The sequence below is a fragment of the Primulina huaijiensis genome, chromosome 16, assembly GCF_012295235.1.
Source record: "Primulina huaijiensis isolate GDHJ02 chromosome 16, ASM1229523v2, whole genome shotgun sequence".
In the NCBI taxonomy this organism is placed as follows: Eukaryota; Viridiplantae; Streptophyta; class Magnoliopsida; order Lamiales; family Gesneriaceae; genus Primulina; species Primulina huaijiensis.
The window spans coordinates 1,520,535-1,592,623 of record NC_133321.1 but is presented as its reverse complement, the minus strand read 5'-3'; the positions used below and the strand labels follow the sequence as shown (position 1 = coordinate 1,592,623).

The 72,089-nt window shown below is 34.9% G+C and overlaps 4 protein-coding genes, 1 long non-coding RNA gene and 1 other non-coding gene across 10 annotated transcripts in view; 5 read left to right on the top strand and 1 right to left on the bottom strand.

The window, feature by feature from the left end:
- LOC140962181 (sm-like protein LSM4) overlaps window positions 1–2,342 on the top strand; it is a 3,289-nt gene extending 947 nt beyond the window's left edge. For all 4 annotated transcript variants that reach the window (XM_073421069.1, XM_073421070.1, XM_073421071.1 and 1 more), the window contains 5 exons: window positions 131–229; window positions 312–389; window positions 1,383–1,419; window positions 1,596–1,757; window positions 2,105–2,342. In XM_073421069.1, the coding sequence (XP_073277170.1) occupies window positions 131–229; window positions 312–389; window positions 1,383–1,419; window positions 1,596–1,757; window positions 2,105–2,127 (399 nt within the window). In that variant the 3' untranslated portion in view covers window positions 2,128–2,342. The remainder of the gene's footprint in view (window positions 1–130; window positions 230–311; window positions 390–1,382; window positions 1,420–1,595; window positions 1,758–2,104) is intronic.
- On the top strand, window positions 955–1,038 carry LOC140962204 (small nucleolar RNA snoR127). Its single transcript, XR_012172485.1, has one exon. It is a non-coding gene; the product is annotated as a small nucleolar RNA snoR127 (small nucleolar RNA).
- A 14,301-nt stretch (window positions 2,343–16,643) lies between the features above and the next one.
- LOC140960877 (kinesin-like protein KIN-12B) lies at window positions 16,644–37,390 on the top strand. Its single transcript, XM_073419193.1, has 16 exons — window positions 16,644–16,997; window positions 30,508–30,645; window positions 30,746–30,829; window positions 30,944–31,057; window positions 31,175–31,234; window positions 31,319–31,372; window positions 31,467–31,559; window positions 32,028–32,123; window positions 32,390–32,535; window positions 33,415–33,564; window positions 33,653–33,782; window positions 33,908–34,897; window positions 34,980–35,078; window positions 35,158–35,310; window positions 35,417–36,217; window positions 37,061–37,390. Exons 1-16 carry the CDS (start codon window positions 16,668–16,670, stop codon window positions 37,274–37,276), a joined length of 3,654 nt encoding a protein of 1,217 aa, XP_073275294.1. The 5' UTR covers window positions 16,644–16,667; the 3' UTR covers window positions 37,277–37,390.
- Window positions 37,391–46,406: 9,016 nt separating this feature from the next.
- On the top strand, window positions 46,407–50,981 carry LOC140960767 (transcription factor bHLH128-like). The gene is made up of 6 exons (XM_073419038.1): window positions 46,407–46,840; window positions 49,036–49,358; window positions 49,429–49,569; window positions 50,007–50,072; window positions 50,396–50,464; window positions 50,776–50,981. The coding sequence occupies exons 1-6, from the start codon at window positions 46,459–46,461 to the stop codon at window positions 50,833–50,835; spliced, it is 1,041 nt and encodes a 346-aa protein (XP_073275139.1). The 5' UTR covers window positions 46,407–46,458; the 3' UTR covers window positions 50,836–50,981.
- A 4,776-nt stretch (window positions 50,982–55,757) lies between these two features.
- On the top strand, window positions 55,758–56,195 carry LOC140961699 (uncharacterized). Its single transcript, XM_073420362.1, has one exon. The coding sequence runs from the start codon at window positions 55,758–55,760 to the stop codon at window positions 56,193–56,195; it is 438 nt and encodes a 145-aa protein (XP_073276463.1).
- Window positions 56,196–59,945: 3,750 nt separating this feature from the next.
- LOC140960845 (uncharacterized) lies at window positions 59,946–62,125 on the bottom strand. 2 transcript variants are annotated; one of them, XR_012172266.1, is made up of 2 exons: window positions 61,822–62,125; window positions 59,946–61,120 (listed from the first exon to the last, which is right to left on the bottom strand). It is a non-coding gene; the product is annotated as an uncharacterized lncRNA (long non-coding RNA). The 2 variants fall into 2 exon arrangements; XR_012172267.1 differs by lacking the exon at window positions 61,822–62,125 and adding an exon at window positions 61,241–61,268.
- Window positions 62,126–72,089: the final 9,964 nt, after the last annotated feature.

The window sequence follows — 72,089 nt, the reverse complement described above, 5'->3', positions numbered from 1 at the left end:
GTTTCTCAGCAAGCAGTCGCTGGGAATTGTCAAAGTTTTATTTGCATTTGTTTGAATTTTGATCAATAGATATTTTATCTTTTTCCGCATTTTAATAGACTTATCTGGGAAATATCTGTTATGACGGCAGTTGGTGGAGCTAAAAAATGGGGAAACTTATAATGGGCATTTGGTGAATTGTGATACTTGGATGAATATCCATCTTCGAGAAGTCATCTGTACCTCAAAGGTAGTGCATATGTTTATCTATATATGCTTTACAAGTTCTGTTAGTTTACTGTGGTTGTACTCAAAGTTGTCGATACTCGTAGGATGGAGATAGATTTTGGAGAATGCCAGAATGCTACGTTCGTGGCAATACAATTAAGTACCTCCGAGTTCCAGATGAGGCAAGTTTAACTTTCAGATTTTTTTACTTGTACTTTTTTCTTGTTATTTATTTCAAACTTAAATGGTGCTTTTGCTGCAAATTACAATGTACATCATAATGGATGTCAAGCAACAACCACTATGTTAATATCAAAATCATACTCTTTAATGGGGATGAACTGCTTTTGCTACGGTTGGCCTGGATCACGCTTTGTTGTGTTTATGGTTGGGAACTTAAAAGGATATGTTGATTGTCGCGTTTCTTAAATAATTTGATTAATAACATCTCCTAGCCTTTTCAATTGATGTGATAGATTGGCAGTCCTTGGCACGTCCACAGATAAGTTAAAAATGCCAAAATTTTATGTAACACTTTTTCTTCTAGGTATAACTGATGAAGTGTTGGTTTGCATTTTGGGATTTGGCTTTTTTAAGACCATCACACAAGTTTTTGAATAGTCAATGCTTTAGGTAATGTGCTCTGTAGGTTGTCTTCTTCACTTAATGAAGGACATACAACCTTTGTTCAAATTGTTAGTAACCTTGATTGTTACTGCTTTTATATCCTTCTCTCACTCTGCTGCTCTGGAATGATGTACCTTAGCCAAATCAGACATCATTGTGCTCCAAAAGATTGTTTATTGATGTTTTTGTCAACTGTCCTTTGGAGGCATTTTGGTGTCTTTGCCTCTGTGCAGTGGCGCTAACTTCATTTGGACACCTTTTGTTGAAGTGCAACTATCTGACGATAAAAACTGGGATTGGTGGTTGATAGCTGACTGGAGCCTCTTTTTTTATCTCTATTTTTTTCTTTTTTGCAATTCTGCTTTTGGAAGTAGTCTGGCTTTGCTTCTTTGCAGTCCACAATTCCCCATTTCATTAGCTCAAATCGCACTAAATTAATATTCGGTAAACCTTGATTCCACCATCTTGTATCTCTGTGCTATTGGCTATAAATTGATTCATTATGGTGCTGTTTTTTATGATAATTCCTGGTTAAATTATTTTCTCAGGTCATTGATAAAGTTCAGGAAGAAACTAAGAGATCAGGTATTTAAATCTATTTTTGAAACTTTCAATGTGTTGTGTCTACCACAGATTTTTTCATGTAGCGTTAAACTAATCTGTGGATTGAAGTTTGTGTGTTAATTTTTAGCATTGCCAGCGTTGCTTTTAATTGAAAATCAGACAAGCTCTAATTTTGTTATGATAATTTATCGCTTCAGACAGAAAACCACCTGGAGTTGGACGTGGAAGAGGAAGAGGTAGGGATGAAAACTCAGCTGGAAGATCCTCGAAAGGGATTGGGCGTGGTGGTATAGATGATGGAGGTGGCAGAGGAGGCCGAGGAAAGGGTTTGTCTGGCAGCAAACCGTCCGGTAATAGAGGTAAGAATGAATAATTAATTCCTTTTTTTTTAACTCATGAAGTTCTACCAAAATCTGTTTTCCAACGGTTGGAGCCTAGTACTATGTTTCCATTTGTACAAGAGTACAGTTTCAAACAAAGTGAAATAAATCGGTAATGAAATCCTAGAAATAGGGGCACTCATGATCCGGTGGATGTCATGGAATTTTAAAAATGAGAGCTTGCATATGAAGCTGTGCGGTTTTAAATTCCTTATAAATCATAATTTCTAGCATGTCTCTATTTTCTTATTTTGTATCCCAATAGCTGAAGAGATGCTTTCTTTAGTTTGCTTGGGTAGAATAATTTATGATTTGGTTGGTGGCAGGTGGAGGTCGCGGACGTGGTTGATGTATAAAAGATGGGGAGGCTAGTGTGTCGTGTGGAAAGTGTCCCCTTTTATTGGCCTCATTATTGTCAAGGAGCTATGTGAGATCTTTTAAGATCGAACTTTTCGTTTTCTTTTTTTGAGATAGTTGGCTGGTATTTACTTAGTTTTGGTTTATTATCGAAGTGTATTTTGTGTTGGTACTAAAAAGTTTTAAAGAATGCCTAGATTCTTCTTTTTCGCTTTGTAAATGAAACAATTAAATAAAATAGATTAATTGAAGGATGGACAGGTGCCACGATTTGAATGGTTTAGAGCAGTATCCGGGATGTAGCGTTGACTCAACCCTCTTCATTTGATGTTAACATATGGTTAGAGATGTAAATGAATCAAATCGTTTGGGAGCTATTCGAGCTCGATTTGATAGAACTTCATTTAAGTTCATTTCATGAGGCTAGTTAAGATAAAAGATTCAAACTTAAGTTTTACAATATTTGGCTCGTTAGCTCGTGAACATGTTCGTTGGTAAATTCATGAGTCGTTTTTTAGATGAAAAATTATAGTTTTGATATTTGATTTATTAATTTTGTATATTACTAATGAAATATATAAAAAAATCTATTAAATTTATTTACTATAATAAATTTACAAATTTTAATAAGAATGTTATATTTTTCTCTAAATATATAATTTACTTTTTAATGAATTTAAAGAAGATTTAAATGTATAATTCATATTCATTAAATTCGTTTGGGTTCGATAAGAGCTTGAATAAGCTCATGAGTCATGAATATATTCCTTAAATAAAGCTCGAGTTCAGCTTGATTATAAACAAATCAATCTCAAACGTTCAAGGGTTCGGCTCGACTTGGCTTGACTCGATTACATACTTATATATGGGCATTGTTCATCCATAATGTATTTTTATTCAATCCCTTCCCTTACTTTTTTTACCACACCAAATCATTATGTTTCAAGTCTAAAAAATAAACTCTTCATTTTACACTTCTATTTTCAAATACTTCATTTTCATTTCCTCTGTCGTCGCCCATGCTTCACCGACCACTGCCTCATATCTTCAGCCCCAAAAGAGTACATTTTGGTGCTCATCAATTAAATTTATTGATTGTCGTCGTGTGATGATTGTGATAATGTGAAATCTGTTAGAGTAAGTGTCCGGCAAGCCAACTTGTGTCTTGAGTTTTTATTAACTCTAATGTAAAACAATCTTTATTTTAATAATATTTTACGATTTAATTCGATTATGACATTATATTTTATCTATATACTCATGCAAGCTGCATAGATAAAGTCTTTGAATATACAATAGGTACCATGAGGTCTGTCTCACAACGTAAGATCATGAAACTCATTAGGAAGTGTACCGTATAATTTAAACAGGTTCCTAGTCGAATCAGTCGCCTAAACAAAGATAAAGGTCGCTCTAGCTCGAGACTAGCATCTATGATGTAAGCTCCATGTTTCATAGGCAAGGGCATGGAGATGTCCATTCACATAGATGTTTGATCATATGATGATGCACTGAACAACCTTCCCTCAGACTGTCCAAGTGGTTCTCACTTATCGAGTAGAATAGTCCGCGATTATGGTTGTACATCATTAGTCCTTTGACCCGGGACAATGTAGGGGCTATACGTAATAGTAGACACTTTGATCCGTTTACCGACTCATTGAGGGTCATTAGGTGACGAGGTTGGGTGTAGTTTCAAAATACGTAGGAGAAAATGCATTGTAGTCAGGGATTCACCGTTCGCCTACGGATGAAGATATCCTATGTGATCTGATGAGTTAATAGTGCAAGGAGTCTCTGGCCAGAGCGAGAAATGTGCTTTAGGAAAAGGTATTTTCCTAGTTGCACATACCATGCTACTATTAGTACTCATAGTTAAATCGCATCATTATCGAATTCCTGTGCAACTCTTGATATACCAATGGTTGCAGATTCGATCATGATATATGTGTTGAAAGGACCGTACTGTATGCTAACCATGACTAAAAGTTCTTGCAAGCACTAACATTGATACATAGGAGATCATGGGACGATGCTACTAGACGCTCTTATCATGATCCGATGGGTGCAATCAGAAATGAGTTCTGATATTATTGATCAAGGAGTTGATAAAAAGAATGGAGCTAACTAGAGTAAGCCCGAATGTTATTCTGAATCACATGTAGATGTGAACCTGTTGTAATCAGAATTTCGGAGTTTGACAAATTGAGCGTTTGAAGATTACCTAACTGATAAACTCAACTGAACGTATCGTAACTGAAATGATTTGAACTGAAGTTGCCCAATTGATAATTAATGTGCTAAACAATCGGAGGCAACTAAACTGATTAAAGCTAACTGAAGCTGTGTTGCGAACTGAACTATCAGTTAAGACCGATCAGTTACACAGTCAGCTCATCGAAAAGCTGTGTAGCGAACTGAACTATCAGTTACACAGTCAGTTCATCGAATCAGCTATGAAAGTCAACTGATAAATCAGTTTGACACGTCATCAGTTAAGGAGCGTAGCTATCAAGCGACAATTTGTACAAGAGCAGACTGCAACTTGTAGGGGGAGCACCGTATATCAGAATGCCACAGTGTACGATTGTTAGAATAATGATGACGTGTCTGGTCAGGACAAATCAACGGATATATGACATTTAAATGCATTTAATATTACCGTTGGGAGAACAGCCTATAAATAGCCGAGAAGATCAGCTGAGAAGAAGATTTTCGGGCAAATTCATTCTGATTAAATTCTTGAGTTAAAAGCTTTCAAAGATCAGTTACAAAAAGCTCACACTTTATCAGATTTATTCATAGATTTCAGGCTATATTTCGAGCATTAGAACAATCACTCATTGTTATTATATTCAATCTTTTTAGATCAGTTGTGCTTAGAAAAACATATCAGTTGCGTACTGATAAAAGTTGTAAAGATACAAAGAGTTTTAGTTTGGCAATGTTTAAGACTAAACTGAAGTGGGTTACTACAGATTCTGTAATTAATCAAAGTATTTTAGTGATATCCTACCCTTGAGATAGAAGGGGTGACATAGAAGCATTTGAAGTCTCCGAACATCCATAAATCTTTGTGTTCTTTATTTTCAAGTATTCAATATGTCCTTCAGTTTGTTTCCGCAATTTAAAGTTAACTGATCGACATTCACAACAAAATTATCGAATTCAGTTTATCACTAAACTGATTCATTCATTAGAAAAGGATTCGAAAATCATAAAGTGTTTATTCGATCCCCCTTCTAAACACTTCACTCACCCAACTGATCCTAATAAGTGGTATCATAGAACAGTCAATCTTGTTTCTGAATACTTTCTATCTTTACAATCTGATTACCATGTCTTCTTTCAACAAGATCCCCATGTTTTCCAGAGAAGAATTTGATGACTGGAAGATTATAATGCAAGCTCATCTAGCTGCACAGGATGATGACATGTGGTATGTCATAACTGACAGACCAATGAATATATTAAAGAAAAATACAATAGTTGTCATAACTGAAGGAGCTCTCCATCACATCGAGAAACCACGAGAAGAGTGGACAACTGAAGATAAGAGGAAAGCCAACTTGGATAATGTGGCTAATGATATTCTGTACAAAACCTTGGATAATGTTACATTCAGTAAGATTAAAATGTGCAGAACAACAAAAGAAATCTGAGAGAAATTGATCCAGTTATGTGAGGGAAATGAGCAAACTAGAGATAATAAACTCTCAGTCGCGGTACTGAAGTTTGACAACATCAAAATGAAAACTGGAGAGTCCATGAATGAGTACGACGAACGAGTAAACAACATTATAAATGAACTGAATGCACTTAGGAAAGTGTATTCAAACAAAGAAGTTGTGTTGAAGGTGGTTCGAGGTCTTCCCAAAGAATGAGATGTAAAGACAATGGCTATGAGAGAATCCAAAGACCTGAATAAGGTAGAATTACATGACTTATTTGCTGATCTCGAAGCTTATGAGTTCGAATTGCAGACAAGAGAAGGAGAACCCTCAACTCCAACAGTCACAGCTGCTTTAAGTGCCATCAAACTGGAACCAACTGGTTCAGTCGACAAAACTGCAGAACAACTGAGCAATAACGCGATGTCATTATTTGTCAAGAAATTTGGAAAATTTATGAGAAGAAATCAAAGCTCTAAATCAAAGCTCTTTCTAGCGACAATATCATAAGAACAATTCAAAGGAAGAGCCAAATGCTTGCTACAACTGTGGCAAGACAGGACAGTTTATTGCTAACTGTCATAAACCAAATAAGGACAATCGACATTCAACTTAAAAATTAAAGAAGTCAGTTGAGTTCAGAAGACGAGACAAGAATGATAAAAGATCATTCAAGAAGAAACATGAGGTCCTGCTAGCGGAAGAAAGCAAATCCAAATGGGCAGAGACTGACAGTGAAGAGTGAGTCTGAGAGCTTGAGCAGCTCCAGCGATGAAGATGAAGTGAAATGCTTAATGGCAAATAATGCAGAACTGGAATCAACCAGCAAACATGTATTTGATTTCAGTTCAACTGATTTCACACGAGAAAAACTTATTTTTACACTGCATGACATGATCAATGAGTATCACAAACTTGCTCTTTCATTCGAAAAAGCCAAAGCTAAGCAAACTGATCCCAAAGACGACAAAACTGAAACTGATGAGTTAGTTGAATTGTTGAGTCTAAGAAGGGGAATTGAGAAGCAAAAAGCTGAAATGATCGAGAACCAATCCTTGATTCAGCGGTTGAAAAATGAAATTTCAAAACAAACAGATCTGATTCAAGCATGGAATAAGTCATCAGTCACGCTGACTGAAATTCAAGGTTTACAAAAATCAGTTACTGACATAACTGGTTTGGGCTTTAATAGCAATGACGAAACCTCTGCAAGTAATACAATGCCAAAGTTGAATGACCACAAAGGAAAGTATATTAACTTTGTGAAATCAACTGTGGTAAACGAATTTTCATAACCAAGTAAACCTACTGTCCAACCGATGGAAAATAAGAACAAGGCTAAACGGTATGGAATTGGATATAGTCCCAAGAGTTCAACTGATTCGCGAAGCTGATCACCTAAAAGGTTCAGCTATAAAAATCACTACCCTAAAGATGGTTATTACAATTATTACAACTGTATGCGAGTTCAGAAGAGATATCGAATGAACAATCAGTTGAAAAAGGTTAAAAATCATACTGTCTCTTCTGCACACAACACACCAAACACACACAAGTCGAGAAAAATCATTTGGAACACAACTGGAAAGTCAGTTAGACAGATCTAAGTTTGGGTTCCTAAAGGACTAATCAGTTTAGAACCCAAATAGATGTGGGTACCAAGATTATTTATTGTGTGTGGTTGCAGGTGACAGGTACATCAGCAAAAGAATCAATTTGGAACTTGGATAGTGGATGCTCGCGACACATGACAGGGGATGTTGATTTACTATCCCAACTGATCAAATACACTTTACCAAACATCAGTTTTGGAGACAACTCTAAAGGTAGAACTGTGGGTAAGGGTAAGCTTATCTATGGTAACATTATCATTAATGATGTTTTATTTATTGATAATTTGAAGTATAACTTGATTAGCATCAGTCAGTTATGCGACAATAATTTTTCAGTTCAGTTCAACAAACACACATGCACAGTTAAGAACTCAACTGATGGCATCATTATAACTGGCAATCGCTGTGGTAACACCTACAAAGTGAGTTGGACTAATCAACCTAATGTGCCAGTTTGTTTTGTAGCTTCAAAATCTTCTAAAAACTGGTTGTGGCATAAGAGGTTGAACCACTTGAATTTCAAATCCATAGCTCATATGAGTAATCACGATCCCGTAACTGGTCTGCCTAAAATTGATTTCTCAAAAGGCAAAATTTGTTCAGCATGTCAGTTTGATAAATAAGTAAGATCTTCATTCAAAAATAAGGGTAGTAAATCTTCTTCTAGATATTTAGAACTGCTGCATATGGATCTTTTTGGTCCTATACCAGTCATGAGTTTAGGGGGAATGAAATACACCTTGGTAATCGTTGATGATTTTTCAAGATTTACTTGGATTATTTTTCTCAAATCAAAAGACCAAACACTGATTAAGCTTTTCAAAATATTATTAAATGAAAAATCAGATGGAATTGATAGAATAAGGTTTGATCGAGGGACTGAATTTGTCAATCAAAATCTTTCTCAATTTTTAGAAAATACTTAAATTAAACATGAGTTCTCAGCAGCTAGAACACCTCAGCAAAATGGTGTAGCTGAAAGAAGAAATCGTACGTTTAAAGAAGCAGCTAGAACAATGATTGCTGATTTTGGTATATCTCAAAGATTTTGAGCAGAAACAGTAAACATTACGTGTTATACTCAGAACAGATCAATGATTAATAAACATCATTTGAAAACATCGTATGAGATCTGGCATGGAAAGAAAAGTGTGGTGTCCTACTTCAGAATATTTGGCTACAGATGTTTTATTCATAATAATGGCAAAAATTATTTGAAACTTTTGATGATAAATCTATAGAAGGAATATTTTTGGGTTATTCATCAGTTAGTAAATCTTATAGAGTGTTTAATAAATGTACTTTGAATGTAGAAGAGTTAATTGATGTTGTATTTGATGAATCTGTACTAACTGATAAGCCAACTGATCCAGTTGAGCTAACTGATCGCTTTACAAAAATCAGTTTGGAGGATGATAGTGAAGAAGAAGTTCACATCAATCGAAATATCCTTCAAACACCAGAACCAGAAGTAGTGGATCAAACAGTTGAACAAGAAATTGTTCCTAACAATCAGTTGATAGAACCAGTTCCTAACGATGATATTCAAATTCCAACTGAAACAACAGCAATTGAAACTGAAAGAAACATTCAGTTACAAACTGAACCAGTTGCTGAAGTCGATCCGACTAATCCCAACTACAGATGAAAGAAATCACATTCATAAGAATTGGTGATAGGTAATCCATCTGATCCGGTAAGAACAAGAAACCAAATGTTAAATTTATTTGTTCATTCAGCATTTGTTTCACAACTTGAACCAAAGAAAACTGATGAAGCTCTTGCTGATCATAACTTGATAAATGCTATGCAAGAAGAGCTAAATCAGTTTACCTATGAAAATGTCTGGACTTTAGTTCCAAGATCAGTTTCTAAAACAATTATAGGTACAAAGCAGGTCTACAAAAACAAAATGAACGAAAATGGTTCAATCGTGCGCAACAAAGCGAGATTGGTAGCACAAGGATATAAGCAATAAGAAAGAATTGATTACGACGTGACATATGCACCAGTTGCACGACTTGAAGCAATCAGAATATTCCTCGCCTATGCCTCCTTCAAAGATTTCAAAGTATACCAGATGGATGTCAAGAGTGCATTCCTGAATGGTCAGTTGCAGGAAGAGTGTATGTTGAACAACCACCAGATTTTGTAAATCACTCTTTTCTTGATCATGTTTATCACTTGAACAAAGCTTTGTATGGTCTTAAACAAGCTCCAAGAGCTTGGTATGAGACTTTATCAAAAACTTTTAACTGATCATGATTTTACTTTTGGAATAGTTGATAAGACTTTGTTCAAATTTTCAAAGAAAGATCATATTTTACTTATGCAAATTTATGTTGATGATATTAATTTTGGGTCAACTAACCTCAAATTATGCGAGAAGTTTGCCAAGTTAATGCATGATAAATTTGAGATGAGCATGATGGATGAACTGACGTTCTTTCTTGGTCTGCAAGTGAAGCAACTAGAAACTGGTACATTTATCAGTCAGACTAAATATACGAAAGAATTGCTAAAGAAATTTGGCATGGAGACATGTTCAGCTGCAAATACTCCCACGAGTTGTTGAGTTGTATTTTTAAACGATATTCGATTTTCGACGAAAATATAAACTTTTCGAGAACTCAGCTAATATTTTCATAACCTTTCCTAAATAAAATATTTTAAATTTTTACTAATGGGTTTAATGGGCCTATTATACTAGGTTAATGTGCTCAAGCTTGCACCTTGTGTTATATATCAAACTTTAAGCCTTCAAACCCTAACCAAAAGACTTGAAACTCATGCACACCACACACACAAGCACAAGGACTCTATCCTAGCCGCCAAGACACATGCACACACGAAAAATTTGAAGGAGGAGTCACGGTTTTTGAAGGGAAAATTAGCTAGGTCTTCCCTACATCGACGTTCTTTGCATCTCAACTCGTTTTCATGCCTAATAAATGCAAAGGCACGCCTTAATCTCTTTTTTCTCATCTATCACACCATAATATATGTTTTATGCATGTTTGTATGAAAAAAATATGAACCCTTGTATTATTTTCGTTTTATACCATAATATGCCAAGAACTCAAGTTTTCATGATTTAAAACTCCTCCGAATGATGCACAAAGGGCTGCCATGATATGAGAATTTGAAGGGATGTTTTTTCACATGTTTAAGGACCCCTAGGTGAATGATTGAGGGCTGGACAAGGAGGGCAACCAAGATGAACGAAAATTTGGGTTAATGATTGGCTAGGGTTTCGGCTAGGAGTCCTTGAGAAGCATGGTACTTAGCTGCTGTTAGGGCGCGTCCAGGAGACCTAGGGGGCTGTAGGATGGTCCTAGGGTGGTTGCACAAGGGCTGGTTCAAAGAGCAAGGGGTCGGACATAAGGCATGGCCGCATGCCTTGGAGAGTGACGGATTGAGGGTTTTAGCTTCTAGGGCCGCTAAGTTCTATCCATCAACAGGTTATGGGTTTAGTTTAGGTCCAAGGAGAATAAACTAAGGCCTGTATATGGTAGCGAAGGGGCTAGAGTCGAGGCAAGCTAAGGATCGAACCAACTAGGGCTAGGGTTTTGCGTAGAAAATTTCAGAAGGTTCCTAGGCTTGTCTATGGGTCTAAATTAGCTGTTTTTGGGTTGTGTGTGGTAGAGTTAAGTGTTATTGAGCTGTGGTTCAAATTTGGTAAAGTTTGGCTAAGTTTCGAGTTCATACGAGTCAAAACCGAGATGTACGTCTAAGTTTAAAAACGAATTGAGAAATTAGTCAAGAAGCTTAAGTTTATGTCTAAGAAATATTTATTGGTGTATTTTAAGGTGATATGTTAAGTTTGGAATGATTTGGGTCGTCTTTTTAAGGTCTAAGGATAAATTGAGAAAGTTAGAGTCTCAGGGGCAAAACGGTCATTTTACACCTGAAAAATGTTAGACGTCCTGACAGTGCCCTGAGTTCTATAATAAAAGTTAAAACATTTATTTTAATGTTTATGGAAGTTATGATGAAACGTTAATGCTAAAAGACATGTTGCATGCTTGGTTTAAAAGAAAAATGATTTAAATGTGCATGAATTTTGTAAGTGATGGAAATATGAAAAGTTGAAAGAGGCGAATTAATTGTGACTAATACGATGAAACGATAATGTGTAAGGTCAAGGCCCAGTTGACGGGTGAGAGTGTCGCTGATGTCCCCGCCGTCTGGTACCGTGGTAATACGTAGATGGATCCATCGATCTTCAGCTAATATGAAAGTCACAATTGAGAATCTGAATTCAATAAAAAGGAAAACGTATACGTATTTTATGAAAAGAAATATGGTATGATATGTTGAAAGAAAAATGTTAAAGTTTATATTAATGAAAAGTTATTTAATTAAAAGTATTTTCACTGTTGCTTGTGAATGTATATATATGACTTGCTATCATGGTTAAGGTTTGCTGAGTCAATAGACTCGCTATGTATGATCGATGCAGGTGAGGGTGAGCTTGATAATAATGGAGGTCTTGATGGTTGATCTTACTGGACTGAAGGTGCACACAACACAACCCGAAGACCGTCGCTAGTTTTCCTCAAATAAAATAAGTTTATGATATATGATTACTTAAAGATTTTTATGACTTACGATACTTTTGAGAGGTTTGAGAGGATGATAGAGTTAAGTTTACATTTGAAATAATGTTATTTTAGATTGTTGATGTTTAAGACTTTATGCTTTGAATTGCTTTCTTTTGGATTTTCAAATAATAGTTGGTTGGTTTATTTTTAAATGGTGCAAAATATTCATATTTTAAATGCTTAGTGTTTCGGCCGAATGAATTAGAAAAGAAAAAAAAATTCTAGTACTTCTTAAGAAAAACGATTAGTAGATGTTTCATAAAGTCAACCAATTAATTAATCATTGGGAAGATAAAATAACTTAAGGTAGTTTATGATTTATAATTGATAGAAGATGTAGAGTTTGTTCAATATTTGATTTCCATGGGATCAAGAAATATTGTATAAATGTATAAAAATGGAAGATGTCGTATCAGAGTATGCAACGAAGGCGTGACAAAATGCAAAATTTAAACCAATCAAATTAAGTTCGAAGTGAATGAGGGAGCATAAGATTTTCAATAATCAAGACTAGGCAAATTTTGAGGACGACATTTTATTTGAGGGGGGAGATTTGTAACGCCTGAAAATCAGTCCACGTGGGTCGCATGCATGAAAATTATTAAATTGCTAAAATATTTTAATTAAACGATTTTGGATGCATGAATGATATATTTTGAGTGACTAAATGATTAATTGTATAATTTTGCTTGATTTCATAATTTAAAGATTTTCAGAAGAAATTAGTGGTTGGCTGGGGACGGAGGACCGGAGACGATTAAAGTGTTAAAGATTTAAAAGCTAAAATTTTATTTTTTAATTAAGAAAATATTTATTTTAAATATTTTAAGAATTATCGTATTTTTAGGGTTAAATTTAAATTAATTAGTGGTAGCAAGGAAATCATGTATTTTATAAGGGATTTTTTGGGAAATAGATATTTTTAAACTTTTTAAATTTGAGGACTAATGATTTTATTATTCTTAATGGGCATAATTTATTAATTAAAAATTAAGATTAATTAAGCCCATTAATTAAGTGTTTAGGAAACTTTTTTATAATTATTTTTAAAAGAGTCCTACACACATACACCCCTAAACACCTAAACACCCCCCCTCCCCCCGGAAACACACACCTACACTTTACGTGCATTGAAGAGAGAAAAGGAAAAGTGACCGAGACTTGGAGCTCTTGGGACAAGTGAATTTTCAAATTTTCTTTTCCTTCGTTTTTCAATTTTCTTCATCATTCTTTCTTCCAACAACAATCACCCGAATCCCTTGCATTTCAAGGTGGGTTTACGATGGGGTTTTGATGAGAAAAAAAAAAGAAGAAAAAGGGTAGAAATCGTCCTCCGTTCGTCACCGACGTTCCACCGCTTCGGTATTCGTATTTCGATCGTTTTAAACCCAAAGGCACATTTCTAAAATTTTTTTTTCACCATTCAAATCATAATATGTGTGTTTTATGTTTTGAAGCATGAAAATTACATTGATCAAATTATTTAATGTTTCGGATATTATTTTCAAAGTTTTGACGTTTATACGCATATATGAGACGTGTTATGAATTCTTCGGGGATCGCTGCCAATACGAGACGTTTATGGATTGTAAAAAGTGTCATTTAAGTGGCAAACGAAGGCTGGAGCATAGCGAAGGACGTTTATGGTTGAGGCTTGAAAGTTAGGTTTTTCCTTGCATGTTTTGGGATGTTTCCATCGGCTAGGTTGTAGGGTGTGAAGAGGCTGGTGCGGCTGGTCAGGGGCTGGTCCATGAGGGTCCAGAAGAGTGGCTGGATGTCTGGAAGTGGTCTTGTCCAAGGTGGCTCGGGGGTGGTTCGAGAGTTTTGGGTGTGATGACTTGGTTTGGGAGAAAGAGGTTCGAAAATGGCTAGGGAGAAGTAAGGGACTCAAACCATGGTCTACGGAGGTCAATTCGTGGTTCGCGAGGGTAGTTTAGGGATGAAAAGCTTATGTTTAAAATTTAGGAAGAAAATATTAAGTTTTTAATTTATTCGGGTTTAAAATGCTTCATAATTTAGGTCTCAAGTCATTAAATCGAAAAGCTCGGGTTTACGTCTAAGAAAAATTTTAGAAGTCAAATTTAAACTTATATGATGCTATGGGATAGGTTCAAGTCCATAAAAGTTAGAAAAAATCAAAATTGAGAACTTCGAAGTCTAGGAGTAAAATGATCATTTTAAGTCCTCGGTAATTCGAAAGATCTGGCAGTGTCCCAAAGAATAATAACACATGATAAATGATATTTAAAAATGTTTATGACAAAAATATGATATTTTTATGATATATGCAAAGGCTGTACGATTTTCTCGGAAAATGCTATTTTACGATATTTGAAGGATACGATATTTTATAAATAAAAAGAATGGAAAAATATTTTAAAGCATGTGAATTGACTGTGACATAAAGAATATGATTGGGGATATCGTGAGAGAAAAGCCCCAAAGGGAGCCCGACAATCGTATTTTCCATATTTGGCCACGACCCAGAGATGAGAGTTGCTGACGCCCTGACTCCAGGTACTTGGTATAGCTAGACTGATCAGTCGATCATATGATGATATGATAAATGATAGTCACTTTCAAGGACCAAACTTCACTAAAATGATATATGATGAGGAAAGACTTTATGATTTAATGATTTATATATGATTAAGTGTTTTTACGCCAGCTTATTTTATTAAAAAATTTATTTTAAAGCTGCATGTGCATGTATATGTATTATTTGATATTTATGGTTAGAACGTGCTGAGTCATTAGACTCACTAGGTTTGGATGGTCGCAAGTGATGATGATTTTGAGGGAAGCGCTGATGCTTGAGTAGATCGGGTCTGGAAGTACACTCCCGAGAGACTTTTATTTTCCGCATTAGCTTAGTATTTAAAGTTTTGAAGAAAAGATTTTGAGGATTATTTTATTAAAGGTTAAATGCTTTATTTTGAAGTTTAGTCGTTATAATATTTGAAATTTTACTTATGTTTTTTGTGGTTGGCCATTTTTGGATTTTTATGCATTTAAGGTTTTTTAATTATTAGTTTTTATGTTGGATGGTTTTGAAGTTAGAAGAAAATGTTTATAAAAAAATAATTTCCCTAGTATTTATTTAAAATTTAAAGTTAAAAGTAAAGAACGTTTCACCATAATAACTCAAAAAATAACTAGTTGACGATTTGAAATCTATTTGTTGGAAACTTAATTTCGGTTGTTTGACAAACTAAGTGTTTAATTGGACTAAATTGATCAAGTAACTGAACTACACAAATCAACTGACAGCTGCCTAACTGAAGATTAATGCGCAGTTTATCGAAGGCAACTGAAACCAGCTGAACTGAACTTACGAAGTCAACTGACTGATCAGTTAGAAATTGATCAGTTGATATATTCAGTTATGAGCTTACCAGCGATTGCCTATCAGCTGATCATTCGGCTGTACACGTCATCAGTTGGAGAAAATGACACACAACCAACAACAGTACAAAGCAGACTGCAACTCATAGTGGAACGCCACATTTCAGATATTACAGTGTACGAATGTCAGAGAAATTTTGACATGGCAATCAACGGATATAAAGATTAGTTGAGTGAGTCTTCACACAAAGACGTTAAACAATGTGTTTGTAGTCTTTGCATATAAGACATTAAACAATATGCTTATTGTGAGGTGATGCCTACAATCTTGAGTGTTAGGAGTTCAGTTTAGGCAGTGGGTAAGTCCTAGCTGAGTGGGTTTATACAAAGAGTTATATAAATCAAAGTCTTCTAGTGAATCCTCCCCAAGGGGAAGAAGGGGTGACGTAGGAGCATTTGAAGTCTCCGAACATCCATAAACAAATTTGTGTCTATTTGTTTAGTGCATTTACTCATCATTTTCATTGTTTTTAAAGATGCATTGTTGAAGCATTTTATGTGTTCTTCAAATACCAAAATATTGCATGCAAAGTGTTTGATAAAATGCTTTAACTAAAATATTTTTTTTATTCAACTTGCATATATTTTTAAATGCTTTACAAAATATTTAATCGGTTTCTACGAAGGATTATTTCGAGTGTTTTCCGCTTGATTTTATATCAAAATCGATTTAATTCATCGGTGTTCAATATTTCAAGAACCGAACTATTGTAGCTCAACTATTTTCCCCCAAACCGATCCTAACACTATTGTCAATGAGATTTATCGAAATAACGTTATTATGTAATGGAAATATTCAGTTTCAAATTCTAAAGGATTTGAATTTGAGGAGTATTTAAAAGGAGGATCTGAAAAAAACTTCAAGTTGAGGTGAATTTAAACTCTAGCCCAATTTCTTTTAAAAAAATAACTAATTAAATTTGAAATTCATTATCAATTGAATTTATCGAGCAATTGGCGAATGGGTTGTTTTGGATTTGAAATTAATCCAAAAAAAATGTAATATTAAGATTTCATTGCATTGAGCCTGGTCCAAATAGAGGCTCCATTGATATGAAAGTGGGCCACCTTGTTAATGCCCGGTGATAATGTCCAGTCCAGATCCATTTCAAAGAGCTGTCCAAGTTAATTTAAATATAAAATAAATGTAAATTCAATTTCCCCCAAATTCAAATCAAACTTGTCCCACTCTCCTCTGCTCCAACGGCTACCCGCTTTCTCCATTCTCCGTTCAAGAAAATGAAGCATTTCATGATGCCGCGAAGCCAAATCTTCAGAGAAAATCAGCCTGAAACTGCGGTCAATGCTCCACTATATTCGTCCCCGAACCCCAAATTGAAGCCCGGTACACCGAACCCTAGCAGCCGAAAGCACAAATCATCGTCCAAAGAGAATGCGCAGCCGATAAATTCAGATCTTAACGTTACGTCGTCCCCTTCCTCTGTGTCTGCGAAGTTGAAGAGTCCGCTTCCGCCCAGGCCACCCCTCAAGCGCAAGCTCACCGTGGAGCCTGCTGCGGCTTTGGAGAATGGTGTGGTGCCTGTGAATTCCTCGGATTCTGGGGTTAAGGTGAATATTTTTTTCTTTCTTGTTTTTAGATGAGCTGAACCTGTATCATTTGGTGTCTGCTTCGTGAATTCTGTTTTTTTGCTTTCAGGTGATCGCAATTTGAGTTTTTTGATGTCTTCTGAAGTCATATATTTTAAAGATTTCTAGATTAGTCTGTTTAATTTATTATGAGCTTTAGCAAGCTGCTTATGATCCCGGGATCTGTATTCTTTGTAACTCAATACCCTTTCTAGTTATCTAATTTTTTTTAATTGCATTTTGGTTTTGTTTATTTCTTTCATTTCTCATGGCCGAGATAAGCTCTGCTTTTTAACATATTATCTGACCAAATTAAGGTTTTTGTAGTATGGAAGTTTTCTGATTTGAAGTAGTCAGTGAAGAATAATCTGTAGAAATCAATTGGGTTTCATATCTCCACACACAATCCCCAAACACTATTCAATTCTCAAGAAACAACATATATAATAATCATAATTGCGGAAGCGTACCCGAATCCATGAATTTGCAGTCAATTTTCGGTGATGATCTTCAATCTGCAGATTTCCTTTAAGCCAGAGAGTTTTGTAGATGGGATACAAAAACTTGAAACGTTATATGCAGATTGGGAACATAACCATTATTTATAATTAAACAAGTTTTATTATTTCTAATTTGGCCCTTCAACAAACTAGAAATATTATATATGGTATCCACACAATAATATCATGACATTTAAGTCCTCAAGTCAATTCTTATTCTAAATTAGACCACATAAGTTTATGACTTACTTAATTGATGACATATAAACATTTATAATTACATTTATGGCCCCAAAAATTCCAACAATCTCCCACTGGGCCATATGTGTTAACTTATAAATGTGTTAGACTTAACGAGCTCAAAACTTTTGTCATCACAATCATAAGACTTCTTAAACAATCTCGTCCATTAATTATATCGACATAGGATCAATGCAGTCTTTGTTGTATCTATCACAACTGAACCATCAATGGTCACACATATCAATACAATCAAATGACATAGATCAATCATGAATGTGTGGCATGAAAATTACATGCAAGGTGATCTATTCATGTCAATCTTCAACTGTTCCTTCTTTACCAAAGTGAGATCAAAAACTTAATTTCAGTTAGACAAAGTGTAAAGTAAACAATGAACTTTATTTCTGATCAGAAAATATCCAAATACATAAGTTTGAACAACATAACCAAACATAAAATGTATAGTACAAACTCCCACTAGATCTAGACTTCATCAAACTGAATAACACCCATATGAGTAGTATGCTCATGGAAAACATTGGGTGGCAAACCTTTCGTAAAAGGATCTGCTATCATGGAGTTTGTGCCTATGTGTTCTATCAAAATCTGTCCACTTTGTACTCTTTCTTTCACAACAAGGAACTTGATGTCGATGTGCTTCGATTTTGTCGAGCTCCTATTATTGCTGGAATATAATACAGCTGATCTATTGTCACAAAACAATTTCAATGGTCTTTCAACCTCTTCTAGAATACGCAGCCTAGTGACAAAATTCTTCAGCCATATTGCATGATTAGATGCCTCGTAACATGCTATAAATTCAGCCGCCATGGTGGAAGATGCTGTTAGTGCTTGTTTGGCACTTCTCCAAGAGATAGCTCCGCCAGCCAGTAGAAATACATAGCCTGAAGTGGATCTCATGCTATCTTGGCATCCCGCGAAATCGGAGTCCGAATATCCCATGATCTCAAGATTATTCGACCTCTTATATGTGAGCATATAATCGCAAGTTCTCTTTAGATATCTCATTACTCTTTTGGCTGCTTTCCAGTGATCCATTCCTGGGTTGCTTAAATATCTGCCCAACACTCCATCAATGTACGCAATATCCGGACGCGTACAAACTTGAGCATACATAAGACTTCCTACAGCCGAAGCATAGGGAATCTTTTGCATTTCTTGAATCTCGAGGCTTCCTTTAGGGCACTGTTTTAGACTAAACTTGTCTCCTTTAGCGACCGGGGTATTACCTGTCTTACAATCTTGCATGCCAAATCTTTTAAGTACCTTATCGATATAGCTCTTTTGAGCTAATCCAAGAATACCTCGAGAACGATCTCGATGTATTTGGATTCCTAGTACAAAAGAGGCGTTACCAAGATCTTTCATTTCGAAATGTCTAGACAGAAATTTCTTGGTATCGTTCAACATGCCTATATCATTTGTGGCAAGCAAAATGTCATCCACATATAAAACAAGGAATATATGTTTACTCCCACTGAACTTATGATACACACAATCATCTACTACATTTACCTCAAAACCAAATGAGATAATTATTTGATGAAACTTGTGGTACCATTGACGAGAAGCTTGCTTTAACCCATAGATGGACTTCTTAAGTCTGCAAACCATATTCTTTGGATTTCCAAATGCAAAGTGTTCTGGTTGCACCATATAGATTGTTTCCTCAATGTCTCCATTGAGAAAAGCTGTCTTGACATCCATCTGATGGAGTTCCATATCAAACTGTGCGACAAGTGCCATGATTGTCCTAAAAGAGTCCTTCGATGAAACTGGAGCGAAGGTCTCCTTAAAGTCAATCCCATACTTTTGAGTATAGCCTTTAGCTACAAGACGTGCTTTGTTCCTTTCCACATTACCTTTTGAATCCCGTTTGGTTTTGAAAATCCACTTACACCCAATGGGTTTCACACCTTCTGGTAATGGGACAAGTTCCCAAACTTTATTGTCTTGCATTGACTTATACTCCTCACTCATTGCCTCGGCCCACTTTTGAGAATTTGAATCTTGCATGGCTTGACGAACATTGATTGGATCATCCTTCGCCATACCATCCTTTTCCTCATGTTCTTGGAGTAGCACTATGTAATCATCCGGAATAGCGCTCTTCCTTTCTCTAATGGACCTCCGTAAAGACACTTGTTCTTCAGACGCTGGTTCTTGAGGTTGTTGAGTTTGTTCGATTGGAACTTGATTGACAATGTCTTTTTGTTCTTGTATCATATCCTGATCAATGACAGGAATACAATCCTGAACATTATCAATATCAATCATAGGAATATGAACCATTTCCTCTTGAAGAGTATTTGGATCAAATTCCTCTTCAAAGACAAAGTCTGTTATTTTATTCTTCCCCCCAAACTCAATATCCTCAAAAAATACTGCAGTTCCCGTCTCAAATATTTTCTTTACTTTGGGATCATAAAATTTATAGCCCCGTGATCGCTCAGAATACCCAATAAAGTAGCTACTAACTGTTCTGGAGTCCAGTTTCTTTTCATGTGGTCGATATTGTCTAGCCTCAGCTGGACATCCCCAAATATGAAAATGTTTTAGACTTGGCTTTCGCCCTGTCCAAAGCTCATAAGGTGTTTTAATAGCTGCTTTAGTTGGTACTCTATTTAGAATGTAAGCTGCTGTTTTTAATGCTTCTCCCCAGAGTGACTCTGGTAAGGTTGAATGACTAATCATACTCCTTACCATATCCTTAAGAGTCCTGTTTCGTCGTTCAGCTACACCATTCATGCTCGGTGAGCCTGGCATGGTGTACTGTGGAACGATTCCACATTCCTCTAGGTATTGAGCAAAAGGCCCTGCACGTTGTTCACCTGAACCGTCACTCCTACCGTAGTATTCACCACCACGATCAGATCTGACTTTCTTAATTCTTTTGTCGAGTTGATTCTCGACTTCAGTCTTAAATGACTTGAAAACGTCCAATGTCTGTGATTTTTCATGGATAAGAAATAAGTATGCATATCTAGAGTAATCATCAATGAATGATACAAAATATTGTTGACCATTCCAAGAAGGTGTTGGAAATGGTCCACAAATATCTGTATGTATCAATTCCAATACCTCCGTGGCTCTATATGCACCCTCTTTCTTTCGTTTGGTCTGTTTGCCTTTGATGCATTCAACACAATTGTTTAAGTCTGTAAAATCAACGGAGTTCAAAATTCCATCTGATACAAGTCGTTCAACTCTATTTCTAGAGATGTGTCCTAATCGCTTGTGCCATAATGCACCAGAGTTTTCATTATTAAATTTACGCTTAGTACCACGTGATTCCACATTTAGGGTTTCAATATAAGAAGCATTTGTATCAAGCATGTATAGACCATCATAAATTATAAGTGAACCAGTTCCAAGAACTTTAGAATTAATAGATAACTTAAACATATTGTTTCCAAATGAACAACAATATCCTAATTTGTCCAAACTAGAAACAGAAATTAAATTCCGTCTAAACGACGGTACAACAAAAGTATCTATTAAGTCCAAATAATAACCAGTACTTAACAACAATCTAAAATGCCCTATAGCTTCCACTTCGACTGACTTGCCATCACCTACATAAATGCATCTTTCAGCATCATTTGGCTTTCGGCAGCTCAGGCAACCCTGCATTGAAACACTTATATTAGTAGTAGCACCAGAATCTAACCACCAAGTGTTTCTTGGTACTGAAGCTAAATTTACTTCAGAACATACCAAACTTGAAAATGTACCTTTCTTTGCACGCCATGCATGATACTTAGGACAATCTTTCTTGACATGATCATCCTTATCACAGAAGAAACAACCTTTCTTGTCCTTATCTTGCTTGTTCTTCTTTGCATATGGACCTTTAGCAGCCTCATTCATTCTTTTCTTGCCCTTGTCTTTAGAGGTGCTTGCCAAATGGGCACTTTCAGTCTTGTCTTGCTTTAATCTCTCTTCCTCTTGAGCACAATATGAAATGAGCTCATTAAGAGACCATTTCTCCTTTTGGCAGTTATAACTTATTTTAAACTGATTAAACTGGTTTGGGAGAGAAATAAGCACTAAATGAACAAGCATGTCTTCCAACAATTCAAGCTTAAGTGCCTTCAACTGTGATGCAAGGTGGGACATTTCCATAATATATTCCCGGATATTTCCCTTGCCTTTATACTTCATGGAAATCAAGCTCTTCAGAATCGTGCTTGTTTCCGCCTTATCGCTTTTGGCAAAGCGCTTCTCAATCTCATCGAGATAATCCTTAGCTTTGGTGACACTGTCGGACACCGCACCTCTAAAAGCCTCAGGTATGCCACGCTTGATGATCATAAGACTCATGCGGTTAGAGCGATCCCACCTCTCACATATAGCCCTCTGTTCAGAGGAACTAGAATCCGTAAGAGCGGCAGGTTGCTCTGTCCTGATCGCAAGATCTAGATCCATGCAGCCAAGAACAATAAGAATGTTCTCCTTCCAATCCTTAAAATTTGTGCCATTAAGGATCGGCACTGAACTTAGATTAGCAGATATAGTAGCAACTTTTGCTGAATAGAGAACATAATAATAACAACATAAATAACATGCTCATCTCAAACAAACTAAAATAAATGGCAAATCCCATCTCAAGATACCTAGTGCAATATCAATATTAAATCTTTGGACAATAATATTATATGCAAGTGGTATTCTTGTTGCAATAATCAAACATTAACAATAATATATGACAAACAAGAAACCTATCTTTGGATAGATTTAATATTTTCATATAAAAAATAACTCATAAAACCTTATAATTGTTATATGTTTATTATCACAAGCAAATGAATTACTTTGTCAAGTATAAATCTTCCTTTGGGTCGATGAACACTCACATAAATATACTCATTTGCAGTTTATTTAAAACCTTAATAATATCCTAATATCTCAAATAAAAAAAATTTAAATAACAGCGGTCACTTTGGCGACATATAATTCAAATTTAATTTAATTTAAAATATTAGATATTAATAGATATATGAAATTCAAATCAAAATTTTAATCAATTACGGTAAACCAAATTATTTTACTCAACATGAGTAAACACAATGAATTTTAATAAATTTTAGGCAAAAATGAGTGCAGTTATCAGAATAAAAAAAATGTCAAAAGTTAAACGGTTTCAACCAAAAAAAATGTCCATTGATTTGCAATTCCCAAAAGTCACTTACGCTNAAAATTTTAATGTTTGCCATCATGACTGATCACCGAAGCAAAATTTGGAAACTAAATTTGTCATACACCGAAAAATCCACGATTACGCCCAAAAAAAAAATGTCATCGCATCGGCAAAACAACCAGATTAATTGGAATTGAAAGTATAATCATAATTTTCCAGAATTCGGTGATATACCTTGGTGGATTTCACAAACGTAAATATATACACCAAAGCAAAACCGAATCAATAAAACAAGAGCAATATAATTTCTTAAGAATTTGAAATAGAGGGCTCTGATACCAATTGTAGAAATCAATTGGGTTTCATATCTCCACACACAATCCCCAAACACTATTCAATTCTCAAGAAACAACATATATAATAATCATAATTGCGGAAGCGTACCCGAATCCATGAATTTGCAGTCAATTTTCGGTGATGATCTTCAATCTGCAGATTTCCTTTAAGCCAGAGAGTTTTGTAGATGGGATACAAAAACTTGAAACGTTATATGCAGATTGGGAACATAACCATTATTTATAATTAAACAAGTTTTATTATTTCTAATTTGGCCCTTCAACAAACTAGAAATATTATATATGGTATCCACACAATAATATCATGACATTTAAGTCCTCAAGTCAATTCTTATTCTAAATTAGACCACATAAGTTTATGACTTATTTAATTGATGACATATAAACATTTATAATTACATTTATGGCCCCAAAAATTCCAACATAATCTGCTACTTGTTTTCACCGTATTGATTTTTAGCTTAGCTACATTGAGGTGGCCTAGCTAATTTGAGGCAACTAAATTTAAATTAGTTGATGATGTTCTTAATTCGTGATGTTTGTCTCATTTTTTAAGTTTTAATTTTTCTTACAGAACACCTAGGTTTTGTACATTGATTTGTTATGGAGTCTTCTGGATTCACTCGATAACAATGTTAGAATTTTTTCTTAAAATCATGTTTATACAAATCTATGAACATGATAAACAATATGCGGAAGCAGATCGAGCATTACCTCCGGCCATCGAATGATTTGTAAGTTTTCTGATTTTCTCCGATTGAAGCCTTATCGAGCATTACCTCCGGCCATCGAAATTGATTTGTAAGTTTTCTGATTTCCTCCGATTGAAGTCTTCTAAGCATTCCAACACTCTCTGTAGATGATGTATTTTGTTCTTATGAGGTGTGTGCTTAGGACTTCAATCACCCGTATTTATAGACCTCTCATACCATTAATGAGTGTTTGCGGGAGCCTTTTTGTGAAAAGAAGAGGCGCATGCGCGTCTCAATTTTCTAAAGTTGAGACGGTGCATGTACCGTTTTTCAAAATTGTAGGCTATGGCCGTTGTCATTTCCTACATTTTTATTCTTCTTTTGATATGAATTGATATGTGGTATTTTTTTCTTTCATTCTCCCACTTGGCTCATATCTTATTTTCCATAGGAGAAAACAAAATATATGAATCATGGTGATAGATCATCTTAAAATGATTATTATCTTCCATGTATCACAATTAATTATTTATCTCAAATCTGTATAACTTAATGAATAAACCTTATATTTATTCGAGGTCCAACTTTATTGATATTTCTCGAATAAATTGATGTGTACACAATAAAAATGAGAAAATATCACATCATAGTTTCATTAATTTGTTCTTACAACAAAATTACATAAAGGAACCAAGTCTCATTCTTTCTGTATAATCCTTGAGTTTTAATGATGACATGCCCTTAGTCAAAGGATCTGCAATCATCAATTCAGTGCTAATGTGCTCGATAATTAGTTTCTTATCTTTAACACGTTATTGTATGGCTAAATACTTAATATCGACCTGCTTGCTTCGACTACAACTTTTGTTATTTTTTAGCCATAAAAACAGCAGATGAATTGTCACAATATATTCTTAACGGCCTAGATATTGAATCCACAATTCTAAGCCTCGAAATGAAACTCTTCAACAATACACCATGTGAAGTTGCCTCAAAACCAGATACAAACTTAGCTTTCATAGTGGAAGTAGCAGTCAATGTCTGCTTTGCACTCCTCCAAGATACAGCTCCACCAGCTAGCATGAAAATATATCCTGAAGTGGAATTTCGTGAATCAATGCAGCCAGCGCAATCTGAATCAGAGTAGCCAATTACTTCCAAATTCTCAGTTCGTCTGAACATAAGCATATAATCTTTGGTCCCTTCAAGGTAACTCATCACTTTCTTTGCAGCTTTCCAATGGTCTAAACCTGGATTACTATGATATCTTCCCAACATCCCAACAATAAATGCAATATCAGGTCTAGTGCAAACCTGAGCATACATCAAGTTTCCGACCACAGAAGCATAAGAAATATTTTTCATTTGTTCCGCTCTAAATCATTCTTTGGGCATTGGCTTATATTGAACTTATCTCCTTTCACAATGGGAGCTATACTTGGCAAACAGTCTTTCATCTGATATCTCTCTAAAACTTTGTTGATATAGGTGTCTTGAGACAAACCTAGAATACTTCGAATTTGGTCTCTATGTATCTTAATGTCAATGACATAAGATGCATCACCCATATCCTTCATATCAAAATTTTTAGAGAGAAATTGTTTCACTTCATATAACAAACCCTTATCATTTGTTGCAAGTAATATATCATCCACATATAGAATAAGGAAACAAATCTTACTCCCATTGACTTTCTGGTATATAAATTGATCCATGGGGTTCTCCACGAATCTGAATGAAGAGATAACATCATGAAATTTTAAATACATTGACGGAAAGCTTGTTTCAATCCTTATACAGATTTCTTAAGCTTATATACCAATTGCTCACCATTACTAGAGAAGAATCCTTCAGGTTGTTCATATAAACCTCTTCCTCTAGTTCTCCGTTGAGAAAAGCTGTTTTTACATCCATTTTTTGTAAATCTAAGTTAAAATGTGCAAATAATGCTAGAATGATATAGATACAGGAGAAAAAGTCTCCTTATAGTCGATTCCTTCCTGCTGTGTGAATCCTTTAGCACGAGTCTTGCATTATATCTTTCAATTTTGCTTAATGAGTATTTCTTTGTTTTGAAGACCCATTTACATTCAGTGGCTTTTCCACCATCAGGCAACTGAATAAGATCTCATACTCCATTAAATGTCATAGAATTCATCTTTTCTTTCATGGCAGTAAACCATAATTTTGACTCGTTACAACTCATGGTTTGTAAAAACGTTTCAGGATCATTTTCGGCTCCAATGTTAAAATCCGATTCTTGTAAATACACAACATAATCACTAGATATAGCTGATCTTCTTATTCTAGTAGATCTCCTTAGGTCATTTGGCTGATCAACAATTTCTTGTTGTTCTTCATTAACAACATGAGCTACGAGATTTTCATCAGCAATTTGTGGAACTTCAGTAACCGGTTGCCTAACACCCGTTTGATCTTGAGGGGTGTGAATGACGACCAATCTATCATTTGAATAAGAGGGTTGTGAGTTAATGTGATCTTTCTCAAAAACTATGTCATTTGAATGATCACTCCCACTAATCAAGTCATTCTCAATAAATTTTGCATTTCTTGAGTCCACAATTCTAATATTGTGAGATAGACAATAAAATCTGTACCATTTGGATTATTCTGCATACCCAATGAAATATCCACTTATAGTTTTTGGGTTCAGTTTCTTTTCATTTGGGTTGTAAAATCTTATTTCTGAAAGACAACCCCAAATGCGTATATGTTGCAAACTCGGTTTCCAATCTTTAAATAATTCAAATGGCGTCTTTGGGACAGCCTTAGTTGGAACTCGGTTTAATATATACACAGCTGTCTTAAGAGCTTCAGTCCACAAGGATTTAGGAAGTTTGGAACTACTCAACATGCTCCTCACCATGTCCAATAATGTTCGGTTTCTCCTCAGCTACCCCATTTTGGTCCGGAGAACCAGACATTGTATATTTGGCAACATCCCATGTTCCTGGAGAAACTTCGCAAACAGACCAGGTGCCTGTCCATTCTCAGTGTATCTACCGTAATATTCTCCACCTCTATCGGTTCTCACGATCTTAATCTGTTTTCCACATTGTTTCTCCACTTCAGCTTTAAAACCTTAAAGGCTTTTAGTGTTTCGTTTTTGTTATGAAGCATGTAGATAAACATGTATCGTGAGTAATCATCAATGAAAGAGATGAAGTATTTTGGGCTTTGCTTGTCCATATCTGGACAACGAATATCTGAATGTATGATTTATAATATTTCTGTGCTCCTTTTGGCATCTTTTTTAGACTTATTGGTCTGTTTTCCTTTTATGCAGTCCACATAAGTCTCAAAATCAATAAAATCTAAAGTACTAACTACTCCATCATTCACTAATATTTTAATCCTCTCTATGGACATGTGTCCCAATCTTCTGTGCCACAATATAGAGGAATCTTAATTTATAATTGATCTTTTAATACCTCTCTGAACATGCATAGTGGTATTATTATTTTGTAAAGAAATATACCATTTCCAACAATATTTGATTTATAAAATAAATTTATTGATTTATCCAAAAACTGAAAGGAACAACCAAAGGATACAAGATTTGAAACCAAAATTAAATTCCTAGAAAAATTAGGAACATAAAATGCTTTTTCCAATTTTAAAATAAAACCACTATCCAATATAAGTTAGCAAGTCCCAATAGCCTCCACATGCGAAAACATCTTGGTTCCAGAATCAATCCACCATATGTTATAAATCATATCAAACATATTAGATTCATAACAGACAAATGAAATAGTAATACCTTTCTTTTCAAGCCAATCCTTTAATTTATTGCAATCCTTATTCATGTATCTCATCTTTTTATAGAAGAAACACTTGGATTCTTTCTTGATGTCAGGTTGGGGTGGAATTATTCCTTTTCCTTTTCCATTGACTTTGGCTTGCTTCTTATACTTTCCTTGTGTAGTCATAAAAACATTATCACTCATTTCCATTAACAACTTTCTTTCGTCTTGAACACACATGGTATTAATTCATTTATTGACCAATTATCTTTATGTGTGTTGTAGAAAATTTTGAAGGGTCCATATTGTTGTGGAAGAGTGCATAAAATGTAGTACACGAGAAAAGTTTCAGACATTTCTACTTCAAGTGTCTTGAATCGAGCCGCTATGTCCTGCATTTTCATGACGCGTTCTCGCACACCTCTCATACTAATGAGCCTTAATGATGAGAATTCCATAATCAGGGTGCTGGCAAATACCTTATCTGAAGACCGAAACTGTTAATCAATAGCCTTCCGTAATTCTTTGACATTATTATGCTGATCGACAGAACCACGCATACCAGCAGCGATTTTGCTCTTTATGAACATTACGCAGAGTTGATTAGATCACTCCCATTTTTCATAAAGATAGCTGTTTTCAGTAATAGCAGATAGTTCGTCTTTCCGTATAGATAGTCAATATCCGTCCACCCCAACTGTAGAAGAATTCTTTCTTTCCATATTTTATAATTCTCGTCCTTCAGTGGGTAAATTAAGAAAAATATAATTTTGATATTTTAACCTAATTAGTTATATAAATATAACAAAAATCCATGTGGGGTAAAATTTATTATGTTTATATAATTAATTACAATTGATGTCCATTATGTGATCAAAATTCACTTAATGCATAATTTTTCATAATTAAGGATGCTGTGGCTATTCCTCAATTATTTAAAATTATACGGTTCACTGGACAAAATTTTGGCTTTACTTAATCTTTTATATAATAATTATTTAGTAACACAATCAACACTTTCGAAGAGTGTTCCTAGGAAAGATAGATAATGCTAAGTCCCTTTAAATACCTAACTCTTAGACAGAGCAACGTTTCTCAGGGAGACTAGTGCAAGTCAAGACAGTTTAAACCGATCCATGAAGAACTCTCCCAGATTATGTTTTCTCATGTGACTTTATAATTATTATTTACTTTAATTATCCACATCTATGTGAATCTTTATAAGCCAAAACTTTTCGTTCAATAACTTTATATTCACATTTTGTTCATATAAAATTATATAAACATAATAATAATTGAATATGAACAATTTGTGAATTATCATGATTTGAGATATCATTCTATTGCAGGAAACCATAAGCAATATTTATAATTTTAATTTTAGTGGATTAATATTATTCCACTCAATATTGTATGTATATACATAAACAACAAATTATACATACATATAACAGAATAAAAATTTTATGCACAAATTAAATTATACATAAACTTTAGAACTATTTTAATGTCTATAAATTATTTAACCAAATGTTATATGTATATCGAATGATACATATAACTTAATAACACATTAAATTTTTTAAATTATTATTATTATTTAAAATAATAATAATAAACAAATAATGCATAATAATTGAAAACTTCAATTGTGGGTCTTTATCAATTAATTACACTGCACATTTTGTCTCGGCAATTGAATGCATATGTGGAAATCTTATTATTTTTTACCACTAGCATGCAGTCAATACTATTTGTTTATTATCATTTTAAACGCAAACTTGTAACATCATCTTAAACCCCTAAACTTTCAGAAAAATCAGTCACAACCCTCATGGCGTCATCCAGATTTTTCAAAAATTTTACTCATCTCGTATCAAAATTTGAGAATCAAATTTCCGATGCAATCAATACTATTTGTTTATTATAATTTTAAACGCAAACTTGTAGCATCATCTTCAACCTCTAAACTTTCAGAAAAACCAGTCACAACCTCATGGCCTCATCCAGATTTTTCAAAAATTTTACTCATGTCGTATCAAAATTTGAGAATCAAATTTCCGATGAGTTCATTATATATGAATTTCAGAAAAATGAACAGATATTTTCAAGACAGAGGTATCACGGGTTTGATACCAAATGTTAGAATTTTTTCTCAAAATCATGTTTATACAAATCTATGAACATGATAAACAATATGCGGAAGCAAGCCATCGAATGATTTGTAGGTTTTCTGATTTCCTCTGATTGAAGTCTTCTAAGCACTCCAACATTCTCTGTAGATGGTGTATTTTGTTTTTATCAGGTGTGTGCTTATGGACCTCAATCACCGGTATTTATAGGCCTTTCATACCATCAATGAGTGATTGCAGGAGTCTTATTGTCAAAAGAAGAGGCGCATGCACGTCTCAATTTTCTAAAGTTGAGGCGGTGTATGTACCGTTTTTCAAACTTGTAGGCTATGGCCGTCGCCATTTCCTATACGTTTATTCTTCTTCTAATTCTAATATGAATTGATATGTGCCATTTTTTCTTACAAATAAGACTTCTGCAGTTGTATGCTCCATATAATATTAACTCCAAATATCATCTGAAATATCAGTTGACTCCACTTTAATTTTTTTTCCATCCTGTTCGACATGATGGGGGTAAGTTGATGGAATGTAAACATGGCCAATATGTTTTAACATAGTTTGTTTCAGAATCTTGTCTTCTGACGAAATTATTATCATTTTTATAGTTCATAGTGATTTTTTTGTAAACATTTGTTTAGGTAATAGTCCGAGTGAGACCACCAAGTAAGGATGAAGAAGAAGGGCAACATGTGGTTCAAAAAATTGCATATGATTCTTTATCAATAGCAGGTCAAACCTTTACATTTGACTCGATTGCAGATATTGAGTCAAACCAGGCAAGAAACCTTTTTAGTTTTTACTAATCTTTATTGTAAACATTTTCCGGAAGATGACAAATGAAATAAGTAACTATTTTTTTGGGAATATATTTTTCAGATGGATATTTTCCAGCTTGTGGGTGCACCAATTGTTGAAAATTGTCTCGCTGGGTTTAACAGCTCTGTATTTGCTTATGGACAGGTATAGTAATGCATTTTGCCATACTTGGGTGATTTGTAAAAATACAACTAACAAAATTACATACATAGTCCTATTGTGTACTGAAGATATCATGTCCATTATTTGATATATCAGACTGGAAGTGGGAAGACATACACCATTTGGGGTGCATCAAATGCCTTGTTCGAAGAAGATCAACAAGGTTTAGTGCCACGTGTTTTCAACAGGCTCTTTGAACGGATTGATGAGGTATTTTAACATTATCAGACTAATAAATATCTTATCTAAAATCTAAACCACTTAGTGGTCTAAAAATTTTGGCTTTATGATATTTTTAAATTTATACTCTGTATCTTTTCCATGTAGGAGCAAGTCAAGCAAGCTGACAGAAAACTTGTGTTTATGTGCCGCTGCTCTTTCCTCGAGGCAGGTGTCACTCTCATGTATCTTTTTTGTGCTATGCTTATTTTTTCATGCCTTACTTATGTTTCATTATTTTTCTAATGACAGATTTACAATGAACAAATAACTGATTTATTGGATCCAAGTCAAAAGAATCTCCAGGTAAAAGAACGGAGTATTTGCTGCATTTATGGTTGTATCCAATGGATGTCTTCTTCAAATATGTATAATTTAACTTTGTTTTTATCTCTTTCAGATCAGAGAAGATGTTAACAATGGTGTTTATGTGGAAAATATAACAGAGGAATATGTCTCCTCTATGAATGATGTGTCACAACTTTTGATAAAGGTTTGTCAATTATTCTTATTTTTAAAATATGCATAAAGAAGAGGTACTTTGATATGATCCTGAGTTATGGATCGCGTTAAGGGGTTGTTCGATTTTTTTTTAAAGTTGAGGCTAGTTTTGGGAGATAATCTCACGATCTTGTAGATAAAATTTGAAGCTCGCTAAAGAGAATTTCACGATCTTTTAGCACTAGGCTATTATGAAAATTTTTGCTTAACCATTTATACCCATGCAATCATTTAAAATACATAGAATTCTTCTCCAATCAATTACAAGATAAATTTTCATATCAACTATTATAGATAAACTCAAATCCTAACATAAACCCCATCTATGGAATTAAAAGATAAGATAACAAATCCTATTTCTAAATAAAAGATGATTGCAGAATAATTCATCGGTCTTGAACTTTCCACATTGCACTTGACGTTCGATCAAGGTAATATCTCGTTTGCCCAAATAATGTAGGGATTGTCAAATCGGAGAACTGGCTCTACAAGTGTAAATGCTGAAAGTTCTCGCTCCCACAGCGTTTTTACTTGTGTTGTTGAATCGCGCAGCAAGGTAATAGATTGCTTCATTGGAATTTATTGCTCTTGGTCTTTCAAACTCATCCTATTATTACTTTCTCATTGTAATTGTTCATGTGGTATGAACACACATCTGCAATGAAGTATTTAGTTTGAGCAAACATGTTATTTAATTTATCATGCTTCTTTTTATCCAAAATCCTGTTTGTTTTAATGTATTTGTTAGGTTCCTGTTTTTTCTAGCCCCATAATCTTTCACCAAATAATATCCTTATTCCTACCAAATATCATATATTACAGAGTGCTGCTGATGGTTTAAGCTACGTGAAGGTTAGCAGAATTAATTTTGTTGACCTTGCTGGATCGGAGAGACAGAAACAAACAGGTGCAGCTGGAGAACGCTTGAAGGAAGCAGGGAATATTAACCGTTCTCTTTCACAACTAGGGTATGGTTTTTAATATTGTTCCACTCATTACTTTGTAGAGATATGAAAACAGAGAGACACTAATTGATGACGAGAGTAGCAATACATTTTAGTTCTGTTAAAGTTTCACTGGATGATCCTTGTTCCAATATACATTGAGTAGAGAGCTTATGAGTTTCTGATTGGAGTTCTTTCTAAGAAGCATAAATCGTACCAGAGATTGTCAAGAATCAGACAAATGGAAAGTTTTGCGTCATGAAGTATTTCTGCATATAAATGTGATGACATTTGAAACTGAAGGTACAGCCCTAAAAATACTAAATTGACACTTTTTTAATTAGATAGCATGACTGGGATGTTTTTATCTGTTCTATATTTCTATATCCTTCCTTTAGACATCACAAGTTAACATACTTATTATAACGCATGCAAATGATATTTTAAATGTATCTGAATGGGTTTGCTCCCAATTTATCAGCTCCCAATTTATCACTTAACTATCATGAAGAACCGCTGGTTCTAGAAATTGTAGTTATATTAATTCTCTGATTTTCGGGCATGGGGCTTCTGTCTAGGGGAAAGACATGTAAAAACTCTAATACATGATAAGATACAAACTTATGCCACATGAATAACGTGTAGACAATAAAGGAACACTGGGACTGTAATGTGATCGAGGCTTCTAAAACTTGCATGCTTATTTTGATTAAGTGCTCGATCTTATTCAGATTTTTGTTCAATTTTTCATCTCTCGGAATTTTTTTCTGATAAAGTTAGTTGAATATCAGCTTGTGAAACAGTCCAGCAGTGTAGTATTACCCTCTTGATTTATTCTCTTTTATTCTATTTGGGATTTGGATCGTACCTCTAGCTGATTTCATATATCTTTGAAATTTTCAGGAACTTGATTAATATTCTAGCTGAAGTTTCTCAGACAGGGAAGCATAGACACATACCCTACAGGGATTCCAAGTTGACATTCTTACTGCAGGAATCTCTGGGTGGGAATGCCAAACTGGCGATGATATGTGCAGTTTCTCCATCTCAGAGGTTATATAGAAGCCATGTCTATCATTTTTGGTTTCCAACGTAGAAGCTGTCCTTGTAACTCTGATTGAAATTATGTTCTATATTGCAGTTGTAAGAGCGAAACTTTCAGCACACTAAGATTTGCACAGCGTGCGAAGGCAATAAAAAATAAAGCAATTGTAAATGAAGAAATGCAGGATGATGTAAATGTCTTGAGAGAAGTTATACGACAACTGAAGGTAATTTATTGTATTTTTCTCTAGTTGGTGAGATTATAAATATTGAGATCCCGAACTCATTGAAAGAAAATACTGAATGCAAATGACTTTAATAGTCGCATTTTGTTCCCTCTATTACTTGACAGGATGAACTCCATCGAATGAAGACCAATGGCAATCAAACAGGCCAAAAAAATGGTGCCTACGCAACTGGATGGAATGCACGGAGAAGTCTCAACCTCCTGAAATTTAGTCTCAACCGGCCATTGACATTGCCTCATATTGATAATGATGGAGATGCAGAAATGGAAATTGTGATGGAATGCGAAGAAGTTGGTGAAGCAAATAAGAGTTTGGATGATCACGAAATTGAATGTCCATGTTCACATCCTGTAATTTCTATAGACAGGAGTGTTGAGGAAGCTCTGGCTGAGATAAAAAATACATGTTCTGGTAAACAAGGTTCAAAGGATTTAGATGTTGATATGGAAGATGAAGCATTTGAAACAGTCGATCAGGATAAAACTGAACTCATCATTCATGGGCAGACTGAGAAAAACTCAGATGGGCCGAGGAAGCCATTGCTCTCATTGACTCCGTCTGATGTTTCCCCAATTCTGAAGTCTCCACTTCCTAGTGTTTCTCCAAGTCTGAGTTGCAGTAGAAAATGTCTTAGAACCTCATCAACTGCACCAGCTTCTCAAAGTGTCACTCCAAAGAGTAACTATGAAGCTTCACAAGAATCCTTAGCAAAGCCTTCCAACAGCTTTTGTTCAAAGTCTCTTTCTAATCGCAAAAATTGTTTTTTGTCCAATGATCAATTGGCTTCTACTCTCCAGCGTGGCATTAAAATAATTGAGAGCCAGTGCCTCAGTTCGGCCCTGAGAAGGTCATCGTTTAGATTCTCATGCATTCCAGTTGAAGCAATGCCGGTTGTAAAAGTTGATGCGGGTGTTCAAACCATGTTTACAACAGAAGAGTCCCTAGAAAATGATACACGAGAACCTTTGTGTCATGCATGCAAGGCCAGAAATTTACAGAAAGAGCTTAGTGATGAAGATAATGGCCAGAATATGCAGCTAGTTCCAGCTAACGGATCACCATCACATCATGAGTTGAAGAAGCAAGTTCCCAAAGTATATTTAATGGCCATAAGCTGGATTTCTGTTTTCTTTCTATTTCTCGGTTCTTACATGTACTTATTTCATTTAACTTCAGGCAGTAGAAATGGTCTTGGCAGGGGCAATTCGTAGAGAGATGGCAATAGAGGAGATATGTTCCAAACAAACTACTGAGATCATGCAACTTAATCGTTTGGTAGGTTTATCAAACATTCCGACAACCAGCCATTGGACTTACTTTATTTTTATTTTATTGACACTGAACATGAATACAGATCCAACAATACAAACACGAAAGAGAATGTAATGCCGTAATTGGTCGAACTCGTGAAGATAAAATTGCTCGCCTCGAGAGCCTGATGGATGGAATACTGCCTACTGAAGATTTCATGGAGGATGAGTTATTATCACTAACACATGAACATAAGGCATGCGTTTGCTTCCTTTTTTTTCTTCTTTTTTTTGGGTTTTTGCAAACTGAAATATGAGAAGATAATTTTGCTTATTCATCCACAATTTATTTTATATTCACAGATTCTTCAGGAACGATATGATAATCATCCTGATGTTTTGAGAACAAAAATCGAGCTAAAAAGAGTTCACGATGAATTAGAAAGATATCAAAATTTCTTTGACTTGGGGGAAAGGGATGTTTTGTTGGAAGAAATACAAGACTTAAGAACTCAACTGCAATTTTATCTGGATTCATCACAGCCTCAGGCATCCGAAAGACCAACTCTTCTCCTGCAGCTAACACATTCGCTTGATTCGAAAATGGCTCCTGCTTTGTGCACGATTCCAGAGTTGACTGAAATTGCTGAGGAGAAACTTCAGATGGAGAGAGTTCAGTGGACTGAAGCTGAGAGCAAGTGGATTTCCCTAGTAGAAGAACTCAGATTGGAACTTGAAGCCAACCGATCTCTTGCTCAAAAGCAAAACCATGGACTAAATATGGAAAAGAAATGCTCGGAAGAGCTTAAAGAAGCAATGCAGATGGCAATGGAGGGCCATGCCCGCATGCTTGAACAATACGCAGAGCTTGAAGAGAAACACATTCAATTGCTAGCAAGGCACAGGAGGATTCAAGATGGAATTGACGATGTTAAGAAAGCAGCGTCAAAGGCAGGGGTGAGAGGTGCTGAATCTAAATTTATCAATACACTAGCAGCAGAAATTTCGGCATTAAAAGTGGAAAGGGAGAAGGAGAGGCGATATTTTAGGGATGAAAATAGAGGGCTTCAAGCACAATTGAGGGATACTGCTGAAGCTGTTCATGCGGCTGGGGAATTACTGGTGAGGCTTAAAGAGGCAGACGAAGCTGTAACCGCTGCAGAGGTACATTCATACATTATTTATGTGGTGTTTGCTTTTTTAGTTGATCCTCCGTATTGCCATTAATCTCAGTTCCAAATTCAAAAGAATGCAACGACCAACTGATATTGTCATACTTCTTAGTCTCAAATTCAAACATTCTAGCCCTCAAAATTTTGGAGTAGCTTACCAATTTCATTATGATAAAATAATTCCTTTTTTGTTAATACGGAATGGTGGCCCAAGGAGCATAAACCATAATGGTTGTTTAGAATATCCAAAACACTTTGCCCCATTCAAGCTCCAATTTCATAGTAGGTTGGGAAGTATAATATGAGATCCCCCTTATTTTAATTTAGGATATGTTACATCCAAAACCATATTGAATTTGTGCCATGCATTATCACATAAATTCTTAACCTATCATCGCCTATGCTTTGTGCTTTATAGAAATATATAAATCAACTAGGTTGCCAAAGTTGTTTGCGCTACTTTTTCCCGAATATTTCTATGCTTTCCACGTCTCATTATTCCAAAGGACTTTCAAGGCTATGTAGAATTCAGAGAGCTGTTTGAGGTGCAGTCCTCTACGATGAACAACAACACTGTTGTACTTGCATTTCTACTCATACATATAGTAATTTATCTTTTTAACTGTGTAATATTTTGTTATGAAATATTGGTTATTGCATTTTCTCGTTATATCATTATTTGTTGAATATATTTGAAAGTTATTTTTATAGAAACTTTTCATGAAAACTCTTTATAATAATGTTTTTTGAAATGAAATTACAAAAATGTTTCCTGGTTTTAAATACAGAATGCCTTTGGTTTCCTACATTCACGATGGAATTCACATTCTTGCAGAAGCGAGCTTTAATGGCAGAACAAGAGACTGAAATGGCTTACAGAGAGATAGATAAATTGAAAAAATTGATTGCAGCCCCTTACAAAGAAGAATTTGCTGCCAAGAGCCAAGAAACCAATGGTGATAAGAATTGGCAAGAGGAATTTGCGCCATCTTATGATGTCGAAGAAGAGCCGCCTTCATGGTTCTCTGGTTATGACCGTTGTAACATTTAAAAAGTACTTCACTATAATAGTTTGTGATGCGTCCCATTGTTGTGTTGTATGTATTACGAGTTTCTCATATATAGCAAAAAATTGTTTTTTAAGATCTTCGAACAGTATAATTGACCTCACCAATTGTGGGTTCTGGGTAATTTGTGTTTGCCTAATCCAGTCATTGAATCGAAAAAGCTTCGTCAATGTACGAAAATATTACGTAACGCTTTGATTGCACGAGTTAAATAGGAAGTAAAAACCAGCGGGCATCCCTGACCTATATCTATACTTAGGGATGAACGGTGCGGTTTTGCGGTTTTTTTAAAAAAATTCAAACCGAATTGCCGTATACGGTTGGTTAGTATTTTGAAAAAATAATCGCTATTTTACATGAAGAATATTAGTCTTGTGGTTTTGACTGGTTTTAAGCGGTTACGGTCTTACGGTTTTTTTTAATGAAAAATATTAGAACATATATTCTAATTTATTTGAAAACATCAACAATATATTGTCTTCAAATATAAAATATAGTTCAAAGCATATAAAGATAGAAATAGATAAAACAATAATTAAGATTCAAAACTAAGTTAATAATTTAACAACACAACACACTCACAACAAAAATGATATTTACACTATTTTATCATTTTTTTGCTTTCAAACTTCAAACAAAATATTGTAGCAAAAGAAATAAATATTCTAATAAAAGACTAATATGAAGAATAATTAAGAAAAAGATAAGTTTTATTTGTAAGAATAATAATTTTTAAAGGAGTTGAGATATAATGAATGATGACTTCTTTATTTGAATATGTTGTTTACAAATTATTATAAATCTAGACTAAATATTATGGCAAGCGGTTTAGGTGATGCGGTTCTTGGCAAAAAAAAAAATAACCGAACCGCGTATTCGGTATGGTTTATGATTAATATTTTTAATCACGGTTTTTATAAAATATTATGAAAAACGGTACGGTGCAATTCGGTTCGGACGGTTCGTGCATCTATACTCATCAGCGCGGTCACGGTCTAGATGCGACCCCTTTACTTTGTACCAAGTCATTCATGTTGCCCTCAGCACGGCTTCCTTGGCCTTAACCCTCTTAAGCCTCTGAGCATACTCGGATTCCCGAACTAAATCCAAAGAATGCTTGGAATAGAAAGGAACCACTGCTTCCTCAATGGCCTTGATGCCTAACCCCTTGATTACCTCAGCATCTAACTTCCTCGGCTACCTCATCGACTATCCTAGAGTTAGCACTATACATTTTTGTAGAAAAATAAAAGACTTATTATGAACCAAAAAAAACATGAAAACAAGATGTGGGAACTAAGCAGAGTATTTTGGTGAGGATTTGGTAAATAATCTGGCATAGTAACGGCTCGGAAGAAACAACAGTGAAAGTGACAGAGGGCTCTCTTATTTATAGGAAGGATGTAAGGATAATAACCGTATGATCATGAATGATCGAAGTGTCCCAATGTGGGTAGAAGAAGAATAGAGGCTTCGGAAAAATCAACCGCCATTAGATCTTGACCGTCCATGTTTTCATCCAACTGACAAAAAGAATAGTACGTGGATAATGATCTTCACCGTTTGAGGTCAAGATGTTTAACTAAAAACACCGATCTGAATGGAAAATCACAATCCCCCCATATCACAATCTTAGTTGTTCATTTCGAGGTTTGGATGTCGTTTAAACTAGCACAACTCAAACTAAACAAAAGATCAAGGATTTACACTAGGTGTTCGGGTTGCACATGAACATATTAGGACACAAACACCGGGTCTAAACATCATACTCCCTCTAGAACAAAAGGGGTGAGGTACTATTGATCTTACCTGAATAATTTACAACACTAATGAGATTTTGATACCCAAGCCCAAACACACGCAAAGGGTTGGCTCCAGTTTGATGCAATTTTAAGGTTTCATTCTTGCCAGAGTAAACGTTCTTAACAGATTTAGGGTCCTATAGTAAAATTTGTTGAACCATATTATGTTTTGTCCGAGCAAATTTTTGGTTCAAATTCTTATTACTTATTATGGTCCGGCTCTATTCACGATTTCAACACTTGGTGGAATTTTTGAAACATGTTACGTTTAGTCCGGGTAAATATCTTGATCGGCGTGTGATCTTAACACTTGGTAAAGATTTAATACTTATCATGCCTCCACCAGGTAGATTCCTTGCTCAGGTTTATTTCCTGGCTACTAAGATCGTGTTACGAACACTTGGTATATTTTCAGAGACTTAATTTGTATTTAGGTTAGTCTGTCATCTGGATAAATCTATGTGTACCACTTGAATGATCTTTCAAATATCCTACACATGTTATAAGCTATACACTAACAAAATTCCATATATGTTGGATTTTACTCGATTGGTCACTCGGGTGGTAATCTTACTCAGTTAACGTTGACATATTATTTGCTCGAGAAATATAATGCTCAGAGGTAAGGGAAAATACATTTCATTAAAGGGGCAATCCCGATTATTACAACTAAAAAAAAAAAAATTAAGGCTCCTCGGCAGCCTCGTCTTCGACTTCCTCCTCCTCAGCTATTTTCCCCTCCTAAGCCTAGGAAAGGATGGGCATGCTCAGTCTCAGAGTAGCCTTTGACTTGGAACGAGGTCATATAGCCCTGGAAGCGTAGCTCATGGAAGCCCATCACAATGAACTCCATTGACTTATCTTAATAAAGAACCTCGAACTCCTCAGAATTGATGAATCTTGCTTGTCTAGAGGGCCTTGAACTCCTCGGACTTGACGAATTCTTATTTCTTGCTTGTCTAGAGGGCCTTGAACTCCTCGGACCTGACCTTGGACAGAGCCTTCTTAATAGGCTTGTACATCGTCTTCTTATTTTTTCGAACAAACTTCTCCATAGACTCGTGAGAAACTTGTTTAGTCAGTTCACTCTTGTTCCTCTTCATATCCTTAATCATCTTGGCAATCACCATCTTGTATTCTGCACGCAAAAGAGAACAATCAGAGAAGAAGGATAGAAAGGAACCTGAGCCCTACCTAAAGACCACTCTATCTCGACCCCCTTTTTTACAGAAGCCGAAATGGTACAAGACATCATCTTTCATAAAACTCAATGTTCGAAAACACCGAGCTGACATGGCGGCCAAAAAAATTTTTTAGCCACTACTCGGTTTCAAAGTGGAAAGGGGACCGAACTATTATTTCATCCTCTCAAGTCATTTCACAGATATAAGCCTCGAGGGAGAAAACAAAAAAGAATCGGTTTGGCCACCCCTTATAAGAAGTGGGGTCCCCCTCCCCCCGAAATTGGTGCTCGGTGTTCAAATTGATATAAAACCGAACCGTGGATACACTCTTTACATGTACAAACCTAACTAAAAGACCTACAGTATTCCTAATGTTGAAATATTTAAAATAACTCCCAAGAACAAAAGGTTGGAGTATGAGTTGGGAGAAGTTGGCTCGGAGATACACCGTAATATTTACAGATCCCCTAGATTAAGTTGGGGACAAGGAACCTAAGGCACATATCTATTTGGTCATAGTAGAAGGTGTGGTAGCCTGGTGGTGGAATATGGGCCTAGTCACCCTCTCGATTCATGGCTAACTGAAAACCCTCAGGCATCCCGGAATTCTCCCTAAGTGATTCATCTAGGTCGTGGTTGAGGTTGGAACCCTGCACCTCATACCATTTTAGCTCGGCTCCCCTCAGTTGAGACTCTATGGCCTTGAATTCCCTAAGGTTCCGCTCATGGGCAGTTTCCTGCCAAGGGCTAGAGGGTTGCTCGGGAGAGAGATGGGCCTTTACAAATTGATCTACCTCATTAACGGCTCAAGGATCAGGGCTAGACATTTTTCTTGACTAGAGAATAGGACAAGTAACTTACAAAGGGAAATAAAAGTAAGAACCGAAGACAAACTTTCTAGTGACAGTGGAACAACAATGTGATGAATCGATGAAAATCAGGGGGTAGGACCACATATAATTAGTCGAGTTCGTGAAATCCAAGCCACACGATCAAAGCCAATCGGACGGTGTAAATTTTGACGAGAACCCAAACCATTGCCTCTTGAATATGAACAAGCGCAAGATTGTGGTCATCCACGTGTATATCGAACGGTTGAAGGTAAAATCAGGCATATTAGATTTTTGATTCACGCATAACAAGATCCTTGTCGTTCATTATCATTCATTTTGATGTACCATATATGTCCAAATAAATACAAATTCAGGATCCTAGTGGAAAGCACCCAAATCTCGATTTCAGATGTTCAGGTTAACAATTTAGATATCAGGTCATTGGTTTAAAATAAACACGAATCTAAGGAGCTACTCTGGGTATTCAGGTCTGACGCAAGAACTTGGTCTAAACATCATACTTCTTTTAGATCAAAAAGGGTGAGTTATTATTGATACCCCATAAATCTGACCCGACCCGAATCATAGTTAGCCCAACCTGAATGACCCCAAAGCCCATTAACAAGAATGATGGGCCCATATTGAATACAATTAGGATCAAAGTAAAAGCTCAATAACATACTCAAGGTCCAATTTATTCCTTCCTACTCTGGAAAAGTCCCGCAAAGCAAAATCTAAACATCCGGGGATATTTTTATCGAGCAACAGATTTACAGGTGTACCAACTATCGTTTGTCTGTTGTACGTGTTTTATTATGTAATTTTGAGTCTCATTCATGCATGTTTCGTTTATGTTGCATCTATGTTTAGTTGTTTTTATTAAATATTCTGCATAGAAAATGTTCCTCATGTGTTTGGGTTGAACTGTAGATAATTTGATCGAGAAGAGTGGATTTAAGAGAAGAAAGTCGAGGTGTGCACGCTACGGCAGTTGAACTTGGCCACCCCAGCACGTAGAAGAAGAAGAAAATATGAAATCAGTGAGCATATTGGGATGGGAATTTTCAGCCTCCCTAGCACGCTTGAGTGACATTAAAAAATTTATCTGCGCACAGATTGCACTAGGGCGGATAAACATTCCCGCCTTAGAGCTATCAGTAAAGGAAAAAAATTGTGATTGATTTATTTCCAACTTACTTGATGGCCACCTACTTGGAAAGCCCTAGCACATGTTTTTGGACATATTTTCATAACCTTTGGGAGGTTTATCAGCTAGAGAGAGTTGCCGCTTGCGAGGAAAAAAACCGGAGTCGAGGAAACTTGGAGAATTTGGCATTTTAGCAAAGCTTGTATCATGTTATTCATCTACTCTAGTATTTTTAGTTTGAAAACATTATTTTAATTGTTGTTTGAATATTTTTTTATGACTTTCAGTGGATAAATTTTTTATTTGTTTGGATTTAAGATGATCCTATCCCGAGACAGTTGTTTTATCTAATTGATTATCCGACTTTTGAGTTTTGCTTGATTGTGTTATTGTTTTTCTCTTAATTATTGAAGTCTAGCTAACTTTAATAGTATTTTATATTGTGCTGGAACATTTCATATTCGCAATCCTGATTTTGATGTTAACAAAACTTGTTATTGTGTTTCTAACATATTTACTCAAGTGTAAATTTATTAACACAGGAAGGAAACTGAAACTAAATTTAGCCAAACTGAATTTCTGACGAGTTTTGGTATTTTGATGATATCTTTCAACTGGATGATTCAAATGCCAATCCCCCAATTAAATGATCAGAAAACTCAATTTGGAACAAGTCGTATTTCACGTCAGTTGGTCAAAATCGGATATTAACTATGCCAAAATGTTTTCTGAATGACCAAACTAATTGCACATCAACAACAATCAGTTGAGTATGAGAAGTTGCGGTAATTTGGCCATATCTCTCAGCTCGATTAATGGAATGAAGATCAGTATGTGTTGGAGACGATGATCTACAAGTCATCTTCAGAAGTCAAAGTCTGAATCGAAGCTTAAGATGTTGATTAAACGACAATGACGTTAGAGTAGGTGCCCGACAATCCAACTTGTGGCTCTTGCTTTATTGACTCTGATGTAAACCAATCTTTATTTTAATAATATTTTACAATTTCATTCGATTATGGAATTATACTTTATCTGTATACTCATGCAAACTGCATAGATAAATTCTTTGAATATACAATAGATTCCATGAGGTCTGCATCGCAACGTAAGATCATGAAACTCATTAGGAAGTGTACCGTATATTATAAACAGGTTTTTAGTCGAATTAGCCGCATAAAATAGGATAAAGGTCGCTCGAGCTTGAGACTAGCATCTGTGATGTAAAAGCCATGTTTCATTGACAAGAGCATGGAGATGATCCGATGGGTGCAATCAGAAATGAGTTCTGACATTCTTGATCAAAGAGTTGATGAAAAGAATGAGGTTAACTAGGGTAAACTTGAATAAAAATAAATGTTATTTTGAATCACACGAGCTGCATCCCATAACCATTGAGGGTCACACAAATATTGGATTCTGTGTTCCCATTGAGATAGTCAAATTTCAACTCCTTGAAATTTGGCGACTATAGTTTGGTGGAGATCAAACATGAAGCTTACAAAAGAGTTTATGAGCTGTTTTACATAAGATGGAAAAATGGAAGTTAGCATGATTGCTAAATAAGGAAGAAGAATGGAACTGCCTGTTTTGTGAAGGAGTTCACTAAAACTAGCAGCTGCAAAATATTGTAAGTGAAAATTTTGATTTTCGCAATTTTCGATTTTCATTATATGAACAAGACTTGTATCCTTGATACATCGACGGTCTCAGATCGTCGATCGGGGTTATAACGAGTTCGGAATCAATTATTTAGTGAGTTTTGAATTTACTAATTAAATGTTGATACTAGTAATGGTGATTACTAACATGTACATATATTATTTGTTTTATCACGTGTTATCAAAAGTTTAGAAACACAAAATATAATAAATAATAATATAAGATTATACATATAACGAAATTAGAATCTTAGTAGGGTAAGGACTTAGAGCCCTAGTAGAAGAGGGACTCCTAATTGGATTAGGAGTCTCTCACAGTATATATATACACCACTAGAACTCATAATACGAACGATAATTTTGCACACATAATATCACCACTCACGGCCAACTACATAAAAGTTGGAAGAAAAATTTTGCACACAAAATTGAAAAACGATTTCTTCCCTTTGCCAACAAGTCTCGGCCACTTCAGGAAATTTGTGGGAAGAAATTTTGGCCAAAAAGAAAATTGGATTTGTTTAATTATTGATTAAAAATCAATAATTATTGGTTGATGATTGATTAAGAATCAATTAGCACAAAATTCATGATTATGAACCATGGAACTCTCGACCATCCCATAGATTTTGAAGAAAAATAATTCGGCCACTTTTTGTTCTTCCACGTTGCACCGTCGTCACTACACCGTCTCCGGATTTTGAAAATTCAGAGACGATAGTCTCAACGCACAAACCACTTGCGATATCAAGTGCAATCCAAGCGAGGATCAAAGCTTCTGATCGAGGACCTAATTAGGCGATCAAAGGAACAAGCCGTTCATAGGGAATTACAAGAAGGGATATCTCCGCATAAAACCCGGAATAGTTTAGAGTCCAGCGTTCTATGCATCATTTCTGAGTTCATCAAGTTCATTAAGTTGCAATTTGTGCAATTTATTGGCATCATCCATGATTTAATTCATGCAGTTTTGTTAGTATAACACATAAAGTTTATGACTACACAACTCTAACCGTTGAAGAATCTCTGCATATCGTATTTCATGAGTCTTCCATCTGTCATGATAATGAAAATAATATACATGATTTATAGAAGCAAATTAGATGCTAATACCTTGATTCAAACAATGATAATGAGCGGACATGAAATAAGTCCAACTTGACAAGAAGAAACTGTAGAAAATAAAGCCGCTGAAGAAGTTGATTGGATGAATAATCATCAGCCAGAGATACTTTAAGAGGAGATTGTTGCAGATTCAAATGAAGATCCAACAGCTAAACATCAAGATACAAATCCTTTTGGACCATGCCTCTGGTAGAATAAGAATCATCCACTCGATATGGCCATCAGTAACCCAACCACACCTCTTAGAATTAGAGGACAAATGATAAATGAATTCATGCATGCTGCTTTTGTTTGTCAACTTGAACCTAAGAAGATAAATGTAGGCTTACGAGATTCACACTGGATAAATTCAATGCAATAAGAACTTAATCAGTTAGGGAGAACCAAAGTATGACACCTAGTTGCCCCACCTTCTAATCAATATATTATTGGAACTAGATGTGTGTTTAGAAATAAACTAGATGAGAGTAGATCAGTTGTGAGGAATAAAGCTAGACTTGTTGTCATGTCCCGAGACCAAGGCGTATCGACACCGACTGTAAGGTCCAAAATGCGATAATGTAATCCAAATGCATGCAAATCTAGGGAAAATAGAAAATGATTAATTAAATTATTTTCGGCCACCACGCGTAGCCGATATTTATAGGGTGAATTTTTCGTGTTATGGGCTACAATTTTTTTTATACGGTTTTCAAAATTCTGAACTGATATTTCCCAGATTCTGTATTTGTGAAATGATTTTGAATAGTTTTGTGGCCGTCAGATATCATTGTTTCCGGCCACCTTTGGATGATCGGTCGACATTTATGTAAACTAGACACCGCCTTAAATAACTTCTGTTCAGTTTTTTAGTACGAAATAGATTATGAAATATGAAAAATAAAGACCTGAACATTGCTATCTTGCTGGGTAAGTTCCAACAAGTGTTTTTTGAGCTCCTGATTTTTTTGGAAGAATTTTGTTTATGATTTTAAGATTGCTCTACAACATAATGTTTTCATGGTAATAGTGGGATGACAAATATTTTCCCATAAATTTTGGAGAAGGATTTGAGTTTTTGGTGAATTTTATTTTTCTTTTTTCACTATATTTATCCCTTTTTCTCTATATCTTAATCTATTTTTCTGTACTGTAATGCAAAAATTTATTATTATTATTATTTATAATTTCATGTTTTTGAGTCTTTCATGTCATCACTATTATTATTATTATTATTATTATTATTGGAATAAATTGTTTATCTTTGTTTTAAAAATAATAATATATTTTTATTTGTCACACATGGTGTTATGACACAAGTGGGCATGTGGATAAGAAATTGAGACTATATATAAATACAAAAAACCTTATTGCAAAGTCTATCAATACCCTCTCTCTCCCCACAAACAAACTTTTTAAGTTCCATTTCCCTCTAATGTATCCTTCCTCCACTTCATCTTCATCACAAGGTTCAATGGGCCTCGCCTCCTCCGGCAGCGGACTCATGCGCTACGATTCTGCACCCAGCTCCCTCCTGGCTGCCTCTGTTGATTCAGTCATTGGTGCAACAAGAGAATTCTCCGGCCACTCTCACCTCTCCACCGCAGGGCGCAGCCAGACCGAGAGTGTGAGCAATCCCAGCAGAGAGGAACCGCCTCCGCACAGTAAGGCTAACACTACGATTGGGTTGCAGCGGGCGTACGGGTTTGGTGTCGTCGGAGGTGGCAGCGCCGAAGGAGCTTCTCCTTCTTTGGTGCGACACAGTAGCTCTCCGGCGGGGTTTCTCAACCAGATAGCGGCGACGGTCGGGGATTCCGGTATGTTGACTTCGTTTTTTTGAATTTTCTTTGGTCGTTTGGTGGAAATTTTACAATGTCTAATTCATTGGGACAAAAAAAATTTCACAAGATGGTCATATATTATAAATTTTATGAGTAATAAATTATTATTATTATTATTTTATAATAAAATATTATTTTTTTATTATAAATATAGATTATCTGATTAACACTTTATTCGCTGTGACTTGAAATGACAGTTTTAACCTTGTGTATTGTTGATTAATATTTTCTAAAATTAGTTGGTTTTTCGAAGGATTATTAAAATTTGGAGTAGGTCTATCATCTGTCAGATAATCTTACTGATATACAAAATAAAAAGTAATATTCTTAACATAAAAAATAATATTTTTTTCATTAATTCACAAAATACGATCCATGCGACCGTTTCACATAAGTTTTTGTCTAAAACTTTATTGACCAACAATATTTAGTTTTTATTTTTTTTGAAAATAAATATTACAACATTGTTATTGATATTATATTTTTATTAAAATAAATTAAATAAAAAATATGTGAAAATATATTTATTGCACCAAACTTTGGACATTTCTAGATATGTCAATTAGAACTATAGATGCATTATTCATCTCCATTTAATATCAATAAATCAAATGTTATTGATAAGTTAATACGAATATGATTCAATAATCAATAGTGTCTTTCATTCAACTGGTATTTAATTAGAATTAGTTGAAAATTGAAAAAATAAATGGATATATCCATATTTTTTAAATTGTTTTTTTCTTTTTTTTTTTTGGTTATTTTATTTGAATAGATAAAATATGAGTTCCCTTTGATTATTATGGAACGCTTGACCTCTTTAATGAATTTATTATATAAATATTTAGGAATTTCTATATCTTTGTATTATATTAAATTACAAAAATGACCCTCGTTCTGCTTTTGCGATATCTTTGTATTTTTGCTTTTTAAGATATATATATATTTGAATTTTTTGTATATATATATATATATATATTTGAATTTTTGTGGTGAATATACAAAGTCCCCACTGAGCAAGTTGATTGGTTTAAATAAGAGTTGGGTCCAATAAAGTAAATTTATTTTTTAAGTAAGATTCAATGAATGCGAATAATATATATATTATTTTTCAATATTTAGGAAGGTGCATGCATCCACCCCACCCCACTCACAACTCTAAAAATTTACTGCAAATTAAACAAGTGGCTACTTGTCACGTGACTTGCAAGTGGCTTAAAATTATGCTTAAATATGATAAATACTCAGAATATATAACAAATATAATATTTTATTTAATGGGATTGAATATTTTTCGTGTTTCTAATTTGTATCTATACAATTTGTTTTAGCTTTATTTCTTGCTTTTAGTATATGTACTGGATTTTTTTACGGGTATTGATCTTCGTTTTTCAAAGTTTGATGAGGTAATTTAATATAAAAAAAACCTTGATAAACCTACTTATGCTTAGTAGGTCTCTTGTGATACGGTCTCATAGATTTTTATTTTTGAGATGAGTCAACCATGTCCATATTTACATTAAAAAATAATACTTTTTGACGTAAAAAGTAATGTTTTTTAACAAGTAAGCCAAATAAAAATATGTCTCATAAAATTGATCTATGAGATCGTCTCACAATATTTTGGTGAACTTGTATTTGTAGATTACATTAAATACATAATCACTAGCAAACAAAAACTGAATTTATCTTCTCGAAACCAGAATCTGACCATTGTTTTACCGTAGATTAAATACGTGGAGAAAGTAATTCGGTTTGATATTAAAGAAATATATAGGTTGGAAGATTGTAATATTGGTCGTCCATATATATACACAAAACTCTTGTGAGACGATCTCAACCGATCAATGTCTTGGATTGAATCTTTTATTTGAGTCATCCATGAAAAAATATTACTTTTTATGTTAAGAGTATTACTTTTTATTGATGATATCGGTATGGTTGACTCGTCTCACAGATCAAAATTCATGAGACCGTCTCACAAGAGACGTACTCACCATATATAATATATCTATCTTCCATTTTAAAATTGGATTTTAGTCAAGTATTTTTAATTTTTTGTTAAATTTAATCACATTACTACGAAAGTACTAATATGACATTAAACACGTGCTGACCAAAGCCATATATACTAAAAAAAATATNTTTATGTGTAATATATATATATATAGGAGGATTTTCATTTTCTGTTACAAGAGGGATGGGAAACTATAATAATTCAGAGAATCTATCAAGATTGAACTCTCAGCTAAGCTTCACCAGACAAGACAGCACTCTTTCTTATATCTCTGAAGAAAACGAGAGCGCTGTTGGTGATGAAATGAGAACTCAAAACGGCCAAAGAAAGACTACTCATTCGTATGGGTTCGGGATGGGGACGTCCTCGACATGGGACGAAACGAACTCGGTCATGTTCTCCGTGGCACCGAACAAACGGTCTAAGATCGTCGGTGACGGTGACCTTCTCGACGGCTTAGATAGCACGGAAAATCAGGTACGCAGTTCTGATATACGACGGGCGACCTTATTCTGATGCATGTATAACGTCTTGCATGTAAATTCAGTTTCAGTTTAGCATGGGGCAAGGAGGAATGGAGATGACACAAATGGAGAAGCTAATGCACAATATCCCTCAGGATTCGGTTCCATGCAAGATCCGTGCGAAGCGTGGCTGCGCTACTCATCCTCGCAGCATCGCGGAGAGGGTATTGTTTCGACCTTCCTACTTTTAACCTATTTGTCCATGCCACTAGAACTCGGCATCCTCTTGAGTTCGAGTTCAACTATGCTGTTTAAAACTTGCCAACCGAGCACTGGACTTTTATTTTTAAAAATATTTGTTAAAATTTCATTTTATCCTTTTTTATCGTTAATTATAACCTTCAATTTCTTGAAATTTAAGATCTTTCTTGTAAATTAATATTTAGTATTTCAGACTAATTCGAGCTCAAGATTCCCAATTGCCTCGTGCTCGAGCTCAAGCACTATTTTTTGTCCGAGTCAAGCTTGAGTATATTATATGTATGAACTCGACCAGGCCCGATTGCATCCCTAATCCGACTTTACTCCACCCTCTGCACATTATACTTTTCTTTCTTGAAATTGTGCATTAATATATGTATATATATGTGTGTATGTATAGGAAAGGAGGACGAGAATCAGCGGAAAATTAAAGAAGTTACAAGTTCTTGTTCCAAACATGGATAAGGTATTACAGATCATTTTTATTTATATTATGATTATGATATATGTGATTAATTAAGTTGCTTGTTCGTATACTTAATTTTTAGATCAAAATATGATAATTCCAATTTACTGGTGGATTTACAGTTTAAATTCTTATATTATTATAGCTATTGCTAGTCTGCTAGGCCATATTTATATGTTTTTTGTTCCATTGTTTCCGCTACTGAAAAGGTCTATCGGCTCATAAATTTTGGATGGTAAATTATAGCTTGTAAAACCGAATACTTCATAATGATACAGTTTTAATTAATTAATTTGGATGTTGAAAATTTGTGAATTTTGCAGCAAACCAGCTATTCTGACATGCTAGATTTGGCTGTGCAACATATAAAGAGCCTACAAAATCAAGTTCAGGTCAGTTTATAATACATATTCCATTGTTTATTTTGCAGTTATCACAGTAGTTAACATTAATAATTATTGGATAAAACTTTTGCAAATAAAGGAAAAAAGCTTACTTAAATGTCTAGCGTGGGGTGCAATCAAGCCGAGTGGAGCTCGAATTAATTTACAAAGTTCTTGAACTTTTTTAGAAATTTGAAGTTAAACATTTATAGATAATTTGTGATTAAAGAAGTTCAAAGTAATAATGATTTAATCATTTTCATTTTTAATTTTCACAAACTTTTTTGTAATAAATGTGCATATTTATGTTTATTTTTCAGAAGCTTCATCAAGAGCTAGATAATTGCACGTGTGGATGCAAGAGTACTAAAGATTTATAGCAGGAAATTGGATATGCAAGTAATCAGTATCCATTAGAAGTAGCACTAAATTAATTTATAGACTTCAGCTTTGTATTATTAATTTTTTTTATATGTATGCAACTCTGTATTGCTTTTATATGTATAAAAAGTCGCAATTTTTTTTATTTAAAATTATTTATGTGTTAAAACAAAAATTTATATCTAATTTTTGATAATCACAAACCAAACTGATATAACTCAAATTCGTGTTAATGCAGACTATTAAACTAAACCGACAGATCTAGTTGTTAATTATTTCGATCTGACGGAATATATTCATCAGCACAACTTGAACCAAGTTGACCGAACAGAACGGATCGATTTGAAGTTTAGTTTGTCAAACACTCTCTGTTCTGTTGATTACTCCTTCAACAAGTATTCAAAGAATTTGGAAAGACCGACACTATATCTGACAAATCAATAAAGACACATGAGTATACGCATAAATATCAACTACACAGTACATTTATTGTAGTTTGGGACAAACACCTATAAGGAATGCATCAAGACTGAAAAGCTCTCGGAAAAACTACTATTGTTTTGCTAATCTTCAACAAGCATTCAAATCGCAAAACATCTCTCAATAGACTCATCTTTAAGTTGTTATTGTAAACATTCAGTTTCTCATTAGATCGATTAAGGATCAATATTGTGTACTTTGTATTTTCACTTATTTTTTATACAGGAGTGTTGTTGTACTGTAAGAATCAATTGTGACTTTCATAAACCTGTTTATGAGCATATCAAATTGAAGAAAAGAATATTAGGAGTTTGTTTGGATCGGTTAAGGATGATGATGTGTTTAGAAAGGAGGTTGAATAAACAATTCGGTTTTTGTAATCTTTTTCGGATATAAATCAGTTCTTTAAGGAACTGATTCAAAAATCTCTTGTGTCGATATCAATCAGTTAACTAATGATTGCAGTGCGGAAAGAAACTGAAAGATAGATTGAATAAGTTTGGATATGGTATTGAAAACAGAATGAATAGAATGATGAACAAAAAGAATTTTATGGATGTTCGGAGTTTTCAACTGTTCTTACGTCAACTCTTCTATTTGAAGGATATGATTTCACTAAAAGACTTTGATTGATTACAAGGATTTGCAATAACGCACTTGAATTAGGCTTATACAATGTCAAACTGAAACTTTTAGCTTATCTTCTTTGCTTATCAGTTTGATAACTGAATAACTCTAGTAAGTAGCCTGAATGCTACAAATACAACAATGAAGTGAGAGCTAATTTATGCGATTTGAAAACTGAATAATCTTGAGAGTAAATAGCAGCTAACTGATAGTTTCGTTTTGTCTCATAACCTTTCTTCAACCGAACTTATCAGCTATAAATAGTCTTCGAATCCAACGGGCACATTGAATGCATTTAATTGTTAATAGTTGTTGAATCGTCGTCATGTCCATGTAGACGACTTACTCTGACAGAGGTACGATGTATAAAACTGTTCTGTTTCATCTGTTTTATTTTGGTACGGACGCTGAGTATTACAAAATACAGTTGATGATGTGGCCAACTAATCAGTGGTCAAACTGGTCAAACTGGTCAGTTCAACTGGATTGCATCGGTTTTAACTGATGTCTTCTCAGTTTGAATACTTCAGTTGAGATAGGTCATTCCGTTCAATTTTTGCGAAGTCTTTAGTTCTGATCTTCAATCTATTTTCTATGCTTCGAGACTCATTTATTCTTATAAGAACTTTAGCATATTAATTTCAGTTCTTAATCCATTTAAGTCCAATAAGTCTCCTTTCAGTTACGACCTCTCAGCTACGCCAGTTCAGTTTGGTTCTTCAGTTCTTTTACGGATTTGTTTGTCAAACTCTGAAACTTATAAATTTCAACAATCTCTCCCTTTTTTGTGTTTGACAAAACTTAGATTTTTGAATTGGTATGCTGAGTTATCTGATATTATTGATATATAACTAATAAACTGAAACTGATTGTAGATTAAATAATGTACAAATTCGTACAGAATGATAACTAACTTTTCATTGAGTTTGAAAGAGTTAAGTACAGATTCGTAAAAAGTTTTCAAAATGAAAATTTTATATACATGTGCTCTTCAGACTAAGTAACTGATGTCGAACACTTGATCATTTCTTCATTTTCTTTTCAGCTGGTCTTTCATCAGTTGGTTTGTCCGGTTCACTGCGCTTCTTGCTTGTTTCTGCTGCTGTTGGCTTCTTTGGTTCTTCCCGCTTTTGTCAACATCCGTACTTTGTAAAAATGGACGAATGTTGAACTTACTTGAGCTGAAACTTTAGCTAACTGATTCTGCACAATGTCAATCTTCTTTGACAGACTGGTGTGCATTGTTGCGTATTTTTCGCTCGCAAGCACAAGATTGTCAAGTTTTAATACAAGGGAGTAAAGTATCGTTCCCACGAGGAGTTTATTAATAAACGTACACCCGTGCTTGTAATTAAAATAGTCACGATTTTATCTAGAATAATCAATCAATGATTTGGTCTGCTTAAAATGAATTAATTGAAATTAAATAAATAGGAGTCGACGAACCGAATTAATGCAAATATCAGTGGGAGAAAATATCTAGATGACTGATTTCAGTTAGTTTCCACGATAAATATTCCCGGTTGAATTTATATTCATGAATTCCATTCATTTAATGGCCAAAAACACTTAATTATTTTATTTTTCCTTTCTTAAGTGACGAATAAATTGTATCATTCAAACTTTGATTCAAACATTCCTAATAAAAATCTAAGTTTAGATTATATATTCAAACGATGATCTTACCTAAGCCTCGCTAAAGTTATACGACTTCTGAACAATATTAAAATTTAACAAAGTGTCTCTAATTATCCATAATTCTAATCCCTCTCACGAGTTATAGAATTAATAATATAACAAACAATTTATTGCCAGTAAATTGAAAGCGATAAGAACTAGAAAACATAATTAAACCAAAAGGAATTCAACCATAAAAACAACTGAGTCAGAATTATCATGTCAGCAAAGCTACATATTCCATTAGAATTGAAAAGTTAGTGCATGATGAAATCTAAACAAAAACAACGCATGTTTGAAAGTTTAGACATCTCAACACAAGAAATTAAAAAGGAGAAAGATTAGATAACAAATCAGAAGTGGCGTCTCTGTCCCCTGATTCGTCGTTCTTTGTATTTGTGATCAATCCTTGGTCTCCAGTTCTTCGCCTCGTGTGTCCTCTGCGTCTCTCTCACGTTTCTTCTCCAAAAATGGCTGCCCCCCATTAGAAACCATATTCTCTTTTTTATATTTCGTCCAAGCTCGTGATTTGAAGCCCATTTGTCCTCCTTCGCAGGTACTAGCGTTGCGGTGCTGCTTGGGTAGCGCCTAGGTGCCCGTAGGGTCGAGGGTTAGCACCGTGGCGCTAGTTCATAGCGCCTAGACACTTAGGCTTCGGCCATCCTGGCGCTTAGGCGTTGTTCCTTGGTTATGCGGCTCAAGTTCATCAATAGTTCAACATCCAAAAATGCCCTTAATCGCCATCAATCATCCAATAGTTGTTTATGTCATGCACACGAAAACAACAAATACCGAGCATAATTCTGTCTGAAATTAACATAATTCAAATGGATTCGCACATAAATTAAGTGCAATTCTTGCACTTATCATGAACAAAGTCAATTTGATGCACAAAGTCAATCTGATTGTTGAGTAGTTCCTGGGAAGTGATCAGTGTGTGAGTTATAACTGTTTTTCTTTTCATCTTTTCCACTGTAGAGAATAAAGCAGATACACCCTTAGTCAGCTTCTTCAAGTCCTTCATAGTATCATCTTTCAGTGTGTCCAGACTCAAAGAATGTAGCAGCTAAGTAGACTTGACGTGAGATATATTGGAACCAAGATTTGTGAGATGAGACAAAATACTATCCAGCATTACATCAGTTGCTAGTGGTAGTTCAGGGGAGAGTTCTTCAGTTGTAGCATTTTCTTTTCTTTTTCCCTTCTAACTGAATTCCACTACCTCTAACTGACCTGGAGCAGTATCTTGGTCAATATCTTCTGACAACTCTTTGACTGTCTCTTTCTTGAACTGACAAACTCTGAGGCTGATCCTTGTGATCAATTGCAACACTTGGTGCCTCAGCTGTCTTCTTGGAGGAGATCAGTTTGTGGGAAGCTTCTTAAATGAAGAAAGTCTCAGGAACCATCAAGCTGGTTGATATCAGTTCTGGTAAAATTGATGGTTCGTACACTATTGGTATAGTTGAATCACCAGCAGGTTGTTAAGTTCTTGACTGAACTACTTCAGTTTGTGCCTCTACTTCAGTCGTTGGGGAACTGTCTAATTCGGCCACTGGCACAATAACAACTTCATCAGCAGCTTGGTCATCTTTATATGCATGCTGAATATTCTCAGCAACTGACATGCCAGCAAGTTAAGGTTGAGCATCATAGGCCAGTAGGGAAGCTTAAGCCATTTTCTATTCCCGAGTGAAAATGAGAAAATATTATTATGAATTTTGTTGTGCAGAGATGTATATTAGAGAGATATTCCGACTGCATGGTATTCCAGTGTCTGTTTTATTGGACAAAGATCTGAGGTTCGCATCGTCTTTCTAGAAGAGTCTGCATGCAGCGATGGGAACGAAGTTGTTGTTCAGCACAACGTTTCATCCTCAAACCGACGGTCAGTCCGAAAGGGTGATTCAAGTTTTGAAGGATATACTCCGAGCTTGTGTGATCGATTTCCAAGAAAGTTGAGAACCGAAGTTACCTCTAGTGGAGTTCACCTATAATAATAGCTACTAGTTGTCTATATATATGACTCCTTACGAGACAATCACCGATACATTGGGACGAGGTTGGTGAAAGAGAAGAATTTGGTCCGGACTTGATCAAGCAGACAGTAGAGCTAGTAATCAAGATCCGAGATAGGATGAAGACTGCTCAAAGTCACCAGAAAAGCTACGCTGATAAGCGACGAAAGGAGCTAAAGTTTGCAGTGGGTGACCATGTATTCGTGAAAGTAGCACCTATGAAGGGTGTAATGAGATTTGGCAAGAAAGACAAACTCGGTCCAAGGTTCATAGGATCGTTTGAGATTCTAGAGAAGATTGGAACATTAGCCTATAGAGTGGTGATGCCACCTATGCGAGCTAAAGTGCATAATGTGTTCCATATCTCGATACTACAAAAGTACATGTCGAATCCTTCACATGTACTGAATAATGAACCTCTACAGCAGACTCCAATTATGTCATACGAGAAAAAGCCTATACAAATTCTGGATATGCAAGAAAGAAGGCTCCGGAATAAGGTTATTCAAATGGTCAAAGTCAAGTGGCTAAATCATTCGGAGAAGGAAGCTACTTGAGAAACTGAGACTGACATGAGGAGTCGCTACTCGAAGTTATTCGGTAAGTTTTAATTTTGAGGACGAAATTTCATTTAAGGGAAGGAGGAATTGTAAGGTCCAAAATATGATAATGTAATCCAAAAGCATGCAAATCTAGGAAAAATGAAAAATGACTAATTAAATTATTTTAATTTAATTAATTAAATATGGTAGACATGTTTACATGTTTAAAAAATGGTTTTCTTTTAGAATGCATAAAACCGTGTTTTTAAGGTTTATTCGAGACGCGATCGATGAACGGAAACCGGGGATCAAAAGGAAAAATATTTTTATTAAATGATTATTTTTAATTATTTAATAAAGGATATATTTAATATGAAAATTCAAAAATGATGTTTATTGAGGTGTTTTTACATGTCGAGTCGTATTTTAAACCGATAATCGATTTTTGACGAAAATATGGTCTTTTTGGAGGCTCGGTTAATATTTTCGAAAATTTTCCTAAACAAAATATTTTACCAAAATTATAATGAGCCTAATGTTCCTATTATACCAAAGTTATTGGACCTAACTCCTAATCAAGTATTTTATAACCAAAACTAGATTTTACAAACCCAAAACCTACTCCATATCACACGCTTCCTTCAACCTAGATACCTAGGGTTTTCCTCCATCAGCACACACACACACACACACTGATTTTCAAAGGCTTTCACGTGAAATTGAAGAATAAAAATGCAGAAAGTATCCCTCGTCTCTCCGCTAACGTCCCTCACGTCAAGGTTTGTTTTTCGTGCATGAAACAGGCAAAGGCACACCTTAACCTTTCTTTACTCATCGTTCATACTATATTATGTGTGTTTATACACGTTTGCATGAAAAATATGATGCCCTTTCAATAATTTTTGTTTTTATGAAATATACATGATAAAACTTGAGTTTTCATGCTTTTAAATTCATGTTATTGATGAACAAAGAGGCTGCCAAGGTAGGGCTACTATAAGGGACGTTTTTCAGTTTTTTTTAAGGGTCTTAAGATGCATGATGTAGTTTGTTATGGTTCAGGATGGAAAGGGGCCGCACGTTATTGAGTTTTGGACGAAACTAGGGCACAATTTTGGGTTCCTAGAAGGGCGCGGCTGTGGGATGCTATTGGGACTTGTCCAGGGGTCCTAAGAGGGTCTAGTCATGGTCTTAGATGGATTACGGGGGCTGGTACAAGGGAGGGCTGAGTAGCTAGGCTTGGGTCGCGTCAGTTCAAGGTAGGGTACGATTTGAGGACTCTAGCATGCACGGGTTGTAGAGGCTGGTTCAGTAGGTTCCTAAGGGTACGGTCTAGGTCCTAGGATGGCTGGTTAGGGGCTGGTCTTGTTTGGTAAGGGCTAGGGTCGAAGATCTCACATGGTGGTTAAGCTAGGGTTTCGAAAAAAAAAGGGCAGAAAATTCCAGCATTTCAGTGGGTTCTAAATGGCTAGATTTGGGTTGCATAGGGTATGATTAGGTGTGATTAAGCTATGCTTCAAGTTTGGCTAAGTTTCGAGTCGATTCGAGTTGAAACCGAGACGTAAGTTCAAGTTTTGAAATGAATTGCGAATATGGTTAATGAGCTTAAGTTTAAGTGTAAAAAATATTTATAGAAGTATTTTAAGGTGTTATGTTAAGTTCATATGGATTCTGATCGTCGTTTTAAGGTCAATGGTAAATTTGGAAGTTAGGGTTTCATGGTAAAACGATCATTTTACACATGAAAAATGTTAGACGTCCGGACAGTGCCATGAATGCTGTAATGAATGTTGAAATGTTTATTTTGAAAGATTATGAAATTTTATGAAGGAAAACGACATATGCTAAAAGATGTGTTGCATGCTTGGTTTAAAAGAAAAATGTTATAGGCATGAATTTTTATAAATGATGGTTACAATAAAAGGATTTGAAAAAGGTGAATTGATTGTGACTGATACGAAATGATATGTAAGGTAAAGGCTCGGTTGAAGGGTGAGAGTGTCGTTGATGTCCCCGTCGCTGGTACCATATACGTAAGATTGATCAATCGACCAACAGGTGAAATGAAAATCACAATTTATGATCTGAATTCAATAAAAGCGAAACATATACGTATATGATAAAATGAAAGATTATGATGAAAGGAAAAAGATTGAAAGTTATGCATATTCATGAAAAACTATTTTATTGAAAGTAATTTTCAATGTTGCATGTGGATGTATACGTATTACTTGTTATAACGGTTAAGGTTTGCTGAGTCATTATACTCACTAGGTGTGAATGATACATATGAGGATGTTTATGATGATATGGGAGGACTTAGCGGTTGAACTGGCTGGACTGATGGTGCACATAACCCGATGACCATTGCTAGTTTTTCTGCACTTTTATGATGTAAGAATACTTTAAAGATTTTATGACTTTTATGGTTTTGAGTGGTTTTTGAGAGGGTTTAAGATTTTATATTGTTGCGGCCGAAAGTTTAAAAAGGAAAGAAAAAAAATTTCTCTAGTATATTTTAAAAAAAAACGAGCAACAGACGTTTCACTTCAGGTGTAGATACGGAAGCCATTCCTTTGTCTTTCTTCAGGTTGGCCAAAAATTGAGCTAGAGAGACTTCGTACTCATCGAACAGAGTTGGTTCCTTTGGGTCAGATTATGCAGCTTCAGTATCAAAAATTGAGAGAGTGTCTTCGGATGAGCTACTTACAGTAGGGAATGTGTGGGTGTTGCGTGAACAGGGGCAACATCCTCCTTGTAACCCATTTCACTTTGAATGTCTTGAGGATCATACCATTTTCCTGCCATTTTTTAGATTAGAGACTGATGAGAGTAAACGAGAAAATCATCTGAGAGAGTTAATCAAAATGCGAAAAAAAAATCATATTTATAAGATAAAAACTAGTCATTTATGACCGTTACAAAAATGAATAAACATTAATTATTGGTCGGCAAATATTAAAATAGAAAGTTAAAAATTAGGAAAGATGTATAATAAACATTTTCTATTTACTTTTTATATATATAGTTTCAAATAAGTGTTTAAATTAATACTGGAAGTTTGAATAAAACTTATATAAATACATATAACGAATAACGTGCAATTAAAACATTTATTTTCTTTCTTACTTCGTTATCTCATATTTATAATTTTAAGATATAAAAATGTAAACACCAAAATAGTTAAATTTATTATGATTTCAGAATGTAAATTGTTGTTGTAATTTTTTTAAAACCACCTAGCTCCGCCGTTGTTAATAGTCATGTTAACTTGAAACACTTAAATGGCGTTTAAAGATATGGAATTGAAATCTATGAATTTCGATATAGTTCTATTGTTAACAATGAAACAATAGAACAAATTTTAAATTCATATTTTACTTATTTACGTATTAGTTACACAAAATAAAATAAATTTTCAATACCTCTATATTTTAGTGAACTTGAAATATATCATACTTAACATGAAACACTCTATAAACATGAATGAACGGTGGATTTGAAGTTATAGTCTAACTTCTCTGAAACAACAAAAATACATTTAAATATATTTGAACTCCATGAATTTAAAATCAATCACTCCCAATGCAACCTTAAATCAATTATTTTGACGGGTGACAATGTATTGTATAATCAATTATTTTGACGGGTGACAATGTATTGTATAATGTGTTGTATAGAAGGTACGCACCCTTTCGAATTGAGTCTTATTTGATGAAAAGGAGTCGTTAGTATATTATATTAATTAAATAACTCAAATAAAAAGAAAAATAAATAGCTGAAAACAATCCATACTTTTCACCACAACACATTATATAATGGTGCTACCGAATGTATAACAAAATGTAACTGGAAATCAATCTTTATAGACTATTCTTTATTGCACTGCAATGCATCTCCGGAAAAGGCGCTTGAGTTGTTGTATATGTAGATCCTGCCTCAGGTAGTTGGATTGAACTACCTATATACTTTCTTAAGGAATACCAATGCATTTGATGAAGCCTGAATTGAGACATCGGGGATGAAAGGGATGATGCATTGGAGGCCATAAGCGACAAGTCTGGGCCATATCTTTTGTGCCTGAAGGTTATTAAAATAGGAATATCGAGAAAAGTTTTGTGAAAGATCATTTGGTGATTTGTAATTGGAATACGACGGTGGTGCGAACTGAAGCCAAAAGAGATTAACTGAGGGGACTAAACTGATGCCGAAAGAGATGAAAATGATTGTGGTAGTTTGAGGAATTGGACGGCTTATGTTCTTGGCTTACTTCTGGAGGGGTAATTGCTAAACAAGCGTGTTTACACCATACTAATAAATAAGATTAATATCAGTAAATCATTGTATTACCTTGCATAAATTTTGATTCCATCACCTCAAAATCCCAGCAGCATTATTTGGGGTGGCAATCACATGATCACCTGGAAAAGGTTGAAGAGTTGATGTGCCATTTCTGGTGATTGCATGGATGGAAGGCCTAAAACTCCCTTGTTGGGGCCTGGATTGAAGCCAAAATTGAGATAATTTTCTTGAACTGGTAGCACTGGCAAAAATGAATTCAGTAAGATCTGTTTGACAAAAGGCATTGTAACCAAAGTGGGTGAAGAAAATAATTCATTTGAGGCCATCAATGACGAGGCCATACCACCTTTGTTGTCTCGAGCAAATGCCAAATCATTACCAGAGTAGGACTTATCAAGCATGTTAGGTAAAGGATCATTTGGTGATGGTGATATGATTGAATTGGAGAAACATAAACGATTTGGATATTGGGGCTGAAGTGAAGCTAAAAGCGATGAAAATGTTGGTAATGGTGAAGAAATGAGGGGATGATTTATTTGACACATTTGCCGAGGGTTAATCTCCAAACCCGCACGTTGGCATTTCTTCAATCTGGTATTCCAGTAATTCTTGGCATCGTTGTCCGTTCTACCAGGAAGCTATATAAATGAGAAGAAATTAGTAAATGATAATGCTGAACCCTTTACTGAATACTGATGAAACAATTAAACCACCAAAAAATAAATAAATAAACAAATCATCAAAGCCAAATTAATAACCCGAGCAGCGATGCGAGCCCATTTCTTAAACAGAAAATTATGATAAACAAAAAAATTGGGTCAATTTAGAAAGGGAAAAAAGGAATACTTTAGAAAGTGGCTGTGAAAGAGTAAGAACCCTAAAGAGGCTTGTCTAATTTATAGGCAAAAACCTAGAGTTTCGCCCCTGCTTGAATGCTAGTCCATCCACATCAACCATAAAGCAGCCTAAACAACCAATAACAGCGCTTTCAAGTTTTTGACGCGATTGGTATCCTTCTTAGATTTTGGCAATCTTTGAGACAACCACCTTGTTTTAGGATTAGAGGCCATAGTTTTCAAAGAAGTAAAAAATTTTAAGAAACGGTGCTCTTAAGAAAATCATAAAAGCCTGAAGAGAATGATTTCCTGATTTGGCTAATCCAATTGGAAAAAAATAGGTCGGGACGAAAACATCCGGAAACACAAGATCACCCAATTATAACCTAAATCTCTGAAAATCGGCTCAATCCATTTCTTGCTACGATAATTAATTCAAATTCGATTCCAAGCTACAGAATGCATAGCACAGTTTAATAGCAAAAGGGTAAAAGAGACGGTACCTCAACTTTCACCAGAGATCCACATGCGGGGCACAGAGCCCATGCTTAAGGTTTGGCTTGTAATCCAATTTTAGAAAAATTACACATAAAATTTCATTCCTTACGGCGCATGCAGCGCCGCCAGCCACCTGGAGAGAGAATTCCAGTAAAGTCAGGTGGTACCAGACTCAACATCCCTGGAACCGCCGCCGCCCTCGATCCTTACTTTCCCAAAAGGACGCCCAATCGCTGCAGATGGAGTGGCGATGCCGCCGCGAGCTCTACGCAGTTTGCTTCTACACAAATAATAAAACCAAGTCGTAAATGAAGAATATAAATAAACGAGGAATCATATTAGCTGGCGACATCGCAACATAATTAGATTAATATTATAGATTATGCATATTTTATTCATAATTTTCTTGATTTAATAGTTATATTTCATATATTTCATAAATTAAACTAAATATAATATGAGATTTAATAATATTATATATAATAATAATAATAATAATAATAATAATAATAATAATATCTATTACTATATTATTAAAGATGAGTTTCTTTTACTAACGGTTCAGTGTCTTTGGTCTATTTTTTGAATTACCTATAATAGTCCTATATCTTAAATTGCAATTCTCGTAACCACACATGTTAATTTATTCGGTTGTCTCTCCCATTTTATTTCAAATTCCCACTCACATATTCTCATCATTAGTCATTGAGGCACACACGACGTGTGTGTCATGAATATATGAGACTAATATATTAAACATTCATGATATTGCAACATTATGACATCAAAACATTTTGTACTTAAATCATGAAAAACAATGGGTTCCAAAACTTAAATAAAATCTGTGAAACTCAATTTGTTACCTTACATGATATAAGTTTTGATCATAAAAAATAATATTCTTTTGAAACCATAACATCATCGCATGTGAAATAATGATAAACTTCAATGTAAAAGGAGTAAACAAATAGTCAAAATATTGTGATATCATCAAACTAAATTTATTGAATATAAAAACCTCAATTTTTTCTTCTAAATTCAGCTAATAAATTGAACAAAAACAATTAAAGTTGTATTTATCTTTAGGCAATTTGTGCATAAGCTAAACTATCTCTGTTATAACGTAATAAGAAAATATTCATTTTAGCGAATCATACGCAAGTACAACATAAACATACAAAATAAATAGAGCAATATATTAAAGTGTGCTATAAAAAATTGGTATGATAAAACAAATTGTAAAGTACTGCAAAGATTTCGCTAAATACATGGAAAATAAAGTAGAAATTGTCAAATTCTTTTTATTTTCCAGAAAATTCGAAATATTGTAAATAGATCACTTAACAAAGATGAAGAATACAAATTCTAGCAATACTGGCAGAATATAAAGTTAAGACATAAACAATTATAAAATTAATTTTGTTACAATTAAATTATTTCAGGAATACACATACTATATTTTGCTTAAGTTGAAAAGAAATCAACAAATTAAGTAGATAGAACAATGAAAATAATAAATTTGTAAATTCATGCTAAGGTCAAGTTTATTACTGTAATGCAAAGAATTTTAAAAACATGCGGCGTTGGTTATTTATGGACACTATTGGTCGGATTCATGTCTCCATCATCCACGTTCCCCATGTATGAATCTTCAAATTTAAATACATATGCAGCAAAGATTCAAATATGTCAGAGCAGTAAAGATGCAAATGTGCCACATAAAACGTTCAGATTTTGATATCGGAACTCTAGTAGATCTTAAAACATTTGAGTTTAAAATCTACCAACTAGAATGTAAATTTGTCTGTAAATATTATAATAAAACAATGTCTAAGAGTCCCTAATGTAATGATTTAGTGACTCTGTTGAGAATAACTGAGAGATTAGATCATAAGACCTTGAAGCTCGTAATAAATATATTATCACGTGCCAGATCAAACGACCAAACGAATTTGATATCTTCACTAATATAAAGCAACATAAAAAAATCATAGACCATAAATGTGACGACTCATTACTTAAAATAGTACAACTTTAATATTTGTGGAAAAATTTAAAATTTTCTTATTAAATAATTTATTATAAACATAAGTCATAAATAAAATAATGGTCACCACTCATATTAAAAATAAATTTAATATTAAAACTTCAACGTTTAAATACCACCACTATCAAAATCCCAAGTCAAAACAACCACCATAATTTGAAAAAGTCTAGCATAACATAATAATTTTCAACAACTTGCCATCGAGACAAACACATAAAGTCGGAGTAAATAGTTTTAAAACGTTCAAAATAAAATCTCGTGAACTACAAGGTCCTCGAGTTGCACTGCCATTGGTCCGAGCATGTTCACTGGTGACCACCTCCCGTCTCTTCAACAATATCATCTACATCGATCAAGTTTAACGTGTCTAAAGACTCAGCATGCATAAACCGTGAATAACAACAAAAATGTAATAAAAATTCATGAAAATTTAACATAGCTCGTACATAGCATAATATAAACACAAATATGAATAACGAAACTTTCATACATAAACATTTTCATAAAATCACATTTTCATGCTCCTCATAGTTATTGTAATCATAAATCATTTTGCGAATAGTTATGTTCAATGCAAGTGGCCCATAACATAAATTGTTTAATCAAACTAACCACAGTACTGGGCCGGCAGAGATCACCACAGCCTTGGACTGGATGTCCACTCCCTAACATAACATAATTAGTTTGGGAAGAAAATATTAAAGTTTGAATTAATTCGGAGAATTAAACGCTTTACGAATTAGTAAACAGAAAATTAAATCGAAAGATTCGAATTTAAGCTAAATAAAAACTAAAAAAAATATATTTAAATTTAAGCTTAAATAATTATTTGGGATGATCTAGAGTCAATGAAAGTAAGAAAAAGTCAAAATCGAGAAATTTTACAGTTAGGGGCAAAACGATCATTTTACACCTGGGTAGTACAAAAAGGGTTGACGGCGTCCCGAAGGGTCATAACGCGTGTTAAATGATATATTATGATGATTTTGATGAAAATATGATATTTTATGATTTATGGTAAAGCTGTGCAATTTTTACTGTAAAAAAAACTATTCATGATATTTTATGATTTAAAAAAGAAGAGGAAAAAATATTTTGAAGGATGTGAATTTTAAATGTCAAACTATTTTGATTTATGTAAATGTTAAGTTAATTGAAAAGGTGATTTTCGAATTATATGATCAATATTAAAAGAAAGGAAAAAAGAATTAGTAAGATTTTAAAATTAAAAGTAGTGGACGTTTCAGTTGGTATCAGAGCGAAAGATCCCGAAAGAGTTGTGTTACTGCCACTCCTAGAAGCTCGAAACGTCATGCCTCAAATCTATGAGTATTTACTTCTTTGAATTTTATATGCTGAAAATTTTTAATGCTTTTACGATATAGAAGTTTGGAGGTAGCATTTTTTTAAATTAAATGCATGTTGGTTACGTGGTTTGGACGATGTGTAAAGTTATGCCCCCGAGACGTGAGGAGAATTTGGTTTTGCGTATCTCGAATTTTGCAATGCCTAAGTTTAAGTTGATGCGAATTGAACTTGGTGATTTAGGATTGCTTGTTTCGGATTCTACATTGTGTAGGAAGAGAATTTCGAAGTTGATGTTGTGGTTAAGTTTTCAAGAATCACGAACTTAGGAACTGAATTATAATAATTTGAGGGACTTAATTGCAAGTTTTCAGAAATAGTGGAGGTGATTTTGCTATAATTCGAAAATATAGGGGCTTAGTAGTATGAATCCGAAAACTTGGAGGGCTAAAATGCGTAATTTTGGGGCTAAATTTGAGAATTTTGGGTCTTGATTGCAAAATTTAGGAAAATTATGAGCTCATTTTAGCAATTTTCGAAAGCTATGAGAGCCTTTTTGCATTAAATTCGATAGTTTGAGAGGACTGGGATGCGTTAATTTAGGCTTATTGGAATAATCCGAGAGCTTTGAGATTTAGGTTGCAATTTACTGAAAAATAAAAGGGTATATTTGAATGTAGTCAGCAATTAAATTACAAATTTAGGGTTACATAAGGAATTTTCATTGAGGAAATTAGACAGATATGTAAGTATCAGGATGTCCTAGGAGGAACGAGAAATATGGGTAATAGCAATGTTAATGAGAAAGTAAGATTTGTTGTGTTGGAACTTTTCAAGTTCGCAATCTTGATTTTGATGCTAACAAAACTTATTATCTTTGTTTCTAATAATCTACCTTAGTGCGCAGACAGCTAAAAACTGAATTAATCAGTTTACGAAACCAACTGAAGCCATCGGACAGAATCTCTAAGTTGATTAAGACAAGCTTACAGTAAATGGATTCCAGCTGTGCGAGAAGGTACAAAGCCATTGTCCAGTCAAAGGACAATAATGGAGATTGCATCAGAGTATTAAAGACAAAACGCGCCAGAAGGGCAGTCAAAAAGTCGAAGCACAAAGTCCAAGGAGCCGATTCAAATGCAACGGATACTGTTAAGACCAATGGAATCCGGATATCTCCACACTGGTATGATATTGTCCACTTTGGGTTCTAATCCTCATGGTTTTGCTTTTGGAACCACCCAAAAGGTCTCATACCAATGGAGATATCATTCCATCTTTATTAACCCATTATCTTTATCTAGATCTTCCAATGTGGGACTTTGGTTACATCCCAACAATCCTCCCCTCAAACGAAGTTCCATTATTATTCTCATGGTCCGAGCCTCCCCTTAAGCCTTATTCGTCCTCCAATCGAGGTTACTCCACTTCATTGCGTTGGAGCGCAATCCTTACATGAATACTGGGAGCATAACTCACCTCGAGAGTTTAATCAAGGATTTTTACCGGGAGCTCTCACTTCCTTCGTTTAGGTATCGAGGATTCTACCCACACGGCTCAATCTAGACCATGGCTCTGATACCACTTGTTAGGACCAATGGAATCTGGATATCTCCACACTGGTATGATATTGTCCACTTTAGGTTTTAACCCTCATGGTTTTGCTTTGGAACCACCCAAAAGGCCTCATACCAATGGAGATATCATTCCATCTTTATTAACCCATTATCTTTATCTAGATCTTCCAATGTGGGACTTTGGTTGCATCCCAACAGATACAATAATTGAGTCTCACTTTACGATCAGCTTTTCACGTTTATATAAAGAGAAGATAAGTGAAGACTCAAAGGAAAGACATATAAGAGAGTGAAAAGAGTTGAGAAGAAAAACAGTAATGGGCACGCTCAGTTGCATATCAGCTTTCAGAAGCACTTAAACCCCATAGGGAATTCTTCATCGTGATATCAGCTTAGTTTAGAAGCCACTTTCCCTCAGTGTGTGAGAACATTCTTGTTCAGTTCTCACACACATACTCACTCTCAAAACCACTCAAATTCCGTCTTGCACAATGGCGTAAAACTTGTGTATGTAGTGTTTGACACATAGTCGTTAAAGAAGTGTAGGCTGGAAGGTGCTGCCTTCAGTCGTAGCTAGGAGTTCAGTTTAGGCAGTAGTGTAAGTCCTAGCTGAGTGGGTTTGTCCAAAGAGTTGTATAAATCAAAGTCTTCTAGTGGAACCTACCCGTGGTTGTAGAAGGGGTGACGTAGGAGCAGTTGAAGTCTCCGAACATCCATAAACATATCTTGTGTATTTAACTGATTAACTGCTGTTTTTAAAATTGTTTCGATCAGTTAGCGCATTCGTCAGTTCAGTTTTCACCATAACTGAACTAAAGAATGCAAAAACTAATATGTCTTTCTTCGGTTATTCAGTTTACATAAGTTAAAATGTTTTCTAATAACAGTCTTCTTCACGAAAGATTACTTCGAGTTTCTTCCGCTTGGTTTTAAACCAAACTTGATTTAATTTATCGGTGTTAATATTCTTAGAACACGAGCTATTGCAGCTCATTGGAGAATATAGTGTTCGAAATGCCTTCGAAGGCACTAGCACACTCGATCCTTCACGTTGAATTAATAATTTTTGGGTATCACAGTGGATTATAGAGAATTATGATTGCATTATAGGCATTATAAGTTTATGACGTGAAAAACAAAGGATATAAATATTGGAAATAAGATTTAATCGACAATATTATTATATTTGGTTTTATCGTAAGATACAAATACCTTTGGGTTCAACGATTGCTATGGTATCGGAGATGGTTGCTGAATCATTAGACTCAATAGATTTGGATGGTTGCAGGCGATGATGATTTTGAAGGAGGCGCTGACGCTTGAGTGGATCGGGTCCGGTAGTACACTCTCGAGGGACATTTATTTTCCGCATTAGCTTGATAGTCAAAGTTTTAAAAGATTTTTGTTAATGATTTATTAGATATATTTTTTAAGCTTTATTTTGATGTTAGTTGATTTTGTTAAAGGTCGGCGTATGATTTTTAGTTAATTGACGATTTTGGAATTTCTACGCACTTGAGATTTTAAATGTTAAAATATTTTGATTTATGAAAATTTTTAGTTAATTGAAATGGTGATTTTTGAATTCTATTATCAATATTAAAAGAAAGGGAAAAAATTTTTAGTAGAATTTTAAAATTAAAAGTAGTGGATGTTTCACTTTCGTTGCATGAAATGTTAAATTTGTTATGAGAATTGATCGAGATAATAAGAACTTAGAGAAAAATAGGTTGCATGCTCTACCTTAGTTGGATTTAAAGAATGAATTAAACCAAAATAAGAATTTTAGGGCTTCAAACTGAAGGGACCGAATTGATAAGGCATATTTGGCATAATTCAAAAGTATATGGGCTAAAACGCAAGAAATAGATAATTAAGGGTAAAAATGCATAGAGCCGAGAATTCCAAAGGTTAAACCGAAATTTCTAAGGGGTCCAGGGACTGAAATTGAGAGAACTGAAAGTTCTAAGATGAAATCTGGAATTTTAAAAAATTCAAGGACTAAATTGCAAATTTTAAGAAGTTTAGTGGCTGTTTTGTAAATTCTAGAAAACAGGGGATGTTTCCGCAATTTATGGAATTTTAGGGATCAAAACAATGATTTTCGAGAGTTTAGGGCTAGAATTGATGGAATTCAAAAATTTGTTTGGGCTATAATGCAATTTTCAAAATTTTTAGGACTAAAATGAAGAATTTTGGAACTTTAAGGATTGAAATGGAATTTTAGAAAGTTAATTGGGTCAAAAGTGATAATTTTCGAGATCTTTGGGGTAATTAATGATAGAAATTCTTTAAGTTTCAACACGATTGGATTTGATGGTATATTTTTCGTAGGAATGATATTTATTTTAGGTGTAGCTACCTGTGCATTGTTGGATTCAGGAGCTACACACTCATTTATATCTGAGACGTTCATCAACCAACTAAAGATTTACCTAAAGATTTGGAATTGGGCTTTAAAGCTTCCATTCCTTCTTGTGATCAACTGGTTACTACGAGTATTGTGAAGAATTTGGAGCTTCGTTTGCAAAAAGATGTGGTTCAGGCAGATCTTATCGTGGTCTCGATGTCTGAATTCGACATCATTCTTGGCATTGATTGGCTATATTCAAATGGAGCTTCGATAGATTTTCGACAGAGGTCAGTATATATTCGACCACGCAGCGGGAAATCTTTTGTTTTTGAGGCAGCCAGAAACAAGCAAATGTCGCACATTATCTCCTGCATCTGTGCGAGGAAGCTTATGAGACGAGGCTACCAAGATTTTCTAGCATGTGGTACTTCAGCACCTGTTCCTGTCACTCAGAAGCTAGATGATGTTGATGTTGTCAGAGACTTTCTTAGTGTTTTTACTGAGTACATTTCTGGCATTCCACTGGACCGAGAGGTAGAATTTTCTATTGAGTTGATGTCGGGCACTGTGCCAATTTCCAAGACACCCTATCGTCTAGCACCTGTCGAAATGAAAGAGCTGAAGGACCAAATCCAAGAGTTGCTGGACAAGGGTTTTATTTTCCTGAGTTGTTCTCCATGGGGAGCATCAGTATTATTTGTGAAGAAAAATGATAGTAATATGCGACTCTGCATTGATTATAGAGAACTAAACAGAGTCACCATCAAGAATAAGTATCCTATTGGAAACTTAATTTCGGCTGTTTGACAAAACATTTATCTATTAGACTAACTGATCAAGTATTCGTATTATACAACTTGCCTAACTGAAGTATCACGTGAGTTATCAAAGGCAACTGAATCCAGCTGAACTGAACCTTCGGAGTTAACTGACTGATCAGTTGGAAACTGATCAGTCGAACCTAACTGGATTTCTGAAGACAGCTGACTGATCAGTTGGAAACTGATCAGTTGATTCACTCAGCACAAGCTTATCAGCTACAATTTATCAGCTGATCGCTCAGCCATACTCGTCTTCAAATGAAAAGGACGTTCAACCGACATCAGTACAAGCAGACTGCAACTCGTAGTGGAACGCCGCATTTCAGAGTCTACAGTGTACGATTGTCAGGAGAATATCGACGTGGCAATCAACAGATATAAAATTCAAATATTATATCAAGTTACCGTTGGAAGGTAAGCCTATAAATAAGCGAAGAGAGCAGCTGAAGAACGAGGATACAAGAACAACTATTTTACTCAAGCTGTTACTCTACTGAAATCAAAAGCTCACTCTTACTAAGTTCTATCTGTAGCATTCAAGGCTACCTTCTTTGAGCTTGTTAGTACACTGTAATCTTTGTTATATTGTTAAGTTGTGCTAAGATCAGTCACGAACTGAAATAGCCTGTTGTAACTAAGAGTTTCAGTTTTGGCACTGATAAGACCAAACTGAAGTGGGTCAGTACAAACATTGTATTCGATCAAAGTCTTTTAGTAGAAATCCTATCTTCATGATAGAAGGGGTGACGTAGGAGTTATTCCATTCTCCGAACATCCAGAAACAAATCGCGTGCTTTTCATTTCAGTTACCTTTTATTTTAGTTATTCTATCTTTCATTCAGTTTACTTCCGCAACTGTTTTCTCAGTTAAACTGATTGTCATAGACTGACGAGATACTGAGTATCAGTTTGTCATTAAACTGAACTCAACTTACGAAAAACGAACAAAATCTGTGAGTGTTTATTCAACCCTCCTTCTAAACACTTTTCATTTCTTAACCAATCCTTTCATATCCCTTACCTAGAATCGAGGATTTATGTTATCAATTGCAAAGAGAATCGATTTTCTCGAAGATAGATCTTCGTTCGGGATACCATCAGCTGAAAGTGAAGGAGTCCGATGTTCATAAGACGGCTTTCAGAACTCGGTATGAGCACTACGAGTTTATGGTGATGTCATTCGAGTTGACCAATGCACCAGCGATCTTCATGGATCTCATAAATTGCGTATTTCATCCGTATTTAAATCAGTTTATCGTAGTCTTCATAGATGATATTCTGATTTACTCGAGGAGCAAGGAAGAGCACAGTCAGCATTTAAGAACGACACTGCAAATACTGCAAGATAGGAAATTATTTGCTAAGTTCAGCAAGTGCGAGCTTTGGCTCGAGAGAGTGGCGTTCTTAGCTCACATTATTTATAGAGATGGAGTTGAGGTCGATCCCAGCAAGGTCGAGGCAGTTAGAGAATGGCCAGTACCTAAGAGCGTAACCGAGATCCGTAGTTTATTGGGTCTAGCTGGCTACTACCAGAAGTTCATTTAAGGATTCTCTTCTATTGGGGTACCCTTGACTGCCTTGACGAAGAAGAATGCGAAGTTTATTTGGGAGTCCGACTGTCAAGAGAGTTTTGAGAAGGTGAAGCAAGCTTTGACTTCAACACTAGTTTTATCGATGCCATCACGACAAGGATAGTGTGTTCTCTATATGGGCGCTTTGAAGCTTTCAGAATGACCAAGTGATAGCATATGGATCTAGACAGTTGAAGGTTCATGAGAAGAATTACCCGACTCATGACCTTGAGCTTGCGGCAGTAGTTTTTGCTCTCAAAATTTGGCGACATTACTTATATGAGGAGAAGTGCAAGATTTTCACTGATCATAAAAGTTTGAAGTACTTCTTCACTCAAAAAGAATTGAATATGAGGCAACGAAGATGGTTAGAGCTGGTGAAAGACTATGACTGTGATATTAGCTACCATCCGGGAAAAACTACTGTAGTTGCGGATGCTTTGAGTAGAAAGACAATTTTTATCGCTCAATTGACAGTTCAAAGACCACTGCAAGAAGATATTCAGCGATTTGAGCTTGCAGTATACGCTAGGAACGAGGCTCCTAATCTTTCTACTATGACAGTTCAGTCGACTCTGAGGGATAGAATCCGCGAATGT

Coding starts and splice junctions, on each gene's coding strand:
- LOC140960767 (XM_073419038.1), top strand. CDS start 46,459: ATGTATCCTTCCTCCACTTCATCTTCATCACAAGGTTCAATGGGCCTC. Junction 49,359..49,428: donor TAGATAGCACGGAAAATCAG/GTACGCAGTTCT, acceptor ATGTAAATTCAG/TTTCAGTTTAGCATGGGGCA. Junction 50,073..50,395: donor TTGTTCCAAACATGGATAAG/GTATTACAGATC, acceptor TGAATTTTGCAG/CAAACCAGCTATTCTGACAT.
- LOC140960877 (XM_073419193.1), top strand. CDS start 16,668: ATGAAGCATTTCATGATGCCGCGAAGCCAAATCTTCAGAGAAAATCAG. Junction 31,058..31,174: donor TCTTTGAACGGATTGATGAG/GTATTTTAACAT, acceptor TTTTCCATGTAG/GAGCAAGTCAAGCAAGCTGA. Junction 33,783..33,907: donor AAGTTATACGACAACTGAAG/GTAATTTATTGT, acceptor ATTACTTGACAG/GATGAACTCCATCGAATGAA.
- LOC140961699 (XM_073420362.1), top strand. CDS start 55,758: ATGAAGACTGCTCAAAGTCACCAGAAAAGCTACGCTGATAAGCGACGA.